The sequence below is a fragment of the Zeus faber genome, assembly GCF_960531495.2.
Source record: "Zeus faber genome assembly, chromosome: 15".
Classification (NCBI taxonomy): domain Eukaryota; kingdom Metazoa; phylum Chordata; class Actinopteri; order Zeiformes; family Zeidae; genus Zeus; species Zeus faber.
Window position 1 is genome coordinate 7,351,794 of NC_137194.1, and position 63,606 is coordinate 7,415,399.

The following is a 63,606-nucleotide window of genomic DNA, read 5'->3' on the forward strand; positions in this document are numbered from 1 at the left end:
GGGTTCTTCGGCAGCTGCTGTGCTTTTGGCTCTGAGTGTTCTTGCGGACGCGAGATTATTCATGGAATAATCACGTCCGCCTCGCAAAAACACTTTCTCCGCTCACATTTCTCAGTTCTGAATTTCTGAATTTGGGTATTAATTATGTTAATATTAATTTTCAACTGCGACAAAAGGCCCTAATGGGCAGCTCGGAGATAATTAATTTGTTCTGAACAGGCGATCTCGTTCTTCAATTTGTTTGTTAGTTTCATATTTGGGTAAATTTTACCATTAGACTAAAAACTCACTCTGGAATCAGGAATAGAAATAATTACAGCAGAGGGTTTGAGAGAGAAAGAAAGCGATCCTAATAGGACATTAGGAAAATAACACACTATACCTAGAATATAGATATATGGTACAAATATTGTGTCTCTTATGACTGTGTCCAAAGTAGTTTTAGCTTTGATCACAGGACCACAAAACAATAACTTTACGCAGAAGAAAATACAAGATGTTAATAAAGCTAAAGTATAAAAAACAATCAACAGTACGACCAGATTAAACTCCCACCGAGCAAAAGGCTGACAGTGCTGCTGGTACATCACTTAACTCTCCGGTGGGGAAAGTTTTATAACTTCAGAGGCATGTGACGCCGCCCAGCTGAGAGAACGCAGAAATTGGTCACACTTCTCCTAGCGTACACAAGCAGCCTGTGTGTATGTTGGTATTGGCTCTTACGAGTCAGCAAATGGGAAAACCAGCATGAAGTGCCGAGAATCATATAAATGCATTATTCAGGGAGAGGTAGGGCATATGCATCTTATTTATGAGGGTTTGCAATCCCGGTTGAGTCCTATTTGTTTTTTCATTGTGGTTGGTGTTTAGCCTTGGAAGCCAAAACCTCTTGTTTCTGGCGTTCTCCGTGTAAATGCTTGCCAACTAAAATCCATGCTTGTTTATTTTTTGTCTGCAGTCAAGTAATTCTCTATTTTTTTCCCTTGTGAGGGAGAAAGACAAAAATCAATCGGAGCAGATTGCGTGGTACGTGACAGAACAAATCCTAGCAAAATAAACGCGTAGAAAAGAATAATAAATAAATGAATCAATTGAAAAATAATTTTGCTGAGTAGAACAAATAAAATGAATGAATGAATATATAAATAAATAGACTTAAATACGTCGTCTAATGGAAAATTAGATAGCTGCCGCTGCCATGAAATTTTAGCAACACTTAATGATTGCGATTAACAATTTAAATGTCCTTTTGTTCCATTTACGCCACTATCATATTATAAGCCTATAATGGAAGTCTATGTGTAATTCAACACTTATGGAGCCATTTATTGAATATTGGAACCTAGAAATGTAGGGAGACAGTCTTTTATGTATTTGATTATAATTTAATTTAGTTGTTTATAATTTAGTTTATTATTATGTATTGTTTGTTTTTATGGCTTTATATTCTTGCAAAATCTCTAACACTGGCTTATTTACCCTTATATTTTGATAATATTGAACATTTATACAAGTGGTCAGCTCAAAGTAATTGCGATCAGGAGATTATGCAATAATTGTGACAGCTGTAGTCATGCTTTTATGTGGTCATTTGGGACACCCCACCATCCCACACACACACAGACACACACACACACAAACACAAACACACACACACACACACACACACACACACACACACACACACACACACACACACACACACACAGACACACACACACACACACACACACACACACACACACACACACACACACACGCACACACAAACCACACTTAAGAGTGACCGAATGGTTTTTTGACAAGCAAGACAGCTCAACAAAGACCACATGGCTCACCAGATCTGGATCCCAGCTGAATGGCTGAATGTGGCATGTCAAGGCTTTGCCACGCCGCCAATAAAAACACCAAATCAGTTTTTTGTTTTTTTTACTGGTGGGAGAAAAGCCTTGAACCACACCAAGAGCAGACTTCCAGTCAGACGGTTAGAATATGGAAAGAGGGTGTCCTGGCAGGATTCAGTGACACGGCACCCTATTAAGATCTTTTCGCTTTCGCTCTGTCCTACACGTTGGCAGATGGCCATACATTTCTGAATGTGCCGCGTACGAAACGATTCCCAACGGCCCTTTAACATGCCTGTATACCCTTTACAACCCAAAACACACACACACACACACAAACAGAATGATCCGTGTTTTCCATTGTGTGTGTTATAGTTCAAAAAAAGCCTTTTCACTGTCCAATACTTTGGCCGCAGCGCTGGACAGTCAGGCTCTTATGACACAGAATGAATGACGTAAGACTCCCCAAGGATTCGTTTGTCGCAAAACAAATCTTTTAACTCGACTCTCCGGCGAAAATAACCGAAAGCCCTGAATCGCAAGTGACGCGTGCGCATGAAGAGAATTTTATCCTCACAAACAAGAAAATAATTACTGCGGATTAGATGGATGTGAAAAAACAGTGAAGGCATTTGGCATAATTCATATTGAATCTGACTGATTTACGCTTTGCACGAAGGAAATTATTCGTGTGATAATTCCCTTCATGACTCAGAGACGAACCGACCGTTTCGACTCTCGTTACAACGACTGAATCAAACGAAGGAGCAGACGGAAACTTTAACAAATCTTTTCACTGAGTGATTCGAAAGAGCCCGAATCTCCAAATGAAGCCAAACCTTTCATCGCTACACAGACTGGGAAAAACATGATGAACAGCAAGGGAGTTGAGCTTGTAGAGTATCCTGCTTGATAACAGCAACGAGTGTCAAAATACCAAACAATACAGCGGCCATTAAGGACACAACCGCAACTTGTCTCGGGTTATTGTGTCATGCAAACTGATTTGACGTTTTCTATTGCATTATATCATGGTTCAAAACAACAACGACAACCTCAGGTTTCAATTTTACAGCGTGTCGTGTATTTTTTATGTCAGACGTCCTCCGCCCTGCAGGCAGCAGCCCATCCAAGAGCGATGATTTGAGCAGGGTATTACAAGGCAAGCTCAACAGGGAAGGTAAAGGGCAGAGAATTATTAAAGACGTGCTATCTTGGATTTATTTATTTTTCGGTCGTGTGAAGTTGCTTAATGACAAGATATGTGTTTTCTACACAAGTCAACTTTGAAGCAACTTTCCCACTTGCTTCGAAAGCCCTAAATCCACTGGCAATGCTCTGGATCGCCGTGATGTGAGAACAGATGTTCTGTAAAAGTTGATCCCTAATTTCTCCACTAGACCTAATATCATTTCTGGGAAAATGCCGGTACAGCCATAGACGGCTGAGTTGTGAATGGAAGCAGTAACACCAACCAACGGGCAACAGGTGTGCAGCCACTCTGATCCCGGGTCCCTAATTATCTAGATCCAGGTCAGGTGTGGCTGCTCAAACCACACCATCCCCACACCACATGTTCCTTTGAGTCAAGTCAAGTCAAGTCACACTTTATTTCTAAAGCGCATTTCATACCAGGGCAACACAATGCGCTTTACAAAGAAATACAATCAAAGAAAGAACATTGTTGTCAGCTGGTCATTTAAAAAAATGCCCCTGAAACAACAGCAACGACAAAGGCAGCAGCAACAACAACACAAAAAACAACAAAAACAACAACAAAAACGACTACAACCGCAGTAGCAACAACAGCAGCAGCAACAACAGCAACAGCAGCACCAGCAACAGAAAACAACAACAACAGCAACAACAACAGCAGCAGCCACAGAAACAACAACAGCAGCAGCAACATCAACACCAGCAGCAACAACAACAACAACAAAAACAACTACAACAGCAGCAGCAAAAATAGCAGCAACAACAGAAGCAACAGCAGCAGCAACAACAGAAACAACAACAACAACAACAACAGCGGCAGCAGCAACAACAGCAGCAGCAACAGAAACAACAACAAAACTAATGTTTCAAACCCATGTTCCTGATTCAAGTAGATCGTGAAAAATCTTTACTTGTCTCACAAACTTGTTGAATATTAGGGTCATGATTTTTCATGCCCGATTGCCAATTTTTTTGCAAATGACTGTCAAATTGACAATCATAAATTGACAAATGACAATTTTTTTGTGCAGTGCTTCAGCAGAATATATATATTTTTTTATAAAAATGTTGTGCATCCACATACATCGTCTTGGTGAAGTGAATGAGCTTTGTCCACGCATCGCTCCATGTGCTCTGCTGCTCCGTCTGTCGCTCTCCGGCACCGGGGGTGGGCACTGGGTGACTTCTGCCGGCTGTCCCTTGCCTGATCTATGCCGGCATTATCACAGCATGTATGAAAAGACGTAAATGTTCCTGAATGTACTGTAGCTGCATGTGTGAATAGTGAAAATCACTCATTGCGCCGGAGAGGATATCCCTGTAATTTACCGGGAACGATGTGTGAAAGGGGCTTAAGTCTTCTACAGTGAAAACCTTGTTAACTCATTGGGTTTCCACCTACATTATCTGACTTGATAATCTAAGCCTGTTTTGCTGTTGGGGGGGAATGTTTCATTTACTTATATCTCACAATAACTGCGGGTAGAGGCAGAATTTACCATAAACAAAACTATTTAATAAGGGGCCTGACATTGTGAGAGATTGTAAATTGGTTGACAAATCTGTCATTTCATTTGGGATTAATAAAGCATATTTATCTTTATCTTATCTTTAATCTGTTACCGATACCTAGTCAGATGGGTACCAACGTCCTTAGCCACAACCATCGATGATCAATAATTGAGCATCGATGGCTGTGGGTCCCCAGCTCAGTGATCAATTGTTAAACTTCAACGTTATGAGCGCCATTAGAGAATGTAGAATAATGACTGTTTTGATCATAGTTTCACTGATATCTACCTAACGCTAGTATAGACGCATACATATTTATAGATAAATATGGAGGTTTGGACTAAATCAGATTTTGCATTAAAACCTCTTCTCAAATTGGAGTCGCAGAGATGATTCAAGCATTTGAAGATCGCCTCAACCATGCACATGGCCATAGCTACAGTTATCACCATGGTTAGGAAATCAAATTCACTTCAACGTCTACGTACAGATATTATTCGATGATTTTATAGGATTAATGTATGCATTAAGCTAAATGCAGACATCAATACTATATGTCTATGGTTGATTGTCAAGCCATGAGAGGAATGCATGTGTTGCGCTTACTACGTGCAGCCCCACCTTGGACGTATTTATATCAACATTATCATAACGCTGAGATCTCCATGGGCTTTCATTATGACTCCAGCGCTGAAGCCAGCCTTCTTTCAGCGCCGCTTTGTTATGAAGAGGAGAATTACAAGCCAGGGGAAGCCAAACCCTTTCCCATATGGTAGGAACGACATTCGCGGGCCCTTATCTGGCGCCAGCAGAATTGGTATCCCCGCTGAGCAGGATGCCAAATGACATACGGTACCCGCAATGCAGACGTAACGTGAAACGGTCACTTTGAAAATTAACATTTTTCTCTCCAACAGTCAACAATGGGTCCGTCGATAATTTGAAGGCTGGAAAGCGTCGGGCCGCCGCCCTTCCCGAGTGCCCGCCACCACTCACACTGTTTGCTCTCAACCCGCGTGCAAAGTTCTGTCTCTTGAATGCATGGCTCCCATTTTCACTTTCTATGTTGTATTCACACATTTGGCAAACATTGCAAAAGTTGGCAGACGCTGCTGGAGAAAGGAGCCGACGGGGGCTGCGCTCAAAACAGCGTCGTATCACACGACGTCATGTTCTCCTCGATGTTGCTTTTGTGAAAATCTCACCGTCTGTAGATCGAGATCCGATCGCGACGGTTCTCATGAAACCACCGCCAAACACGTCACCAAAATGATTGATGCACATATTCACAGAGAATGTGAAATAATTCATTAAAATATTAAAGTACACTACTATATGGCCTACTCAGTTGTTTTTAACTAAAACGTTATTTTAATGGATTATTTGACATTTTCTGTGCATATGTATATAAATTCATTTAGGGACATGTTTCATCGCGGTTTGATGAGAACGACCCCGACAGCTTGGACTGGATCAGGTTTGATTTGATTTGATGGGATTGGATGAGGTTACATCCCCGAAGGGACAGTGCACAGGACAGTAGACAAAACAACCAGCGACACCAGAGCGCTACGTCCATGCCGGGTCCAAACAGAAGGGAAACCGCCTCGGTTGCAGGGAACAGGAGCACGGGACATTCCTAACAGCCCACTTGTCTGAGCTAAAAAAACGAAATGTCCTCGCCCTTGGTCAGGAGGCGTCCGGGGCCAGTTACAGCCGGTTTATTCAAGGTGCGTAGGACAATGACTCTGTTCTCCAGAAGACCCGGGGTGATCGGGCCACGGTCGCCATCCGCTCACTGCGGGAGGAGCGGCTCGGCGTGAAGGCGTGGACCGTGGGTTCCAAACGATTTTTCCACAAAAATGTTGTAGCTTGTATGATGGAAACGTTTCGACATCATTATCATGAAACTTATTTTTTGTACAGAATTATCTATGTACTTTTTTGTACAAACACACAGTAATTACATAAATATATTATTTATTTTAATGCTGTATATAGATTTGTAGGTTTTTTTTATTTACTTTTACTCCTATTTTCATTCAAATTTGTATTTTTTTTAATTGTTCTCCTATTTTCATTTTTATCCTTATTTTTGTTTTATTTTATTTTTATTTTTTTCTATTTGTGCTATTCCCACCACAGTCTCTTGAGTCTGCCAAAAAAAGCATTTCACTACGTGCTCGGTGCAATACGTATATGACGAATAAATCCTTTAAATCTTTGAATCTGAATCTGGTTAACTGGAATTACCTCTCGACACACGATTATTGCATCAGAATCCATTCTGAAAAATCCGGCAATTATTAGATTAAATGTTAAGGTTGATGCCAGCCGGCAAGAATATTGTGTCAACAAAACGTCTTTGTTTTTAACAATCCTTCAATATGTTTCTGTTTGAATGGTGTTGTAAAGTAGCTTCCAGTAAGACACAATAAAGATGAGGGACCAAACCTCGTCCATGTTCCATGTTTGTGGTTGAAGTTGACCAAAATGGTCGAGGCGAAGCGAGGCAAGGCTGGAAAAGCTTTCGTACGTGTCATTATTGTGCAATAACGGCTATAATAATAATATAATAATATATAATAATGCCATCTTGAAATTTGGACAAAATCAATATTGTGGACGTGGTGATATCTGAGGATATTTGCAAACTGCCATGTTAAAAAATCCAACCGGGGCCCCATTCCACAGAACTACGCGGCGTAGGCCTCGTTTTGGAGCTGGTAGATCAGCGACTTGAAGGAAGCAATGTACAAATAATGATAATAAAGCTGAAATAGGGCACCGTGTCAGAGAACATTCCCAAAAGGAAAATCGGAATGCCAGACTCCCATCAAACATGTTCCATATTGAAGGAAGGCAACTTGATTCCTGTTTTTGGACACGTAACAGATGTGTCTAATGGAGAAATAGGCTGTTTTGGGTCTTGTTGTTTACATGCGCGGTGTAAAACTCAAAGGACCTGGGGGCCGCTGGTCAGGCTGTCTTATTGACAGTCATTTTTAATAAAGTCATTCATGTTTTTTTGTTTTTTTTTCCCAATTATTTTAACAATACAATGATACAGAAAAATTTAAACAGTTCAATTTAAACAGATACATAAGTAAATATACAAACAGGTAATGTGTGTGTGTGTGTGTGTATATACATAACAAATAAACAGTGAAAAAGGGGATAAATAAATACAAAATGAAACATGAAATGCATTCATGTTCATAGTCATCCATCTCCATCAGCTCCACGCGGAAGTGATGACGTAGAGCTGGAAAGTAACGGGGGGGGGGAAGTGGGTGTGACGTCACGGCACGGTGCCCAGTCCACCGAGGAGGAGGGGGAGGATAAGTTTGTCGTAACCCCGACAGAGTCCACATTGTCCGGCCGAGTCGAGCACGGCGACGCGGGCGGACAACCCGGCGACATGACGACTCCATTTTTGTTCGTATTCAGTCTTTTCCTCCGTTTTCCCGCCGCGCACCGTCCGACGGAGCGCTGAGGGAAGCGCCGCCGGGGTGTAGGCACACCGCCCGGGTGGAGCGTCGTGTGGCGGCGCCTCCTGCTCCACGCTCCGGCGGGAAGAGGAGCTCCCCTTCCCTCCCCTTCACCTCCCCGCCGCCCGGAAGGCTAAAAGTCCGCGGTGTCCTCGCCGGACCTGAACCCCCCTGGTGGCGGCGTCTTCCCCCCGCCCTCCCACCGTCGGGGCGCCGGTGCTCCGGGATGGGGATGCCCGGCTTGGGACGCGTGTTCCTGGCGACGTGCGTCGGCTCCTTCTTCGTACTCGTTCTGTACTTCCAGAGCATCACCAAGCCGGGTGAGGTCACTTAAATGTCCAATTAAATGTGAATGTTTGACGTGTGGGGTGTGTTTAGCTGGTGCAACCATAATAATAATAATAATAATAATAATAATAATAATAATAATAATAATAACGACGTTAATTGGGGTGATCGGGGGTTTCCCACTCCGGGGTCCGCGGTCGCTCTAGGGGTCCTCAGAGGACTTGCACGGGGGTCCGCAGCAAATTATTATTTTGTTAATATATGTTCTTTAAATAATCTTTATTTAATATTATTAATCCTTTGAAAAATATATTATTTCATTAATTCATATATATTGTTTTATATATATATATATATATATATATTTATAATACACTTTTTTTGTGAGATTTTAATATGAAACCACACACAAACACAGCTTTCCAAAGGGATATAGATTTGTTAAAGTGTGTATCACAACCCATCGAGGGTGGTAAAACAACATCTCACTGCCTGCGCACATTTTGAAACAGAGCGTTTACACACACACACACACACACACACACACACACACACAGTAAGTTGTCTCTCCATTATACCTTTCATCCTTGAGTTCTCCACCTCGGGCTGATCCACCTTTTTCGTGATCTGTGTGTGTTCTCATCTCTTTTCTCTTCCTTGTGTCCGTCCATGTGGTGCTTTTAACTGAACCTGGTGAAGAAGTACACCATCAGCATGTCGCCCCTGTACCCTACAATAACCGGGATGAGCCCCGCCCGTCTGATGGCTGGAGTAGCTGCTGTGATTTTCTCCCGCTGGGTCCATTCCCAAAACATGTTCAGGAACCGGTTATTGGAAGTTCAATTGCAAACGGCGCGTCCCGGCTCGGGTCTTAAGCTGGGATAAGGCTCATAACCGGAATATTGCTGTGCGTGTCAACCGCGCTCCATGGCATCTCGGTGTGTGTGTGTGTGTGTGTGTGTGTGTGTGTGTGTGTGTGTGTGTGTCTTTACGCGCGAGCGCGCGTGTGTGTGTGTAAAAAGACACAATGAAGAGGCGAAGTATGAATAAGCTTACTGTGTGTGTGTGTGAACAGCGGAATGTTTTGAAAGCCCCCCTCCTGGAGACCCCCATCGCATTCCTCTCCCTTTTCAATCCGACCCCCGCCGCACGCGTCCCCTCTCACCCGTGGTCTGGACGGAGGAAGACGGATATGCCCCCGAGGACGGGCAGAACGAGAGGTCAGAGAGGGTGAGAGAGAGGGAGGGAGGGAGGGAGGGAGAGAACGAGAGAGAGATGAGTGATTGGGGCGTACAGTTCATATACACAGGAGAACGCACGGGCGATGCCTGCGTTCGGGTGATGGGGGGGAGCGGGTGATGGGGGGAGCGGGTGATGGGGGGAGCGTGTGATGCGATGTGAGCGGCTGTGATGCGATGTGAGGAAAGGGAGGAGAAGTTAAGTCCAATTGGAATGATAACACTTGGGTAGTAGTTTCAGTTTCGAGCGCAAAGAGAGGGGTTTTGATCAGAGAGCAAGAGTTACATGCACATGTTTTTTAGGGCATACCACACATTATAATAGTCATGGATTTTGTTACAATCAACATTTGAACGGAAATGTGAGTTTCTGAGCCAATATTTGACTGTTGCAAAACGTGTGCTTAAAATCGCCCAAGACCTTTGCGACCCCCGCTGCGATCTCTGGCGACCCCCTGCGGGGTCTAGCACCCCATGTTGGGAAACCCAGTTTTTTCATTTCTACTTTTTCTTTTTGTTACAGTTACCACATCATTTTGGCATATTTGTGGGCTTCACACCACACCTTAATTCCAGAGAGAGCACACCCTAGGGCTGCACAATGAATTGTAGTCAGGACGGGGCCTCCACAATCAATTGTTCGGGGTCGGGGGCCGATTTATTTTTTATCTTTTGCAATTGCCCCCACTGTGTGTGCCGTCTCAGCGTCCCATTCACAAAAGATATTGCGTTCATGATATGCCAGCGCAAACTCACCCATAAAGTTTTGCAGCCGAGTGCAATTTTCCCCGGTTTTTCGTCTGATCGCAATTATCCATGTGTGGAAAAGTAAATAGTCCCTGCATCCGTGCGTCAGTGGGAGGCCGCTGCAGGCTCCGTGGAGCGCGCACACACACTGGCTTCGGATGCACGGGACGCACGGGGGGTTGTAGACTTTTTTTTTCTTTTCTTGCAAAAAACCTGCAGGTGTAATTGACTGACCTTCTTGTTTTTACTTGGTGCCGTGTGGTGGCATTCTTTTTTTTTTTTTTTTTTCAGTAAAATCATTAATAATTTGTATATAGTCTTAAGAAGGCTGAATTCATGTGAAGAAAGACCTATTTTGATTCAAATATTTGTGCCTTTGAATTTATTTATTCATAGGGTTTTATAAAATACATTCTTATTGTGATGGCAGTTTTCTGTTGATTTACAAAGTGCAATGAAATAATTTGCGTTCCCCAAAATGTATGAATAAGCGTGATAAATAATCGTGATTATCGAGCAAAATGATCGTGATAATCATTTCGGCCGTAATCGTGCAGCGCAAGCACGCCCCATTGCCTCCCAGTCACCATCCAGCTGAAATCCACGGCCATTAATCACCCTGATGCTTCTGTGTTGGGACAGACTACGCCTGGGGCTTTAACCTTCGCTTGACATGCGAGCCACATGTTGGCCTGTTAATACGCATTATCATAACTTGAATAACAAAGGTGACACATGTTCAGGCCATACCCTACCTCCTCAAATAAGGACGGGGGCCCTTTTTTCTTTTGTTGCCTCAAATGCACTTTTTTAACATCAAATTCCCTCTGTTTATTGAGTATATTTGATTCATATTTTTGTATGAATTTTAAATCAAACTTCCATCTGGGTGCCATGCCATGCAAAGACATGCGCGGTGAAAAGAGAGCGAGTAGCTTTCCCAAAAGTCACACCTGTGGTGGAAGCCAATGAGGGGGTGGATTTCAGTTTTCCAAGTTCGCCTTGAAGGCATATGTGCGAGAGCGTTCGGGTCGGGGAATTTCCCTCAAGAAGCGATCTGTGATCTGTAGTGGTGTAAGGGAACGTCGCCCCCCCCCCCCCCACCGATTCGGCACGCTCAAGATCAGCTTGTAAACAAATTCGATGTGTATTGAGAGATGTAGACTACAAAATGGACTGCAACTTGCTTAATTCTGACCCGCTTTTCATGAAATTTCGTTTGTTATGAACGTAAGGAATTGAACTTGATATTTGAACTTGATATTTTTACAATTATTATTAAGATTTTATTTAAACATTGGACATCTTAAATATTGTTTTCATTTAAGACCTTGGGCAAAGGTTCCTTGCTTTCAGTGTTTTACAGAGGAAATGGAAAGCAAAGTCATATTTGTCTCCCTTTATTTATTTATTTATTTATATTTTTTGCTGATCTGAAAAATGGTCCGAGACTCAAAACCGCGATAGGATCCAATCCGTGAGCTTTGTGATTCGTGTCACCCCCTCACGATCGGCTATGCAGCAGTAGGAAATGGAGTAAATTAAATAAATCTACAATAAAAAGACACGTTTTTTTTTTTTTGTTTGTTTTTCTCCCGCTTCTTTGGGAGTGGAGCACCGCACCGGAACAGCGCCGCAGCCGTGAACACTTTTTTCCCCCCGGCCTGTCTTTGACTCTTGCCTGTGTCTTGTTTGTGTCGGCCACGCCCCTGGCATTTATTAGAGGATAGGTTTTTGCTTGACGACCGGTTTATATTTGAAGGAATGCGGTGTTTGATTCTCTACTAATATGGTGGTTTGGGTAGTCAGGGTCGGGTTCCTGAAGAAAAAAACCCATTTGACTTGCCGCGGCCCGCGAGGTGCATTCCCCCGTCCCCTCCCGCGGAGACGCGTCCTGACACGACTGCACGGGCCACTTGAAAGCGGGTGATCCACGGGAAGCCCACGCAAAACGCTGGCCTGGTGACCGCCTGCGTCGCCGTCACAGCTGTGTGTTGGGTGCCACTATTCCACTTCGCCGGAAGCCTCGTCGCCAGCCGTCGTTCCTTCCATCGCACCTGGAGCGGCGCCGGTCGCTTCATCTCTGATGTCTGTCTTAACTCGGTCGCGACGCAAAGTGCATCGCGGACATGGAGGAGCGGCGATTTCGAGGAACACGATTCATTGTTTGAGGCACGCGCTGGCCGGGCAGAGATCTTTCTTGTTCTTTGCTGTTGGATGTTTTGTGTTAAAATTCAGGTCCCTTTCCAGCACTGCCTGTAAAGTTTGGCGAGCGTGAGCGCGGGGTTGGGAGCCGACCGCATGTAATTGTTTGGATCCCATTGTCTTGAGTTCCTGTAACCAATATACCGTGTCTGGCACTCCGGAAAAGAAATGAAAGAGCCAGCGTCGCTTTATGGAGTCGTTATTCATGTCAGTTCACCTTAACTGCCCGATCAATGCTCAATGTTTTTGGGGGATTGTCCTCAGTAAAAAAAAATAAATAAGAGCCCCAATAAAACGGTAACAGAATTTAAAAGAATAAAGGCTATACCTCGCAATGTCCGGACAGGCCTAATAATCATGTGAAAACTACCATGAGAAAATTTACAGGCCGTTAAGACCCTTGAGCGATGGTTCTCCGCCACGCGGCGGGGAGCCATCGAACGCGTCGAGTCTGATGCGTCCTCATCTGTTTGTTTGAGAGCCTTTTGCGGTTTAAATACCCGACGTCTCTGCACCCCGCACCCGCGTGATGACAACCATCTCATCCCCCTTCTGCCCCGACGCTCTGAAGTTCTCCACTTCAAGAAACCCCAGGCGGAGCGCCGGCCTGCGGCTTGTCACACTTCTCACGGCCCAGACTCCATCCGGGCGACGGCGGGGTCCCCGGCAACATCTGCCACGTTTGCTGAAGAAAGCCCGGCCGCAATGGAGCTGTTATTTCGGCGCCCGGAGATGGGCTTTTATGCGTTGAGCTTTCACGCGTTTCAGAGTCCCACCTTTTACCCCCGAAACACTGGAACACTCTTAGAACGAAGCAGATTGGAGGGGGAAAAAAAAAAAGCGTCGCCCTTTCAGCCGCGTTTCCGTCGTCCCGCGGGCTCATGTTTTCATCAGTTCCGAACATTGCGAAGGGCATGACGGATGCAGCACAATTCCCCAATAGGTTAGGGCTGTTTTGTACTTCTCCCCCTCGCCCGGTGTCCCAGATGCTCGACGCTCCGAAACAGTGAAGAGCTGCGACGCCGCCGGATTCTACTTTGCCGCTCGTGTGGCACGGTGGCGCAGTGCATTGCACTGCTGCCTCACAGCAAGAAGGTCCTGGGTTCGATTCCCGCCTGGGGCGCTGTTGGCACCGTGCTCCGGCGGGTTATCTTCCAAAAAACAGGAGCCTTTCTGTGTGGAGTTTGCATGTTCTCCCCGTGTTCACATGGGGTTTCCTCCACCTCACGTCAGTAAGGACCCCCACCAAAAACATGCACCCATCATCGTCTGACCAGCGATGGACACTTATCACCTGGTCCCCGGGCGCGTCCACGTATGCTGCCCACTGCTCCTGGCTGTGCCCCCGGAGGAAGGACAAGCCAGGATGGGTCAAAAGCAGAGGAGCCATTTCACCGGCCACCATCAAGCATGTGCATGTGTGTGTGTGTGTGTGTGTGCAAGCATGTGTTGTGGAGTGTCGTGTGATGATTAAAGACTGGTTCTTCTTCTGTTTCTTCTTTCTTCTCCGTGGCGCGGCGGCGCGGAGGCGCCCGCGCACATCATCATTATGCCGTCGCGTTGCTCTTCATACAACAAACAAAGACACACAACACACACACACACACACACTGACGCGCATCATCTGCGAGGGGTGCCGCCGTGGCTCTTGTGAAAGGAGCAAACAAAGGAGGGCTCTCGTCCCCAAGTGCTGGCAAGCGCGGCAGGGGGATCCGGGGGGCGGGGGGCTTGCTGCCCGCCACACCTGCTGGCTGTTTGTTGCTCCTGGGAGCCCCCCTCCCTCCCTCCCTGCGCCATTTGTTGTTTCGTTCACAGCGCGTTGCGGCCGGAGAAGGGGGAGGGTCGTAAAGCTGGTTGCCTTCTGTCCTCCTCCACCGCCACCTCCTCCTCCACCACCGCCGCCCCAACACCAGGCCTACGAAACAAGCGAACAGAGCAGCGGGAAATGAAACCCTGTGGCTTTCTCGACAAGAGGCCGTCACGAGTCCTGTTTCCAAAAGCAAAGGTTTGATTTTGCATAAAGGAAACGTCTCATAAAGAAGGGACGTCGATCTGTTATTCAGTTGCTGTGTTGCTTCTTGGTTTCGAGGGAGCAATGATTTGTCGCCGTGCCCACCAGCCAAAGTCCTTCTACACCCCCCCCCCCCTCCCCCCCCGGCTTTGATCCGACTGTTACGTTCGTAGACGATTGCGGAGGTGCGGATCGATGTCTTTTGTTTTTGTTTTTTTCCCCCTGTGCGACCGCCGTGCTGATTTAAGAACTGTAGGGAAATCGTCTTGTATTCATCTGCAATCGATGCCGGGGCCTTTCTGCTCGGAGGGGGAAACACTAGAATTTTTCCACAATCTATTTTGCCGCAGTCACCGTTTTTTGCAATGGGGTCTACAGTTGCTATTACTCTTAAATGACAAGAGCGCAAGAGACTCTAATACACGCTGTCAGCTCGCTGCACAGCATCGTACTCACTGTGGCTCTAATTTTAACAGCCCCGGACAGAAAGCTCTCATCAGAGCACTTGCACCCCTACTGTGTTTGTTCACTTGTGGATAATTGCCGAAAGTTGTTAGGTCGGCTCCTTGCCAATGGGTTTGAACCCAGATATAAAGTGCTGTGTCAGAATAAAGACTTTTTCTCTAAATTTTCTTGGGCCATGTAAATAATTACAGGGCCTGACTTGTTGATGCATTCGGGCCAACGCAAGCTTTGGCTCTTCGGTATCACAATTGTTATGGCTCTCAGATGAATTAAGTGTCTCTTGGAGTTGCACAGGCTCAGGGTTCCCACGGGTCCTTAAGTCTTAAATCCCACAATTATAATTTTCGGCCTTAAAATGTCTCAAATGCGATTTTGACAGGTCTTACAAATTGATTGAATTATGACGCGCGGGGAGGGAAACAACTTGCTTTTCGGCTTTTCTTGCTTTTTTTGGGTGACTTGTGTGAATCGTCCAGATGCAAAGAGTTTTTTTTTGGCGGGGTGCGGCGATCTGTTATAGCATTTATTTTTCCTTTTTTTTTGTTCTCGATCCGTCGCCAAGTGGACTCGAGTCCAGGAGTCCCCCCCCCCCCCTTCCCCGCTGCCACCGCAAGTGTACTTCACACCTGTGGGACTCAGATTTTCCGTGGTATCTTTGTAGTTATTTTGCGAGTACGGACTTGAAAAGGTCTGAAATTGCATTCATAATGGTCTTAAAAGGGTCTTAAAAAGTCTTCAATGTAACTTGTTGAAACCTGCAGAAAACCCTGTGAGCTCCAGACACCCACATTCTGTTTTACTTCCCATAATCTCACCAGCGACTCCTTCTCCTCAGCTGCTTCGCTTGGTTTAGTTTATTCAGCTTTGAATCGTGTCTAAGTCACTTGAAGAGAAGTTGCTTCTGTCGGGCATCTGGGCGACGCCCCTGGGAATTAAGTTTGTGTCTGTCAACAGCAGAGGAACCTGTTGTCTTGAGAGCAAGACCAGAGCGTGGCTTTTGGCCCGTTGCGCTGACGCCACATGGCACTCTGTCAGCGGTATCCTCTTTAACGTGTCGGATGATCCCATTAAGCGCTGAACTGAGAGCTCCGGCTCTGGTCGCAGTCCTCCGAGACCCTTAAAGACCGAGACCGAAGCCCCTTGAAACTCTTCACTGTTCACTTTATAGGTCAACTTCCATTACACGTTCCTCGTAACGGATGACGGGCTTTGCTTCGCTATCGCTTCCCCGTCGTTGGCCCTTCCTCCTTATCCCGGGAAACGCAAAGTCCAGGGGAGAAGTTTTACGCATCAAAGGGTGACGGCCGAAGTGGAATGTGCGCCAGGTACACCGCATTAATCCCGTTCCATGAATAATCCAGCCCAGGGGCGGCTCTTAAGCAGGAGGTGAACTTAAAAAGACGCGAAAGACGCAGGAACCACCGGAGAACATATCCCAGGACACCGTCAGCAGAATGCTCAATCAGAACTCGGCGGTGAAAGGAGTTGGGAGTGGCTTCACGAGATTAAAATAAATAAATAAATAAAAATAAAGAATAGTGACATCAAGCTCAATCGATGTGTCACACAACGTAATTTAGTGAGAGCAGCCGAATTAACTCAAATAGTGACCGGGGCTTTTATTTACCTCAACTTCTGTCAGGGTGCCGTGCACCTCAAAATAAAAACAGCTGAAATAAACTTGCATTATTTATTTTGTTCGCAGAGTGGACCAGAGATCGCTCTCTCTCCAGTGTCATCACCCCATCCGCTGTCCTGGCCCAAGGAACGTCCCTTAGTTACGTTTAAAAATGTTTGGATCATACAAGTAGAAGCTAGCAAAAACAATAGATCTAAAATAAAAACACAAGAAAACCGATACAGGAACCGCACGGGATGCGCGGTGGGCGGCACAGCGCCGGGGGGGGCTCAGATTCAACCTTATTTACTGGAGTTTTTTTGAGCATGGGTTCATATTTGAGGATATAGGGTACGTACAGAACGTGCAAAACGGCGCGAAAAGGGAGGTTGAAGTCCGTGACCCAATGGCATTTGGACCAATCACGACAAGGGGAGGTTCCAGACCGGGGGGTAAAAAACACAGTTTGCCTCAGGGGCTTGCACTAAGAACACCGCGCTTCAATCTTGTTCTGAAGACGTCTTTTTGGCGAAAAACGTGTATTTCTTTTGACGCGTACCTCCACCTTAAGACCAGTGGTTCGAAGCAAAGCAGGATTTAGTGACTTTTTTTATTTTCCTTATCTTATTGTCAGGCGTATTTCCATTTTACTGAGAGAGAAAACAGTATTTTAGAAGCTCTGGGAATGAGCTGCGAATGATTCAATGGCAATTTCAGGGTCTTTTCGCTTGTTTTGCACTTTTTGTTGGTTTGGGTGAGGTTTATTTATTTATTTTTTTCTTTTACCAATGCACGTAAGCATTTCAGCTTTTCATTTTGTGAAATAAACTCGAATGGTTCCAACTTTTAAACAAGGTTTGGGTCATGACTGAGGCCAAATCTGGGTCGTGCGGCCAGACAGGTCTTAAGACATACAAATACATGCTTGTAGAGATATACTGCATGCATGCTCTTAAAATAAACCTGGGGCGGGCGCACGCACACACACACACACACACACACACACACACACACACACACACACACACCCACACCCACTATCACTGCTCAACCAACACTCAGTATCTCTCCCTGTCCTTCTCTTGACTCTCCCCTCGCTCTGTAACTGTCACAGATAGTGCGGAGTGATTTGTGTTTATTAAGGACACAGACAGATATTTACCAGCTTAATGGAACCTTGTTTAGAGAAAGGAGGAAGGGAAAATGCCACCACAGGGACCTCTTTGAGGTTTCCCGGGAGAGAAGGAGGCTGTGTCTATGAAAAAAAAGGGGACATTTGGGTCTGATTGAGCTGTTCTGTGAGACCACACAGACCCAACTCAAAACAATGACGGCGGATTGTTTGGCTTTTCTGAGAAGCAAGACACACATGGATGAGTGTGTGCGTGTGTCACTTCCTGGGTCCGTGAAGAGGAAGTGCTGATGACAGCGGTGGAGGTGGTGGCGGTGGCGATGTTGTGCTTGCTACACAGACACAACGGGAAGGGGGCGGAGCGGACCCAGATCATGCGATTACAGCGCACGAAATGAGGAAGACGTGCGTCAGTGATAGAGTCAGAGCTGTTAGACAGATATTGCATAAAGTCCAATTGAGCGAGATAATTATTGAGCAAATTATTCTATTATCGTTTTGTAAAATCCTTATATTCCAGACTAGTATGTTTCCATCCAAATTTTATGCCAATGTGATAAGTTTTGGCGTCTCAAAGCGCCTCCGCCACCGTTTGGAAACATGACCTTCTGCTGCGGCCAATGCATTTCCTTAATCCCGCAGCCCCCTCCAGTCACGGAGTCCCCTCCTCCTCGATTTAAGACTTCAAAAATCATTCTTCGGCCATTCCTGCAGAGCCTGGTGCGGGGGCGGGGTGGTGATGGATGCGTGGCCCGGCGGGTGCAGGGACGCCCAGGAGGCTGTAACACCGTGGGTGATCCCCGCGTCCCGCCGTGCGCTCCGTTTGCCTTTCCCCTTTCGTCGGCGGCATTTGCATTTCATTGGAAACAAAACGTTCTCTCTTTCTCAGCAGTTGCGCCCCGCCGGGTGACGCTAACGTAGACAATTAGACTCGTAAAAAAAAGCGCGAGCGCAGCTTCCGCCGGCGTCTCTTGACCCACTTTGCAGCTTCCCGGGGCTGCAGACGCTTTGCTGAACTCACCTCGGAAACCGCGGAAGGCGCGCCGCTGCGCCGCGCCTTTTTGTTTCGTTTGGAGTTTTCGAGGATAATCTCAGTCAAGCAAGCGCTTTCAACTTTTTAATGCTGTTTTTCTCCTCTGCCAAACCAAATTGAATTGGATAAGCTCAGCCCCAGAAAAACTGCCCTCCGCTGTATCATTTGGGGCAAACGGGCTTGGATTAGTTCTCAGAGGCAGTGCGTTTATATGTATTATCCAAAGGTTTTTGTTTGTTTGTTTGTTTATTTATTTGTTTATTTTTAATAGTCGGACTCGGTTCTTGCCCCGTGTGCAGCGATGAGTTGGCGCAGGAGCCGCAAGAGGATTTTATTCAGAGCATATCTAGAGCAGAGACGAGGGACTATAATCACCATCCGTTTTTTTTCGCCTTTTACGTCCTCAGCTTCTTAATACGATGGTTAAGCAGACGGTTCTGTCATTAACTGGATGGAAAGTAGTGATTTGTTTCCAGGAGGCTCCTGGAGATCCGAGGGCAACACAACATTCATTTGAAGGTTTACATCTCAGCGCAGTAAATCTTTGATAAGCTCTTATTTTGATGCCTAAGTGGTAAGGGTGGTAGAGGGAGTCTGCATTTCCCTTTATTTGAGCCTAACTTCCTTTTCCTGCTCACTCTCTGATATGCTTTCCATATGACCGTCTGGAATTCCCTTTCTGCTCTATACAAGGCGGCTCTTCTTCCACGTGCTTTCCCTCGGGGTTATTCACATTCACTCGCTCTGTCTTTTCCTCTTTCCCACCAGCCGCTCCCTGGGGTCTGGCCTTTTAACGCTTTCTCTCTTTTTTAAATGTTTTAAAACATTTTTTTAAGTGTGATTCTCGCCCAAACACATGTTGCAAAAGCAAATCACTCATCCCATACCTGTGTCATTAGCACTAGGCCCCGTTTTTTTTTTTTGGGGGGGGGGGGGGGGGGTCAGAAAATGAAAGGAGCATTTATGAGGAATGGAGTGACCGGGAGGAGGTGGAGAGGAGGCAGTCCCCTTCCCGGAGTTCAGTGAGTCAAGCACTGTGAAATGAGTAGAACTGGGGGGATAAGGGTTCAACTCCCTCCAGGGTCAGTCTTGCTAAAATAAAGGGGTGTGGGGCGGCACAGCATACCGTAAGTCTCACTCGCTCTTTATAGGGCTGCGGAATTAATAGAATTTGAATACTAAAAAAAATGTACTTTGTTTGAATGCTGAAATTACCATTCGATTGTGTATTTTTTTTTCTAAATAAATAATCGATTTTCAGTGTTTTGGCTTACGTTAGTGAATCGATTCACATGTGGCGAGCAATAAAGTTCAATACAAGTTCCTCCAGTTTGTTGCACAGTGAACACACATTAAAGAGAAATGTTCCCCGGCGCGTGTCCCTCTCCTCCGGTGTTTCACCGTGTACAAGGCAGAGTGCTGAGCCTTTGACCAGAATGTCCAGTACTTCCACAAATGTGGCGATGAAAGTGGGAAATAAACCCCACCATCACCGACGGGCTGTCCTTCAGTGCAGAGGTTCCCAAACACCGGCTCGTGGACCGTGCATTGCCATTTGCATTTGTGAACACGCAAAGAGAGAACCCGGGTGGGATTTTTGGGAACACGGGCGGGTTTTCTCAGAAGCGATCTGCTTTGCAGCGGAACAGCAGCAGGAAACGGAGTAAATGAAACACATCTGGAGTTTTTATTTGCTTTGCTGGGATAAAAGATCGCTCTGATCGGAGCAGCCGAGCTGAGAAACCGTGCGTAGCGCCCATCCCCTACTAAATTTGAGTATAATTTTTTTTTTTTATATATATATTTGAATATTAAAAATAATGAAGCATAAAAATTCAAGTAGGACTAAAGGGGAATATGTGCAGCCTTAGCTGTTAATGTTATTACCAAATTCAGATGTTTCTGGATCATATTTAACAAATACATAATAGGGTCATCCTTTTGTTCTGTGTTGTATTAATTTACAAAAATAAGAAAGAAATAATAAATCGGCTCTCAGACGGGAGCCGGCTCCCATTGTAAAAGCCGCCAGAGCTGACTCGTCCGCATTCCACGTCTCTCCAAACAAAACAATTTAAGGTAAAAAAAAAAAAAAATCATTTCAGTTTACTAATTGAACGAAACAACGGAGGGTGCACCCAACGTCCAACTTCTCGGTCAAAAAGTGTTAAACAAACACTGAAGAGGACTTATCTGCCCGACACCAGGCCCCCCAGATGAGAGTGTTGAAAGCGGAGACGTTTTAAAGACAGAAAGTCGGAAAGTTGAACTATGGAGGAGGCGGCACAAAGTGGGTGTGAGGGGAACGCTTTGCTCTTAATGGATCCCGTACAGAAGTGGGGGAAAGGGTTTTCTCTCCCTCTCTACATATAGGGGGATGACGTCGTGAGAGAGGCCCCCGAATCGTGGGACGTTAAAGGCGATGGAAAGTTGGCTGATCCTCAGTTACATTATTCATTACGATTCTGTTACTCCCCACGTCCAAAACGAGGATTAGCCGTCTGATCACTCATTCCGTGATTCCCCCAGAATTCCTATGGGGGGAAAGAATGGAAGAGGTTGTAAGTTTCAAATGTGCCCAGGAAGCCGCTTTGGAAAAAAACCTCTTTCTGCTGGGTTCTCCAGTTTCCTCATACCTCTGATGTGTAATTGCTCGTTTTTTTTTTTTGTTTTTGTTTTTTTTTGGAGACCAGAAATCGGCCATTGTACTAGAAATTGGTACTGGTGTGTCTTGCCGGGTGCAAAGACCCTTTTGATGGACTTGCGACCCCATTGCTTGAGGAGCAAAAAGAAGCCAGGATCCGCCCAGGAAAGAAAACACAGTTTAAGAAAATTGGACAAATGACTCCCTACACAGGGGTGGAATTCCTTTTGGGATTTTAATTTAAAAAAAATCCCCATTATTCTCTGTGTTCCCGTCCGTAGTTGCCCTACATAGTGCTATCGGAGACAGCAGACTGGGCAAGAGTCGAAGGAATCCGCTCCAGACTCTGTACAGCGGAGACCAGGTGAGAACACACACGTACACACACACGTTCTTTACATGGAAGCTCGTAGAGACGGAGACGGACGCAAACCCGCTCCTCCAAATAAAAACAGTTTTAGGAACGGAGGAACGGGACACTATTGGGGATGGGTATCGTATTCGGATGGTACTACTACTCTTACCAATGCTGCTTATCGATCCGGTGCTTTAACACTACTCTCATCAGTACTTTTGGAAAAAAGTTTAAGAGAAAAACTAAAACAAATTAGGAGCAGGCTCAACACCGCTTTATTTTCTGCGCGGTGCGCATGGAGAGGGGGCGATCGAGGCGAAACCCGGCCGGCACTGATTCCGCTGGGGGGGGGGGATCAGAATGAGAATGAGGAGAGAGTAATAATATCGAAAATGCTTCTTTGACGAATATCTTAATCTCATTGCAAGTTGGAAACAGGTCACACGGCCTCAATATACAATGTGATACTGGGTCTCGCTACCCAACCCCAGGCGCCAACCACCGTGCCCGGTTCCTCCGCCCGCCGCACCGCGTTGGCGTCTTTTGGTAGAATTCGTCCCTCTCCGTGCCTCCGTGCGGAGGACGCTCCGTTTTTTCACGCGCTCACCACCTCCGGGACGTTCACGGTGGGTCAACTCGGTGTCGCTTCCCACAGTTTTGTTTTCTGGAAAAACACGGCGATGTGGGAGGGGGGTCCGGGGTCTTTGGTGTTCCCCACTGAGCCGTGGTCATCGACTCTGAAGGCGCATAAACCCCGTCCGTCCTTTGAAGCCGGCGGGATGTTTTTCAAATTAATTCAAATTCAAATTTTTTTTTTGGGGGGGGGGGACAAAATGTTTTAAGGTTTGAGACCTATTGTAAATTATTTCCCTCGAGGATGAAAAAAAAAAAAAAAAAAAAACACTGCTGTTATTGTCTCAACTCAATTCCAAATGTCATAAAATGTACTGGCGTGACGGAGCACGGTTGATCCGTGAGGATCGCATGTGAACCGCGGATCAGTTGCGAAATTGAACCATCAAGGTGAAATGCAGTTTTACCGCCGCTGTCACTTTGTAAAGTTATAAGTCCTTAAATCTGGATGCGGGGTTGCCGTGGGAAGAGGAGACACGAGTTCCGCGTTTTACTCTGAAGAGCAGTGATTGGCTGACGGGGGCGTCACGATTTCCGATTCCAAATCAAAAGTTGACCGACATGAGCGTTCGATTTCAAACCTCGAAATCACAAGCGGGTGATTGAATGTGTAAATAATAAATACAATAAATAACAAGTAGATATGATCTGTAATGTAACGTTATCTGAAAATAAACTGCGTAAAACTGTATCGCTGAAGAGGAGGGGTTTTTTTTGGGGGGGGGGGGGGGGGGTCGCTTCATTCTGAAGCGATTTTTCATGAAATTTCGTTTGTTATGAAGGTGAGAAATTGTGCATGATACTGGAATTAAATTCAGTCACTGGGGGCGGATCTGATCATACTTTTCCATCTACTTCCGTGTATAAAGGATTAAGGTATCATCGTGCCTCGTACTGCACTCTCATTTGACAATTGAGTATTTAATATTTTATATATTTTAAGATTTTATTTAAACATTGGACATCTCAAATGTTGTTTTCATTTAAGACCCGTGGGCAAAAGCTCCTTACTTTAAGTGTCAGTTATATTTGTCTCATTTTTTTTTCTTTTTCTGATCTGAAAAATGAAAAATAAATGAACAACATCCGATCCGTGAATCCATCCCATGATACGATCCAAACCGTGAGGCTTTTTGATCCGTTTCACCCCTCATAGAATGTCCTCAGCTGTCGTACCTGACGGCAAAATAATTAGTATTAGGAACAAGCCGCTGGACTGGGCGGTGTTCAGATTGTCCTCCAGGTTTCTTGGCCTTTTAATGGAATTATCCTTCAGGATTAGCGCCGGGTGAGAGAATATATATTGTTTATTATGCTGAAGTTGAAGAACTAACAATATTGTTATCGCAATGAGCTTTTTTTGTCGTGTAAATGAACGAGGCGAGAAGAGAGAAAATACGACTTCAATTGTCCACCAGTGTGCAAACTGGAGAAAACGTTGGGGTTTCCTATCATGGGGGTTTTAAAACTGGATTTGCTGCTTGATACCATGACGTGCCTCAAATGACCAAATATCTATGGTCAGAATTCAGATTTTGATCATTTGATGCATATTGATTGAGATCCGTGTTAATAAATTCTTCCACTATTCACATTTCACCCTCCCGTCTCTCCGCCTCGGGTTCCCCAGCATGCCGAGCTGTCGGCGGCCCAGCGGTCCCTGCGGGGGCGCAGGGAGCTGCTGGAGGAGGCGTGTCTCAGCCAGACCAGGAAGCGCCGGGTGCTGTCCCCCGACGACCTCAGACACCTGATCGTGGACGACAAGCACAGCCTCATCTACTGCTACGTGCCAAAGGTCCCCGGATGCTGGAACACATTTGACATTTTATCGACGTTTCCCCCGATGACAGCTCACATATTTAGATTGCCCCTACTTTCGGGTTTCGGGAAATTCCGACCGCGTGGTGAGGAACCCCCCCGTAAAACGTTCTGTCAAAGTTACTTCATTTTGCTGTACTTTGTGTGAGTGATTCCGCGTCCAAGCGCCGCTGCTGCCGCCTTTCAAAGAGGAATTAACAAATCCAAAACGCGGCAAAATGAGTAACTTTGGCCAAAATACCTGTACGTTTTAGGGTATCCCCAACATATCGTGAGAATTTTCCGAAAACCCGAAACTGTCAGGACACTGCTGATGGATTCAAGACGTGTGTTGATTTCTTCAGTGTCAATATAAAAACATCTCAATGTTGTGAAAAAATCTTTAACTTCCTACTGAATATTTAATTCGGTCAACTTACTTAAACCAGAGGGGAAATAACACGAAATGCGGGACTTGTTTTAAAAAAAAAAAATAGCCGCAATATTAAAATGTAAATCAATATTATCAGGAAATCTGAATTTTTTTCCGTTGGAAGTCAGTCCACTGAACACCGCTCTCCATCGCTCTTGCCACCATCTAGGTGGCGTGCACCAACTGGAAGCGCGTGTTGATGGTGCTGACGGGCGACGGCCGCCACTCGGACCCCCTGGCCATCCCGGCCAACGAGGCCCACGTGGCCGGCAACCTCCGCACGCTCTCCGAGTTCCCCGTGGCCGAGATCAACCAGCGCCTGCGCAGCTACCTCAAGTTCGTGTTTGTGCGCGAGCCCTTCGAGCGCCTGGTGTCCGCCTACCGCAACAAGTTCACGCGGAGCTACAACACGGCCTTCCACAAGCGCTACGGCACCAAGATCATCCGCCGGCACCGCGCCGACCCGCGGCCCGAGGCGCTGCAGAAGGGCGACGACGTCTCCTTCCAGGAGTTTGTGCGGTACCTGGTGGACCCGCGGACGCAGCGCGAGGAGCCGCTCAACGAGCACTGGGAGCGCGTGCACTCGCTGTGCCACCCCTGCCTCATCCACTACGACGTGGTGGGCAAGTACGAGACCCTGGAGCCCGACGCCCGGGCCGTGCTGGCGCTGGCTGGCGCCGAGGGCCTCGTGCGCTTCCCGACGTCGGGCAAGAGCACGCGCACCGACGGCGACATGGCGGCGCGCTTCTTCAAGAACATCAGCCCCTTCTACCAGAAGAAGTTGTTCAACCTCTACCGCATGGACTTCCTGCTCTTCAACTACTCCACGCCGGAGTACCTCAGGACACGGTGAGGGGGCGAGGAGAAACCGAAGGGTTTTTGTTTTTTTTGTTTGTTTGTTTTTTTTTGTTTGTTTTTTGAGAACTCAGGCCTTTTGGGAATTTACCGGTCAAGGGAATTTAAAAAGCCATTAAGAAGTTTTGCCATTCGTCGAGTAAAGGCCGTTCCTGCACTCGTCCAGGAGTTACATTTCTGAGGCCGGTGGAAGCGGGAACACTGGGCGTCCTGTGATATTCCTTGGCAAGCTCGGCGGGGGGATTCGCTGGAGGAGCCCAGACCCAGATCAGAGGAGCTCCCCCTCGCCGTCGGGCTTCCTCGGGAGGAAGGAAGGACAAGGCGGGTCATTGTACGACTCTTTCTGGCGGCGGGAGCCAAAGGCGGCACTTTGTGGACGCCCTTTGACAACCGGGGACAACGGGGACAGTTTATTATCTCTTCATTACCATCGCTCCTCGTAGGTAGCCTGGCGGCGTGCTCCCCGAGAAGGAGAGCGTTTGAGAGGCCTAAACTCCTCCTCCCTGTCTCCCCAAATGTGCCTGCGAACAGGAGTGAAGCGTTAACTTTGTCGGCGCACACTGGGCCTTTCTGCCGAGGCCTTGGCACTTGTTGCCCTTCGATATTTAACTCAATTTGAATTTCGTCCGCGCGATGAATGGGAGGAATTGAGCGTCAAGGGGGGGGGGGGGGGGATCGGCGCCCTTCCCCGTCTCGGCGAAGCCGGCCTGTATTCTGGGGGGGGCGGCTAAAGGCGGCGCGTCGTGCCTCGCCCCGAGTCCTGCATGTGCCTGCTACGGGGAACTTTCTCCCCCATGACTCGACTCTCTTCAAGCCGAGACACTTTCGAGCGAGGAGCGAGACTGTGGGGAAGCGGGTTCTTCTCTCGAGGGGGGGGGGGGGGGGGGGCGGGCGGGCGGGCGTCGAGGTCCACTCCCACGAGACATCCCGGCGAGCCCTTTATTTATGAGTGAATGGTGAGAGTATTTATTACCGACGACGTTTACAGACTCGTGAAGTTTTACGTGGTTCCTTTTTATACGAAGCAGTACGCGCACGTGCGGATCCGCGGCGTCCGGCGCCGTTTTGAGCTTTTGCACATAAACTTGCCAAATCGATGTCTCATTTGGACAATCATTAAACTTGAATGCCACCCCTTTTTTGTAAAAAAAAAATCTTCAACACTGTTCAAGAGCAATCTTCACCCAAGGCCTTTTCTCGCGTCGGGGGCGAAGTCTCGGTGTTCGCTAACTCCAGTAATAGCCCCGGCGGCTTTTTTCGCTGAGTCGGCTGTATTTAGCTCCGGGCAGGTAGGCCTGAGCAAACAACCACAGGGCCGCGGTCAGAGCCCGGGACGGGAGCTGCTGCTCAGAGCCGCCCTTGTTCAGACCCACACACACACACACACACACACACGCACGCACGCACACACACACGAATGTGAAGGGTTCAACCACCCACAGTCGGTGTCACTAGAAGGCTCTTGTTCAGAGCGGAATTTTTTGGGAATTTATGTTAATGTTAGGAAGCATAGGGAAGAGATTTGGGTTTTAATGGTAGTGGATTTCTTTACATCCATTTTACATGTTACATCCTCACGCGTAATACTTCTTTCATTTTTTATTATTATTATTTTTTTTGGGGCAATTTAATTGCACATGTGAACCGTCATGTAATGAACCGTCCCGCTCGCTCATCGGTTGTTTTCGTTGCTACAATGACGATCATTTGACTCGTCCACGTCGTACTCAAACAACCCCGTTTCACCGGACACGGAGCCCCGGGATACGGAATGTGAGCGTCCCCGACCGGGGCCACGTTCGGACGTAATTCCCCCAGAGATCAGCCTTTAAATTGTGCAATAGTGGATCTGGTGGAATATGGGTGATAATGCAGAATGCGTTATCTGATTGAGCGACTTCCCGTTTTGGTTCAGCTTGATTGTTTTTGCCACTTCACTCTCTTGCAGTCATGAAGGAAGTTGGAGTCATCGAGTTGTGTAATACTCTGAGGAACTAAGGAAGATTCAATGAATGGAACGATGGGTGATTTAAATAATGAAGTGTGTGTGTTTGACCTTCCTAACTTAGATCCCTCTTTCTGTGTTTGCCCTATACTTAACCCTACGTTCTCTCCCCTCTGATATAAAGTGTGTGTGTGTGTGTGGCTGTGTGTGGCTGTGTGTGTGTGTGTGTGTGTGTGTGTGTGTGTGTGTGTGTGTGTGTGTGTGTGTGTGTGTGTGTGTGTGGAAAAAGACTCCCACCGCTAGTATGTGAAGATCCGTCCGCTTTTTTGTGGAAATCCTCTCCGAGTCAGATCTGATACGCTGGGTTGGTAACTCACTGTGAAGGGCAAACTCAACAGTCACGACTGCCTGCTGTCCACTTCTTCAGAGGCGTGTCGTCATGAATGGGGCTCCAAAATACATTGTGGCCAGAAACTCTCCTTATTGGAGGTTCAGGACGCATTAAAAGACAGGTTTACATGTCACTTAGCGAAAAATCTATGTATACAATGTTGGGAAAAAATAACATTGCAGCTGGTTATTATGACTGTGAGGACATTTTTTATTGCATTTACTCAAACGAGTCAGCCAAAATGAACCATTCAAAAATAAAAACGAGCAGTTTCACGTGATTCCACTGTTTGTTCGGTTTATTCTTTGTCTTTTTTTTTTTTTTCCTACGAAAAATACAACCGCCCGGAATCCACAGGACAACCAATGCGCCTATTTGCTATTTTGCCACAGAACCTTGTTGAGCAGGCGTACAACAAACACAGCCGTGGCAGCTCGGACGACAGTGACTCGCGTGTTTTTAACAAAAACCTCCGACAGAAACAACAAGGCATTGGAGTGCAGGCGTGTCGCCGAAGCCTGATAACTCCCTAAAGTGGCAGTGTCAACGACAATAAGTGCAGATAACTTGTACACAGGGCACATCAAAAGGGGCAGTTGCATTGGGTCAAGCAGGGCGTGTTCTTACCGGCAAGACGCATCTTTGTGTTTTTATTTATTTTTTCCCCTGGCTAAGACAGACATAACACGGACATAAGACATACGGCAATACTTGGCAAAAAGACGTGAAACTTGACATCCATGTACTGCCATACTTATTCTACCATGTATGATTTAAACCCATGGATGACCGCTCGTTGACTGAAGTTTTCATGTCATAGTAAGTAATATGAGTGAGACAACGAGAGACTTTCAAGCAAAGCACGAATAACACTGGCACACATCACATTAAAGATTATTATTATTTTGTTTTTTAAACCACAGGCAAACCCCAGAAACTTCACAGCCTGCATCGTTGTACATCATCCACGCAGTTTCATGAGCACATGGGACATGTTTGTGTTACTTTGGGGACACAAAGTATTTTTTTCCCCCCCAAAATTCGCCTCCCGTGGTACTCACTGGACTATATTGAATAAGAAAACGACATGTGATGTGACACCAATGTAGTGTGTTAATATTTGTTTTATTGTGTACAAGAGTCTTTCTGATCAGGATTGTAAAATGCATGTCGTTTATTCCCATCGAGAGTAAAATGTGTGCTTGTCACGCGCACTGATGCAAATGAGGCTTTAATGGTTGTGATTGTCCTGGACAGTGGACAGTAAGGCTAGGCTGACGTAAAACATCAAAACAAACACACGACATAAAAACGGAATTCTCTTTACCCAAAATAGTCACCAAAAAAACATGTACAATCTATGTGAAATGGTTAAAATGTAAAATAAATGGCCGTTCTTTGACAAATACATGAGCCATGATACCACAAACGTGAGCTACGTACGGTTTACTATGTTTTCCGTTTCTTTCATTGCATAATTCTACATTTTTGTTGAAATATTGCAAATTACAGGTATTTCGTGGATAAAAAGCGTATAATCCTGTCAAGGAACAGAAGCAGAAAACATCCGTGCGAGACCAAACGTTGAGTACCGTCGAGCACGAGGCGATGAATCAAGTGAATGGGTTTGATGAGGCACAGGCTTAACGACGCCTCATGAAGGGACCTATGGCTTACGATTCAGGGGAAGTTGAAGAACAAAACATCTCCTTTCCATGTCACAGTATGCTGCCCTGTTCTTTGAGGATCAGTATTTGAGTCATTCCAGTTAATCTTTTTTTTTTTGTTTGTTTCTTTTTTCACTTAAAACTCATAATGAAACCCCAGGTCTTGGTTGTGCAGCCAAAAGTCCATATCCAAAATCCCCAAATAGTCTCAGTGTTTCACAGTAACAGCACAATTCCTATCTTTTTTTATCCGCCGAAGTCCCCCGAGCTGAGGTCTGGGGTAACCTGAAACCAGGTCCATGCCCGGTTTCGGGTATACATACATATACTGGCCTACAACAGTCAAAAAGTCGAGGCTTCAAAGACAAAAATGTTTGCCGTTTTCTCAGAAGGGGTTCGATGTGTGAGTCACAAACTCCTCCCCCAGTCAAAGGGTGTTCATTTGCAACCCACGTTGCGTCTACACCAGGTGGGATGGGTTTCCAAGTTCAGTGGGACGTGAGCCCTGCCTACAGGAGTCTGCCTGGTGACAACCTTGAAAGAAATGGCCTTTTTTGTTGTCCAATCAGAAGCAAGAAGGAGTCTATGTGTGAATCATTGGTGTGGCTGCGTCCCAAGAAAACCCCAAAAAACAATAAACAGAAAAAAGTTACTGCTACCGCTATAGCTCCAGACGTTTTCCTCCAGAGGACAGTTAACATGGAGGTTAGGATTTTGGAGTGGAAGGAGTGAAGTGAGATTTGGCCACGGCTCCGGAGCGGCCACAGACATCCCCGCTCCCTCTCTGAGGGTTTTTGCGATGTTGAGGGTGATGTCACGGGGGTCACACCCTCAAAGTTTGGACACCACGCAGACACTTGAGCAATTCGGTGCAACCGGTGGCATGGCAGCCGCGGGTCTCAGTTTAGTGGAGGTTGTCATTGGCCAAGTTCATCAATAGGCTACAGCACATTCAACATCACGCAAGCCCATCGGCTGTGACATTTCGTCAGCTCCTTGCTGGAGTTGGGAGTGAGGAGGACCGGTAGCAGTAGAAAAGGAGTTTTGGGACGCAGATCAGATTTCCTTCTGGGAGTTTGGAAGGGGGGGGGGGGGGGGGTTTACAGACTCAGGCTCTGGACCAGTAAGACGCAGCGGAAGCAGAGGGCGAGGAAGCCCGTGCCCAGCAGGTCACCCAGGGCCGTCAGGTAAGGGATGGAGAAGTTGTCCGGGTCCAGGCTCCGCCTCCACATCAGACGGACGATCAGGTCGGCCGCGTAGAGGAGGATGGCCACCTGGAGGCGGAGGGGGCAGAGGTGGGTGTAAAATAAATAAATAAATTGACGGTTATTGGTGGGGTCATATTGGGCGGTCTTGGTTTCTGAAGATCACATTCCTCTTTCCCATAGAACAGTTGTTCTAGCATTTCATTCAAGCAACGGTAGATTATGAGCATTGGTGGTTCCTCACAGTTTTTGTTGAAGGAACACATAATTCCTTCAACAAAAAAACGTCCAAGTTTTAAGACAAGCGCATGACAGCTTTAGCAGATAAGCCAACTGCGAGTTCCAAAAGGCCTCTGGGACCCGCAGTTGATGAATATGACACCCGCCTGCTCCACTAAGTTATGGCTTTTGACTTTCACTTTGAGAATGCCCACAGTCTACTCCTCGACTTTGCCAATGGCAGCATCCAGAAGAAAGGAGCCTCTATATCAGACGCTGGCGTCCATGCGGCGTCAGTGTGTGCCATGGAGCTTTCTCGCTTCCACGTGTCCACGTGTCAGGTCTCAATCAGCTGCCTGGACTCTTTCAGTGCACGGTGCACACCGGGATGTTGATGCGAAGCAAATGCTCAACGCAGCCAATGTTTACAGGGGGACTTTATTGCCAGGCACTAAACAAGTATCAGACTACACGTCCAAGGACAATTCAGTTCCCATTTTGCAACGCAACGCACTGCGGCCAAACCCTGCAAGCTCCAAACACGTTGGGATCCTTGACAGAGTTATGAAAGAAACAGCATTTGTCCACACCCGAGATGTTTAACCCCGTCAGGCCCACAGTTGCAAAAGTACATACATCACTTTAAGCTGTCCTAAAAAAAAAAAATCTCTTCATGTACTTTTTAATTCCACGTTTACTTAGTCAAAGGGTCCTGGTGTTTATCCTCGCAATGCTATGGGATAATAAATGTGTTTATGTGTCCGGCCATCTGGCCATGAACTCACACAACCTGCAAACTTTCCTTCAAGCTCATCTCTTTGTTTTATTGGACTGGAAGATTCAAGTAAGTGAAATGCCTTAAATATTTGTCTTCTTTGATGCATTACAATGTCTAGAACATGTAGACATTTAGTTATTGTGGAATACATTTGTCACATTTGATTTTGAGCTTGTTCTGTCTGGATTTGCAACACAGACATCCATATGTGGGTGAGGTTGGTAGTTAAAATTCCATGTTCCCTTTACACATTACATGAGGACATTGGACTTCTCACATGTTCACATATGGAAAAATACTAATAGAAACAATGTCTGATGAGTCACTATAACTAAGTTCTAAATGTGTTTTCTCTTATCATTTTGAGTTTAGACCAGAATTTAATAAATTATTTGTAGTTGCAGTAATTAAAACGCCATCTGTATCTTATCAGTTAAAAAAAAATACATTTCATTGACCCTGAAATTTGTCTGCCCAAATAGCTGCTTGTTGCATTTGGCAGGAACAGGTTCTGAATGTTCTGGGGGACGCTTGCTGCAGTGTTCAGGGGGACAGGTGTGAGAATGTTCCTGAATGTGGGGATGTAAGTATTCTGGGGGTTGTAAGTATTCCTTTTAGTATGATAAGCAGAGAGCATAACAGGCAAACCAGAGAGCATTGTGTGAATTTGGTGGAATGCGTTAATAGGATTAGGATTAATTTGCATTGAAATTATTTAGCCTGGAAAATACTTTGCTCTCTACCCAGAACGCTCTGTCCACCACCCTATCTATTCCTTCAGGTTATCTACGACAATATAATCCTCATATGTACAATTTATACATATTTATTATGATTTCATTTTACTTTTTCCATTTCAGAATGCCACCAGCAATGAGAGGTCTTCTACACACTGTGCAGGATGTTGTCGTTCAAAATGGAGAGTGATTTTGCAATGAAATGGAAGTGGACAAAGAAAACCAACAACCCACTGACTGCTCAGCTGGTGATTATAGAGACATTGAGGCCAAACCAAACAAACACACCATGCCCTGTGGCAGGTATCGCTGGCTGAAAAAGATTTATTTTATTTTATTTGTATTTGTATTTATTTATTTATTTTTAAATCGGTCTCAATACTGATATCGCCGATGATGCCTTTTCCCTCCACACACTGCTGGGATACTTCCAGAAGTTTGTGTCAAAAGACGTGAGTCAGGCTCTGACAAATAACACAAATGAGTACAGCTTTCAGAACGGAACACCCATACAGAGGGAAATTTTGAAAGTTATTGGCAGGTACCTGAAGATGGGCCTGATGCCAGTGTCTGGAGTCCGTATGTATGGGGAGACAGACACGTTTTACACCCCTGTTTCTGATGAGATGCCAAGCAACAGATTCCAATCTCTTGACATCATTACATTTTGTGAACAACTTGACGGTGTCGGAGACGGAAAAGAAAGACAAACTCTGGGAAGTCGGACCGTGGCTTGTATCCATTCGAGGAGAAATGCTTGCAGGTGGTACAGGAAGAGCACAACTCCCCAGATGAGATGATGATCCCTTTTCAAGGGGAAATTAAGCAGCATTAAGGCGACTGAGGCAAGCCACACCCGTAGTCTGCACACCCACCACTGGGTGTATGCCAAGCCCTAATCCCACATTTCCCAGTGAAGACGAAGAGAGGACGCTGCAGACACTGCAATAAACGACACACCGACACGCTATGCAGCAAGTGCAATGTTCGGCTCTGCTTTTCAGAGGAAGACAACTGTCTTTGGTGACTATCGTTGCAAATGAACATGACTGAACACTAGGACTGAGATGGAATTTAGTTTTGTAAATACAATTTTATCCAGGTTTATTTTTTAATTAATATGACTATTCATAAAAAATGACTTTTGTCATTATTATTCATGACATATACTGTTGTGGGGCCAAATAAGCAATCAACTCTGCTAGTTGTTCTGTGTATTTGTTCAGACAATGTGAAAACAAATATAGAAATTCTGTTTCCAACAAGGGCCAACGTTGCAATATTATCAATATCATTTCCCTAAAAACCTGAAATGAAAACCATTTGAAAACCCTTTTCATTTTTGCATCAGAGGCCTCTTGCAACAACATCTGGAGGAGATAAAAAAATCCTTGTTAATTTTTTGCCTATGTTTGGGCTTTACAGAGTTGAGCACCTTTCACCTTCAGAGTCCTGCTATGGGCGGCTAACAGCCGTTCCAAACGCACACAACCTCGTTGCACATTTACACGCGAGGCCAGTGTTTTACAGCTGAACGTGAGGCCCTCTACTTATGTTACAACCTAAATGTGGTTTTGTACCGCAAAACCACATTTCAGCGGCAGTGTTAACGACACACTGAGCACATTTATTGACATTCGGTGGCGTCTCTTTACCTGCAGCAGGGCGGCACACAGGTAGCAGGCGGTGAAGGCCACGGTGATGGAGGCCTCCCCGCCTTGCAGCAGGGAGATGGCGTAGAGGAACACCATGTGACCAGGAACGACCAGCAGGAGCAGCACCCGCGCCGACTTGGAGTTCACGCCTGTGAAAGACTCCCGGTCAGTTCCCAGCTCCAGGTTTCCCAGAGAATATTTAACACACGTGGAGCCTTTTTGTCGTTGTGGTTTTACAGTCGTAAGACACGGCTAAATCGTCTTGTCTCACACAACAATAACAACTGACTCACGATATTTCTTTCAATTCAGCTTTCTACTTCTCTGTAGCAAACAAAATTCTATGTAATTAACATCTATCCATCCAAGATAACTTTCCAAGTAACCCTTTTGATGGTTGAAATATTGTCCAGAAGCAGTTTGAGTTTGAGTTGACTCAGTGTATGTCTCAGAGACATGAGGCTAAACTCTTAAATTACTGACTTCCACGTTACCGACTCTTGATGGTTGAAAAAATGACCAGGAAATCCAGCTGTAGTGAATTAAGATTCGGCAGCAGCCCTAACGATAAAGGGACCGAAACAACCTTAGTCAATATCAGCGAAATTTCCACTGGAGGAAGTGAATGGAAAAAGGGGGTCACCGGATTCTTGAGTGGTAACAGTAACTGTACACACACACAGAACAACCCTTTACTATTGGTCATGTCCGATCTACGAAAATTCAACCTTTATTCAACCACTGCCCCAACATGTTGCTCTTAAATGACCACATGAAAATGGTTTTGAATGGGATTAAGAACTGGAGGGTTTTTTTCCCGGAAGACATCCAGTCGGCCTTACCCGAGGAGAAGAAGGTGATGCAGGGGTTTGGCCAGTGCTGCCTCATCTTGTAGGGCAGCACCCCGGGGATACTCCAGAAGTGGAGGTAGGTGGAGATCCTGCTGGCCTGAATGGCTACCAGGTTACCGCCCACACCTGGAGGGAGGGAGAAGGGGAGATGATTGTCAAGTTAAGTGAGAGATAACTGCTCAGCTAACACCTGACTGAGTTCAATAAACAGGGAGTGCATTTTCTGTCGAGGAACCAACGACTGTACTGTATTTACATTGCAGCTGCAGTTACGACCTTCTCTGACGCCGCCATGTACGCGCGCTTTTGAGATAAAACATTAAACAAGAGTAGAAACCAGAGCAAGCAAAACCAGTGAAGTCAGACTGAGTGGAAGCCAATGGAAAAATAAGAAACTTATCAACAGCAGTTTTTAGTCCTAAGGGTCTCAATAGCTGAGTTCACTTATTATGACGGGCTTCAGGGTGGTCATTTTGAAAATGATTGTTCAATGAATTAAGAAAATGTTGCAACAAATGCAGCCACGGCCCCGGGAGGATATCCAGGTGGCATGGTTTGAGGTCTCTTCTTCATGTTGGAGCAAGGCGGGCGTGTTGCTTCCTTCCTCTGACTCTCTGGTGGGTTTTTTAAGACTCAGCCCCACCGCCAATAAAGCTCTGGCTCCATAAGACCAAGATGGTTATGAGCTTATCGTCGGGTTATTGACAAGGCGGTACTCGCTCCGCCGTCCGGGAAAAACACAATGTCTGCATTCCTCTAGGACACTTTCCTGAATATCTCACTGTATTTAACTCCCTCATCAAACTCAACACAAAAAGGGCCCGGATATAAATGTTGTTTTGTGGCACATGCGCAGTTTGGATACGCCGATCATAAGGTGTGTACGAATGTTTGAGGGGAAATCCAGTTAATCAGGTCGTGCTTGCACCGATTTTGAGTTTAAGTGCCGGCTGTGCGATTATGGCTAAAATGATCATCACGATTATTTTGCAAAATATTGTGATCACGATTATTCATCCATTTTGGGGAACACAATTATTTTATTGCACTTTGTAAATCAACAGAAAACTGTCTTCAGGATAATAATGTATTTTACAAACCTAGAAATAAATACATTGGAATGTACTTTGAATTAAAATAGGACTTTCTTCACATGAATTTAGTCTTCTTAAGGCTATATGTAAATTACATTTTACATAAAATAAAAAGAATGCCACAAATTTATCTCAAACAAGAAGGTCAGTTAATTACACGTGCAGGTTTTTTGCAAGAAAAAAACCCCCAAAAAAATAAACGGCCAACCGCCTACCCCCCCCCGGCGCCAGCGCAGCACCCCCAAGGGTTTCCTTATAATTTGACATTTCACTTAAAATGAAAATAACAACTGTGGGATAATTACTTTATTATTACGTTTTATATTTATTTAAGACTGCTTATTACTAAAACAGGCAAGTGCAGGGCAGTGGCATAAACGGAGACTCCAATGCACATCTCTGCTCCACTGCACGTGCCCATTCCTTTAAATGAAACAAATAAAAACTGTGTATTTTTTATCATTTTAGATGTATTTACTTTTTCCAAATTGAACGAAACAAAAAAAAAAAATCCCTGTGCGTCCGTGTTGCCAGTGTGTGTGTTCACGCTTCACGGAGCCTGCAGCGGGCTCCCGCTGACGCACGGATGCAAGGATTATTTTCTTTGCCACATGAATAATTGCAATCAGACTAAAAACAAGGACAAATTGCACTCAGCAGCAAAACGTTATGGGCGTATTTGCGCTGACATATCATTCGGCAATATCTGTTGTGAATCGGACACTGAGACGGTGCAAGATAGTCAGCGCAATTGACAAAAAATTGCCCCAGGCCACAATTAATTAATTGTGCAGCCCTAGTTTAAGTCGATTAAGATAATCCGGGTAAGGTGTTTACATGACAGCTGCAATAGTCTGAATACTGCCTCTGCTGATTAAAGTGCATGTCAACGCACTGACTGATTGCATTTCATCCACTACCTCAAATGACTTTTACAAAGTAAATACCATTTTCACAGGATTGATGACCAAGATGATAATGTTCTCTTTTTCGTCTCTTTACAGTCAGTAACGGGCGATCTTTTATGCAACAGCTCACTTGCAGCATTGGCCAGGTTATGAAACATTGGCCACACTGTGTCCGGATTTCAGAAGACCGTGGGGACTGCTGTTGAAAAACGACCAGGCCTAATCAGAGCTAAACCTCTGGGCAAGCAGAGAGAACGCATTAAAAAGCAAAAGGAAACAACAACAACAAAATACAGCACGAGCACAAGGAAATACAATACCTAATGCCCCCTACAGTACGTCTGCCAAACAAGCATGACGCATGGAAAGCAATATCGGGAAGAAGATTGAAATAAAAGTCTTATATCGTTCTGTAGCTCATTGAAATGAACCGGCATCTCCAGCTGGCTTTGCAATGCAAGATAAAGTATATATTTTTATTAGATACGATATTACTTTATTGAGTACGGGGTAGTCACCGGGTTGGTACGGGGTTTCCAACATTTAATGGCACTGACAATTCTCTTTTAGCTTTGTGCCATTTGGTTCCCTTCGACTTGAGCCTTTAATTCATTACTCATTCAACGCCACATTTTTGCAGGAGGCAGAAGGGCTTTGGGGTGCAACTCCCTCCACTTTGGTGCTGACAGGGAGATCTGTGCCAAATTCTGTTAGAATTATTCAAGTATTTACCCAAAAAGAAACCCAAGACAGATGTTCTCGGAGAGATTGGAAAAGGACTCGAGGGGAGTTTGGTAATACCCAATGTACTGTTCCGCGCGAGCCAGCGGGAGAGAAAATGGGAAATTCAAACCAGATTGGTGAATTTAGGATTCACAGACGACGGGGACAGCGACCGGGATGGAGAGATACATAGAGAGAGGATGAGAGGGGGAAAAAAAATAAAAAAATTCAAATATAGACACATTCGTAACAGCTATATTTCACCATTATCAACGTTTTGACGTTTTAGGCAATGATAGAAACATTATATTCAATTTATAAAAGTGGTCTTCACTTATCACAGTGATTCCTAGAGGGTAAGCGAGCGCCGGGCTTAGCCAGACTCAATTTCAGCCAGAATGAGACGAGGCGAGCCGTCTAAATGACATTTAGCTCACTGGGAGGAAGAGAGAGAGAGAGAGAGAGAGAGAGAGACGCAGACGGCGCTGTGGTAATTCCAGCCCTTGGCAGCGGTGCCCGTTTAACATTGTGCGTGTGGGCCATTAGGGTCTATTTCGACTTTCCCTGCAGCTCTTAAAGACCGACCCACCGCCCCACCCACCACCACCACCACCACCAAGGAAAAGGAGTCAGAATCAGGTGCAGGCGAGCCGGGTTTCTGACGTCATCAAAATGTGCCTCGTAAGGTGGAAAGAGTTTTGGGCAACAATTAGTCCGAAGGGGGGCTCAAAGTCGTAAGGTTGTAATTCAGTGTTTCTTTCCATTGTAAATAGATTGCACATGCGGCGGACCAACTCTGTGTATGTGTGTGTGTGGGTGTGTGTGTGTGTGTCTAATTTGCATATTGCCGAAACCCTTCAAAACATCAACATTCAACATATAATGTGACAGAAATTTAAAGGGCGGCTTTAATCTGCAGTTTGTCAGTCGGTGGTTTTGAAACAAAGCGGCAGACAGACGTTGGTTTTCAGGTCAGAGACGTGATCGAGAGCGTCTGTCTCCCTGAGACCAACAGTTTACTCAGGAAACACACACACACACACACACACACACACACACACACACACACACACACACACACACACACACACACACACACACACACACACACACACACACACACACACACACATTAATAAGGTCATGGTTCACATTGTGACCAAGGAAGGAGTTTGTCACAACGGACGACGGGGCGACCAGAACTGGTTTTAACTGGTTTCAACGGGAGCCAAACAGTATGCGGAGTACGCGCGTTAAAAAGTGCACACAACTGTGTTTGATTATATGATCACACAACAAGACAGTATGAGTCCAAGGCTTGACCGCAAGCACCTGGATGAGTGTGTGAGTGCTGAAATAGAGATGTGTTCATTATGTGTGTGCATATACGTTTATGTGATGACATAGATTTAAGATATACTGCTACAGTAACTTTTTAAACAGTTTGAAAGGGAGCGGGCCTTCCTGCCCAGCCGGTCAGAAACTCCCTGCATTGGTCACTCTGCTTCCAGGCCACACGGTCAGAAGATGTCAGAAAATCTCTCTCTCTCTCTCTCTCTCTCTCTCTCTCTCTCTCTCTCTCTCTCTCTCTCTCTCTCTCTCTCTCTCTCTCTCTCTCTCTCTCTCTCTCTCTCTCTCTCTCTCTCTCTCTCTCTCTCTCTCTCTCTCTCTCTCTCTCTCTCTCTCTCTCTCTCTCTCTCTCTCTCTCTCTCTCTCTCTCTCTCTCTGGTTCCCATTCAGCTCTGATAGCCTCTTCCTTTGCTTTAATCCTCCTTTAGACGCTCGGATCCCTTCTTTCACTCTCCTGTGTTATTCCAACCGTGTTCACCGCATCACCTTCCCCAGCTCTCAAACGCTCACGTTGGTCCGCGGAGCGGCGACTCGACTCACCGTTAATGACCGGCGTGAACACGGCCATGCCCTTGAACTTGTGGGGTCACTCACTGTCTTGTCCAAGATGAGGCCTCCGAAACTGGAGGGAACGCAAGGGAGATAAAATGTGCTCAGAAATCAGCTCCGAAACGCTTTCTCCCCCGCTGGTCCGACGTGGACCGAACGGGCCGACGATCGAAGGCCTCGGTTAACTTGGCGGTAATAAATTACAGCCGTTCCACATCGCAAATGATTTTCCATGCAATTTATTTCACGCTACAATCCCGCGGTGGAACATTTGTATCCCAAAAAAATAATCACCCCCAACCCCCCTGCTGCCGATTCAATTTCTTTCGGTACGGAATGGAACAGAGAAACGCCGGAAAATTTGGACCCAGTCCTCATGGAGGGATTTGGTGTGGAAACATTAAGAAATGCTTTCAGGACCCTTTAAGATATCAATACGAGTTAGTGCATGGACAAAACCAAGCCCCGTCAATAATAATAATCAACATAACAGATATAAAAGCATATGAATAGGAGAGAGAGCAGGTTAAAAAAAATGCAGGTACAATTATATTTTTTTAATAAAAAAGGAGAAATAAAATAAAAAAACATAAAAAACATAAAGCATGTGAATAATCAGACTACTATTAGTCGTTGTTGTCAGTGCATCTACTTGAGGAAATGAGAGGAAGAGAGCATGATAGATTGAATGCACATGCATCATTTATGTGTGTGTGTGTGTGTATACCTGCTGATGGACATGGCCACTATGACGGGCTGCCACCCGGAGCGCAGCACCTCCCTGATCTGGGGGCTCTGGCGGGCCACCACCACCCACAGCGGGATCAGCGCCAGGAACACCACACACACCAGCGGCGACAGGTACCATACATCTGCCGGAGTGGGAGGGCAACACATTGAGTGTAAACACAACAAAGCAAAACGCACACATGCATACAGACCATGCGTACAAGCCCGGTTGACCACGTAAACAAACGTAGAGCGGAACCACATGCCTCTGATAGAATTCACAGAGCTAGGGCGAATACACATAAACAGAGTGTGACCAGAACACACGCGCGGCCACACACACACACACACACACACACACACACACACACACACACACACACACACACACACACACACACACACACACACACACACACACACACACACACACACACACACACACACACACACGGACAGGTACTATACATCAGAGGGGAGAGAACGTAGGGTTAGGTATAGGGCAAACACAGAAAGAGGGATCTGAGTTAGGAAGGTCAAACACACCAAAGAGAGAGGTACCATTCATCTTGAACACACACACACACACACACACACACACACACACACACACACACACACACACACACACACACACACACACACACACACACACACACACACACACACACACACACACACACACACACACACACAGGCTGCAGTCAGTTGTTAGAAAAGGATTTTGCCCCCTCCTTGTGGTCAACTGATGGTATGACAACTTAAAGACCCCCTCCCCTCAAGCTGTGTTTTCGTTGCTGTTACCTCCTCTTAAGACTAGGACTTGGAAGATTATAGAGAAAATTATTGAGATGCATTTTTTCTAGCATGGTCAGTTATGCAATGGCACGTCAATATCACAAAACCCTGAACAAACAAATAGGAAGTATTTGAATGTAATTCAGCTAATTCAACTAATATTTACATATTCAGAGGGTACAGGTGTAAAGATGCTGATAAGCCATTCTCTGTAGTTCATTAGTCATTTTTGGCAGAAAAACCTGATTCAAAATATCAATATTCAACATATAATATTTACAACAGATTAAAATACGTTTTCTTTTTGCTTTTTTTGTCTAATAAAGGGCTTTAAGGGACATGCCACTCGGCGACGCAGCGGTGTCCTGCTTGTTACCTCTGTACTGGTAGAGCGTGCTGCTGACCCCGGCCAGCAGCGACAGCGTGATCAGATCGCCCAGGCTGGCGGCGATTGGCGTGGCCACGTTGTCCGGGTTGATCCCCACTTTCCTGGAGCCGATGATCACGCCGATCATCACCAGGCCTAGAAGGAGTGGCGGGAGCGAGAGAGAGCTATGAGACGGGGGCGAGGGATAACATTTACGCAGAGATCTTGGCACAACGAGGAGCGCAGCATCAAGCGCAATATAAAAGCATTGCCATGAATTCTCCACTAGGACAGACCAGAGCGTGTTGTTCCTCCGCTCCCCACCAGGGAGAGCTGGAGATCCCTGAGGATGTAACAAGGCCCCCTGCTGGAGAACAGTGTGATAATAGGCCCTGTATGTCTGGAGGATTCTCAATGACTACAAACATCAACCAGACGCTATTTAGTGAGCATTACAGTCCACTACACTAACATGTGTTATCGCTGACATATGTGGTTTCTCTGAAATAAAATGAACCAGTTTTATTCTCTAAAGCCCTCTGAAAGGATATTTAAGGACAGCGTATGATCTTTGATACATATTTGAAATGATTATGCTTAGAGTTCAAAGCTTCTCGAAATAATTCAGGCAAGGGTTACCAGCAATATTCCCGCATTCATTCATTCAATCTAAATGTGACTGAGGATGATTTCACCAAACACTCAACATGGACAATAGAAGTTCTAACTGTAAATAATGTCCATATAATGTATGACTGATTCAAATACAATAGAATATGGATGGGAGATGTGGTTTTCAAGTAGGGTTAAAAAAATAACAATTTTCAAGTGTGCATGTCAGGTACGTCACAGTCATCGATTTTTGGATTTGCATTGACGGGGCTCGATTCCAACCAATCGGAGTTTCCCCCAATCATACATCTGAGCGGTGATCTACCACATGGCTGTTCAAGCCTGTTCGGGGTGTCTCCCTAACTATCAAATGGATGTGTGCACCTCTTCTGAGGTTTTTACTACTATCATTTATGTACTATTAAGGATCAATTCCCAACAACTATGATCCTTTGCTTCCCTCAGAGCTCTCCGCGTTCAACAGGCCTCTCCAGTGGTGATTCTACTTTTCTACCTCTTTGCAATTTTTTTCCTTATTCGAAGAAATGCCCTTTGCCCCGGACCCTTCAGGCCTGTTGCAGTCTACAAAACGTTTTGCGATGATGTACAGAGATTGCAAGAGTTTTAGAGCGTTAATAAATGGTCGGGGCTTTGTCGACACTGAAAAGTCAAGCTAAAATTACAACAGACAAGCTGAAGGTTTTCACTGTATTGACGCTTTATTTTCTTAGAGAAATAATGAATCATGAAATTACAGACAAAGTCAAAGTCACTAGTGAATACGGGGACTGACCTAAGGAGAGCGCCGCTATGAAGGCGGTGATGATGCTGCTGGCGCACAGGACGGCGGCCTGGTCCAGCTCCACCCCTCCTCTGGAGACCGCCCCCAGGCACACAGCGGCCACAGCTGCCAGGAAGCCCACCACGGTGGCCTGCACCTGGAGGAGCCGGAGAGAGCAAAAATAGGAGATGAATGAGGTTTATTTCTTTACTATGAACGAGTGCATACCCCTTCAAAATGTAATGTAACTTTCTAAGACATGTGAAGGGCGCAGGTTAACAAAATGGCAATGATTCAGTCCTTAGCATGGCCGTTCAAGACACTCTTTGTGACTCAGTCGCAGAGCGCTGAAGCCCTGCCCCCCGCTGGCTCGCTGTTTATTGAAAATGTATTAATATTGCACATGTTGCGTGTTCAAATTGCACCAAATTCGACACTGCGCGTTGGGTCGTCCGCAATACACCCGCCAATTGTGAAGTATATCGGATGAATCATCGCCTGCCCACTGCTCCTAAGTGTAGGATGGGTCAAATGCATAAGAGAAATTTCATTGTATCCTACTTGTACTATGAGAATAAGGAGATATTCTATATTCTATTGATTTCCTTGGCTTATTCATGAGACAGAAATATTCTCAACGAGGAAAGGTGAACACAAAGCCATCCATCTAGTGACGTGAACCTTTAATACGTAATTTACCCTGCCGTGTGTTTTGGAGGGGTTGTTTTGTGGAGACCACAGAAGTGACTTCCTTATGAACAAATAAGTCATCGGCTTATCACCATCACCGCTGCCACAGTCATTGTCCTTGGCAATGGCTTCCTTGGTGAAACAGTAACCTTTGGCGGTTGACTCATTGATCGTGCAATAACAGAATTCGGCACTGACACAGAACAACGAGACACGGAGCGCAGGCAGTCTTATGTTGTGTATTCCATGTCAAACATGAGGGCAAAACAGTAGTCAAGTGTATTTGTGAACTACAAGTAGGTTGACCATACAGAATTGAGGGGTTGTGACGGTGAAAAGGTGGATTCTCTCCTGAGAGAATAAATGGACGTTCAAAATGCTGGCTCTTACATCATCACTTTACACCAAAGACACCTTCACACTTTGATTTTGAATAGCCTGAGCTGTTGAATTAATAAACAAGGCGTGTACGCAGAGCTGCCTTACCTGTATAAGTGCCAGGTTACTGCACAACATGGTCCACTGCTTATCAGGGTCATCCATTTGGCCCGTGTTGGCCTGAAAAACCCATACAAAGCTGTTAGCATCAGTGGTTAGAAATATTTAGTCATAAAACGTTAGAAATGAAGGTCAAATAAATAAACCCGTACTATACTTAGGTACTAGTGAAAAATGTGTGTGACATGTTTGGACATATTGCTGCAGTGTATTTAAGGAATCACGAGAGAGACCAGTCTGATCCCCTGAGCACGTTGTGCGGGTAATTGGCTTCATAAGCAGAAACTGTGCAGTAAGTAAGAGCTGTAAGCCTGATGGTGAATAACACTGTAAATGCTTCCTGGTATCAGTACAGGCTTCAATGACATCAAAATGTATGAGAAGCTGTAAAAGCTAGGATTGAAGGGACAACCCAAGTATTCTTATTTCACAGGAATTTGTGCTAACCAGAGATTTGTAAGCCAGAAATGGAAATCCGGACGCTACTCACAGCGGTGGAGAGGCGGGCGGCCAAAGTCATCTCCAGGTTTCCCTTCAGCCCGACAAGAGCGGGCACCAGGATAAACACCTCGGTGATCACCTTGAACACCTCCCAGTGCTTCCAGGCACAACCACACACACACACACCCAGACACAGACAGACACACACACACACAGGAAATAGCATATGGAGAGGCATTGAGGATACAAACACAAATGGATAAAAACATCAACTCAGAATCAAGGGAATTATCTTCGCTAAGCATCACTGTTCCAACGTGAGGGTTGGTGCGGTTGCTCCCTGTCCAACCTCCACCTTTACATGTATTTACAGTGGCTTTTTTGATCTACTGCTCATCACCGTGCCAAACCATCTTCAGCATTAGTGATGCAGTCAACACCGCATTCACCGTTCCTCTCACACCGCTCTTGCGTCTGGGAATGACACTGTTGCCCTCTCGCTGTTAAGTAAGAGCATTAGGTATTCTTGGACTGGCCCTGTAACCCACTTTCTCCTGCTTCCGCATCTTCGAGTGTCGTAACGTTCCGAACAGGACAAGAGAGGTTCAGAGTTGTGGAGGGAACGACTCGATGGATTCACTATAGGGCCGCCCTCTGAAAGCGGAGAAGTCGAATCATCAGTCTGTCGACTGAGATTCATAATGGTTTTTTTGTCCGTCAATATGCATTACAATAATGGGATAACAGATAGAAGGTTACAAAATGCACAGGGATAACATTTAAATGGGGAATTGGAAATAAGGGGAATCATGAATATATTTTTTTATAATACGGACACTGCTCTCTGTGCTCCCCAATCGCCGTGCCCCGTTCCTCCAAATAAAACAACTAAAACCAGTGTGGGAACGGGACAAGGAGGAAAGGGGCACGACTCGTAGAATCGTTGAGATTATTTTCTGCTCATAACGAATGGAGAGGGGGTGATCGGGGAGGGAGTCACGGAGAAAGTGTCCCCGTTACGCACGGAATGGTTCCATGAGGAGACTTAAAATAAAATAAAAACATGGCATGGCGATCGCGGGCACATCACTTGAGCGCGCATCCTCGGTACCGTCAGAGAGAGAGACAGGTGCGCGAAATGCGCCCGATCGTTCCCTCTCCACGCCCCCCGTGCCCTAGGCGGCCGCCTATCTCACCTATAGGAAGAGCCGAGTCGAGCCGAGCCGAGCTGAGCTGAGCAGAGTCGAGGCCGCCAAATGGTCAAAAATTTGCATTGAACAGCCAAATCTGATTCAACTCGGAATAAATAAACACGCTTTGGAACACTTATTTACTGTATAACGTAGTCCCGATGCATCCACTTACATATTTGGGTTGGCCTACAAACATATGTCATACCTGGGGCCCTCAACACAGCCAGCAGTTGGTGACCAATCGACATTTCGTACTAACCCCCCATATCAGTCCAACTCTGGAAGTAGTGAACATTAGTTTATATATAGACACACAGGTCCATAAAAGTAAGTATATTTAAAGAACAGCTTCTCTGCCAAGATGGATAAAAAAAGGAGGAACTAGAGCAGAGGTAGAATGAGAGGCTGACAGAGTGTGGGAGCCGAGTGTCATAAGAAGAGAACAAAAAATAAATAAAAATAATGGAGCAATAAATCACTTGTATCATTCGACAAGGAGAGAAAAAAGTGAATTACCCTTGACAGTGTGTGGGGTGTGTTGCAACCTTCTTTAAGAGACATAGATGTCACAGATGTCAAAGTGACAGGTGCTGCGAGCTGTAAATATAACATGTAATATAAGTCAAAGCAGCAGTACACGTCTTCTGCAAAAGGCCGAAGAGTGGCCACCAAAAAGTGCAAAAGGATATCGTCTTAATCCAAGTTTTTAGATAAAACAAAGTCTTGACATGTTAAAAGTGAAGCCATGGAGAAGATGAACCTGTTTCAATGAATAATGGAAGGAAAGGATGAGTCATGAAAAGCCAGAAGTGAGGGCGATAAGGTATAGGAGACGAAAGGAGGGTAAGTGAGGGATGTTGGCAAGGGAAGGAGTTAGTTGGGACGGTGTATGGATGGGGGGGTGGGGGTTCCTATTTTTACCCACACTGTTCTTGGGTCCTGGATCAGTGGGTCCTGCCTGACAAGCTGTCACAATCTTAGAGGCTATCTTGGGACACGGCCCACTTCTGCTTGGGACACTAGCAGCCGTCACTGCTGCCTCTTCATCCAGAATCAGACCGCAAACCAAGCTAACGTGCATGTTGATGCACAGATGCAAAGTACCGTTGGGTAAAGCATTCTGCATTCTGGGTAACAGTGTTTTAAATTGCCCTATGTGAACTCATATTATAGCGGCCATTGTTTCAGTGTAGGCTTGGTGGATGTGGTCTGGAAGTAGCAGTTAGAGTAGGCAGTTTATTCAAAGTATTAAGACTGGCCATCAATTGGCCGTGTTTACGCTGCCAATTGAAATGACACAATTCTGATGTTTCGCCCACATGTGACACAGATCGGATATGTATAATGAACGTCTAAACAGGAAAAAATATTTGTGTTTTCTGTTAATGTGGCTGTGTTTCCTGTTAAAGCGGTTGTGTTTTCTGTTAATTTGGTTGCGTTTTTCGTAATTTGCATGTGTTTTCTGAAGTTGCAGGGCACTGAGCTCTTAAAGCCACCCTAGCATTAGCTGTCAAGAAGATATGCAAAAAAGATAGCATTGCAACTAGCAACAACAACACACAACAGCAACTGAGTTATGCTTTCTCAGTCTGTATCGCTGCCTCCCCCCAGCCAAACCTAAGCTACCAACTTCAAGTCCGTCTCACTGAATATCTCTTACTCCATCTACCATATTCTTCTCCTACCCAATCATTAACTGCTGAATTGTTTCCCAGGGCCCTTTTCCACTATTCTTTCTAGCATCTCCATTTCTATATAACCTGATTTGGAAGGCTCAGAGAGGTGGAGGACACAGTCTGTTGAACATGAACGGTCACAGTACAATAGTCGGCGATAGTCGACTGCCTCTGCTTCTATCTATCTATCTAGCCATCTATCTCTCAAGAGTTCATCTATTCAACCATCTTATCTTCTTCCTTTCTCATTTATTTCACTGATTAACTTTTTACACTTTTCTCCTCTACATCTCTCTCCCTCTGTCTCTCTACTACCCATTTCCCTCCGTCCATTTTATGCCCATCTTGATTATTGATCCTATAATTTGTGTTTGAACCCATTGCAAACATTGTAAATGTTTCAATGTTGTGCAGGGTATAAAATGGGACTCTTGGGCTTAAGAGTAAACTTGTACGTAAGAATAGCCATTATATGAAACACGATTCAGTCCTTCCAACTAATCACCTAACCCAACTATCTAGTCGTGCATAAATCACCCTCTATCTACCGATTCACTAATCCATTCCACTATCCATCAGACATTGGCAGAGATTGCCCAGCATTCATACTTGGATGAGGTCCATCACGATTCCGGCGGAGACCATTCCAAGTCCGGACACCAGGTACGGCACAGCGACCTGCGCGGCGATGAGCCAGGAACTCTCTGGAAGGAAGCCATGCTCAGAGCGGGTCAACTTCCAGGTCACACCTCGCAACTTCTTGCCCTGGTAGCGCAGCTCCAGCTCCAGGCGAGTCACCACCATGGTTCAGTGGTGAAGAGACAAGAGGGGACAGTGGGTCTTGGATTTAAGCGGTTGGACTAGCTGGTTAGCCCATGGCTGTCTGAGAGAAAATGTGACTCGGCCGAGGCAAAGACAAATTGTTTTGAAAATGTTCCTGTGGTCAAAGGAATCAGGCAGAGAGGGGATGCTCAAGAGGGGGGGGGTGCGGAGCGATGCATTTGTCTTTGATTCATCAAGACCATCCCCTCTGATTTATCAAAGACAAAGGCAATATTTCCAGGAAATTCTGATCAAGATTTCAAAGAAGGTTTTTCAAAGTTGGAGGACCTTCAAAGGTGCAGGTTTTTCTCAAAGTTATCCTGGACACTCAGGAGAAAACAAAGTAAGAAGGTAAGGTCCTCTTCGGCATAGCAGCGAGTGATTCAGTGGTTTAATGAGGCGTCCACCTGTCAGCACAAACACAGGGCACCTGATCTTATGTGCTTACTCCCTCTCTTTCACTCACAGGTCGCTCTGTAAGGACTGACGTACGTATTGACATGGAGACTGTCCTCATGACACAGTTTCTATGGCTCCTCAGTGGTCTTTTAGCAAAACATGGTTTAGTAATCTGAGGTCAAAGACAAGAAGGTTTAATATCCCTTGTCATAGTGCCTAGAGGTGAATTGACAAGACATTACTGTCAAAATACCAAGTTTGTTTTGAACAGATGTGCCTTTTTTTTTTTAATTAAGGAAAAAATTCAGTTGGCTCACACGTTTCTTCCCCTGGCTAGAACAGGAACAAGTTATTGGTAGTGAACCCCTAAAGAAATGTATTCCAAAGTCCACCTGATTAAGTCCAATAATCCAAGGAGTCTGGGATTTGTCCATATCCACTGGTTAGCTCTGAAGAGGAGAATAACAAAGAAAAAGACCTTTGATGTGTAGGTGTTACTGTGGCTTCCTGTGACTGTACGGAGTGAGGGGTGGAGGGGCTCCAGACTCCCCTCCGCCTGCTGTCAGTAGAAGCAGCAGGATCGCCTTTTTAGCGTAATCCGTCAGCCCTCCTTTCAACGCGGCAGACAACGCGGCAAAGTGGACGCACAACAGGAGAAGAAATTAAAGCTTCCCTTGTGGATGTAAAGGAAAACGTCCAAAAAGGGTCCAGTTGACGAAATGCAGCAGGCAGCGTTCGGCGGGATAGGAAGCTCCCTTTAGTTCTCCGGCTCTCTGCGTGCTCCGTCTCATATAAGCATCAGGGGAGTCCTGCTCTGCCCTGCTCCGCTGTGACGTAGCAGGGAAAGGCTGTCTGCGCTGCCCGACACGCAAACTCATTGAGGAAAGACGACCCGGCTCCCAGCCTCGACTGCTACAAGATGCTCTCTCTCTCTCTCTCTCTCTCTCTCTTTCTCTCTACCTCCCTCTCTCTCTCTCTCTCTCTCTCTCTACCTCCCTCTTTCTCTCTCCCTCTCTCCCTCCCTCTCCCTCTCCCTCTGTACCGGCACGATCTGTCACTTTCTTGTTTTTGCTTTGCACTTTCATTGTTGCTGGTCCTGCCCGCGTGACTCTACCTCGCTCTCGCCCCCCCCTCCCCTCCCCCCTCTGGCTCGTGACTCATTCTCTCCCATTCAATTTGTGTTGTTAGTGTAATCACAAGTCGTGGTCATTAATGGAAAACATAGTTTGAGTATGGGCATTTTACAAACTTCCCAATCTTGCTCAAAAGTCCAATCTTGCTTTCTATCCATCTGCCCCTTGAGAAGGGTACAACCTTGAGACATTGTTGCTCACACATCTATGACTGGACAGTATAGTGCTTACAAAGGCAAATCATTTATCTTATATCCTCCAACTAAACAAATCTTTTAATTCACACAAAATATTTACGCAATGAACAATAATGACAAGGACAGTGACCCTTCAAATTTTGTTTCCTGACCTGCTAATTGCCACGAACCAAACTCTCTACATTTTCTCAGTGTGTTTGTGTTCGAAAATAACAACGCTTTCAAAATCACTGATTAAGCATTTCATCCCACTTCCAAATATGCCAATACTTATTAACAATGGACAATATTGTTTTGTTGGGGTGAAAGGTGAAACCGCCAGTGATTTTTTTTTTGTTTTTGAAGCGGGCATTCCCTTAAAAGCTTTTCTACAGTACCTAATGGTTTGCTTCAGTGTGCTATCTATCGCTGTTGGTGGCAGTATTGCTGTTCAAATCTAACAGAATCCATGAGACTGTAGCAGGAGGTAAACTTTTTGGTGTATTTGGATAACTGACAGGCCTTGTTTCAATGACCTGAAGCAATAACTTGTACACCACAATAAATCATTCCATTTGATACTTTCCCAATTGAGTCAACTGATGAAATGAGCACTGGAATGGTATTTTATGGAGGCGGATCACAATGTAACTGACCCCATATGCACAGTCATCGACAGGATCCTTTGTAGTAGAAGAGGCGGTGATATGAAACCATCACCACTAAAAATGGAAGGAAGGTTTACATGAGAGCCCTTGTTCAGAAACAGAAAAACAAGATCACACTCATTTCTTTAACATTCTGTTGGCACTGATTATTGTGAAGTTGTTTTTTTCCCCTATGGTTAGGACGTCTAAACATTGAATCCGACAAACAACAACTCACTGGAAGTTGTATAGGAAAATACTGTTGTAAGCTTATTAACCACATTGAAGCTGTATAGCAAAACCATAATTGCACATTGTTAAATAAGGTATCGCGCACACAATGCATCTTGGAACATGAACACATATCTACAACATAAGGTTCTTAGAATACAACTGCAAGGCCTGGAAAGCACCCAAGCAGGAAATCGCCATACAGCTACACGCTTGCATGATAAGCACCACAGCGCTGTTAGTATAGGCAAGGCTGAAACATCCCAATATGGTCACGATGCTTGTTTGTACCACAGTATAAAGACTGCACCCTTTTATTGTTCAGGAGGAGACCCCGAGACCGCACGAGACGAGGCTGCGCCCTTGTGACTCGTGTTCAGCTCGCTCCTCTCTTTGCAAGGATCTGCTGTCGATCATCTTTCAATAAATCACTCTTGACCATTTTGAACACACTTGTGTTTATTGACAACGAGAATTTCCAGCACAAAGTGTCATTCATTTCTATGGAGAGTCAGAAACTGCATGCGAAAAGCTCTGACACTGGCACTTTCTTTCTGATTTATCTGTTAATTTCATGTCAGCTGTGGACATAGGTCTAGTAGAGCGATTAGAATTTCCATACTGATGACAGCCACAGCCTGAATGTTTGGTAATATTCACAAAGTGTGCCATTCCTTGTCCTCCCTTGAGTCTGAACCATGAACTTGTTTGTATTGTATCCTGGTGACTTGCACCTTGCGTCACGAGCGCAGCCAATTAATATTAATAATCTCTAGTCTGAAATGACCTATCTCAGCTGCTGTTCTAAGTTTAACCCACACTGTGACGGTAAGGAGACATGGCTACGTGGGTTGGACACTTTGTCAGTACAAAAGGTCTATTGATGCAAGGGCACCAGGTTTAAATCCCATGGTTTTAAGACTCCTCGTACATACGCACCCTGCTCTCTGCTTATTGGTTGGTTAAATTAGCACTGGCATACACTCAGAAACTGGATAGCCACTTTTGTGAGAAAGAGAGAGAGAGAGAGAGAGAGAGAACTCATCATATAGCTAGCACCAGTGTTTGTACGTAATCACCCAAAAGCCCAGTTGGCTGCAAACCAAATGCCATTGAGATGCCTGGAAGGAGGAAGACAGCAACGACACAACCAGCCCCCACCCTTACACACACACACACACACACACACACACACACACACACACACACACACACACACACACACACACACACACACACACACACACACACACACACACACACACACACACACACACTCAGCTCCAGCATTTTTCCTACCTGCACACTGTCCAGCACCATGCCCGCCATCACCATGCCCATCCCGGCCAGCAGGTAGGGGAACAGCACCTGGAGACAGATGGCCGCAGAGGTCTCCTCCTCCACTTTGGCCACGGACACCTTGGGCCTCCCCTCCGCGGGCTTCTTGGGAGGGGGCGGCTGAAGGACCGGGGGGAGGAGGAGGAGGTCATCGTCCGAAGCTCCTCCCTGGTGGTCACCGGGGCTGCCGCTGGGGCCCTTCCCCTTCGCCCTGGAGCGGGACTTCTTGTTCTTCTTCCTCTGGCGGGGCTGCTGCTGGTCTTCACCGGGCATGATGGCGGCACTCGAGGCTCAGTCTGGAATGGAATGGAGGCCAATGGAGGCGTATGGGTGGATTTGTGAATATACTGTATATAGAATACACTGTATATGGGAGCGGAGGAGAGACACTTAGTGCTCTGTGGTGTAAACTGTACATGTGTATTTTGAAAAAGTAGTAGCAGATGCTCATAGAACAATGGGGAAAAATGTACGGGAACAAAAGACCAATTCAAGACACAGATCTAGATGGCATCTCAAATCAACAGGAGAGGAGTAAGTGTGATATAAAAGCCTTTTACCACTTTCTTTGGTTGATATGTTGGATTTATACACCGATTTAGCCATGATAATGTCAAGTATGCCCATCCAGATCTGTTTTTTTATTGATCTTTTTCGCCATGTATTTTATTATTAAGTTATATTCTATTATACATTACATTATAGTATATACATACATACATACATACATACATACATACAGTACATACAGTACATATACACTCACTGAGCACTTTATTAGGAATATCTGTACACCTACTTATTCATACAATTACCTAATCAGCCAATCGTGTGGCAGCAGTGCAATGCATAAAATCATGCAGATACGGGTCAGCAGCGTCAGGTAATAGTGTTTAATGGCAGGTAGTTTACCATAAACCATCAGAATGGGGAAAAAAACATGATCTCAGTGTTTTTCGACCGTGGCATGATGGATGCGAAAAGCAAAATCATCCAGTGAGCGGCAGTTCTGCGGATGGAAAAAACGTTGTTGATAAGAGAGGTCAACTGAGAATGGCCAGACTGGTTCGGCCAGACAGAAAGCTTACGGTAACTCAGGCAACCCCTCTGTGCAACTGTGGTGAGCAGTCAAGAAGAACATGTCAAACCTTGAGGGGGATGGGCTAAAACAGCAGAGGGTTCCACTTTTGTCAGCCAAGAACAGAAATCTGAGGCTGCAGTGGACACAGGTTCAGCACAACTGGACAGTTGAAAACTGAAAAAACGTAGCCTTGTCTGTTAACGGAGGAACTGGTTGGGCCGCTGGACCGACCGAACCAACCCAGTATTAAACGGCCCTGAGGCAAAATCATTAAGGACTGTAGTATCGATAAGCTCCGACGTTACCGGTACTGTTAACGGTAGTGGAAAATTAAGAAAATGTATTTTCTATTTATTTATTGTTTATTTTTATTATATTTATTTAATAATATAATATTTCTCACTTGCAAAAAGATTAAGATATTAGCCTGAGAAGCATTTTCCTTTTTCCTGTCTGTTTCGGGACACAGACGATCCACACATATAAAAATATATTTATGATTCCCCATATTTTTAATTCTTTATTGAAATGTTATTCCTGTGCATTTTGTGAGCTTCTATCTGTTTTATGCAATTATTTTAAATCACACTGACTGACCAAAAAAAAAAATTTAAAAACCACTGCTCAATCGATAGATAGATAAATAGATAGATTATAGAAAGACAAACAGATAGATAGACAGACAGATAAAGGTAGATAGATACATACATACATTACAGACAGACAGATAAATAGATAGATTATAGAAAGACAAACAGATAGATAGATAGATAGATAGATAGATAGATAGATAGATAGATAGATAGATAGATAAATAGATACATGCATGCATACATCCATCCATACATTCATTACAGACAGACAGATCTGTCTATCTATTTATCCTCCATCAATCGATCGATACAGATAAATAGATAGATTATAGAAAGACAAACAGATAGATAGATAGATAGAGAGATAAATAGATAGATAGATACATGCATGCATACATCCATACATACATACGTTCATTACAGACAGACAGATCTGTCTATCTATTTATCTGTCTATCGATCGATCGATACAGACAGATAGATAGATAGATAGATAGATAGATAGATAGCTAGATAGCTAGATAGATAGATAGATAGATAGATAGATAGACAGACAGACAGACAGATAGCTAAACAGATAGCTCGATAGGCTCGCCCAAATACATAAACATACCTCACGTTCGCCCTGACATATTCTATTCGCTCCTTTTTTTTTTATCTCTTTATCACTTTCCAACGAGTTGCACTGCAGCGGTTTGCGCATATTCTGACCAAAAACCACGCAAGTAGCACGACGACATACTCCCACCTGTCGTCGGCATCGCTCAGGAAACTAAACCCAACTCACAAACCAGAAACGCTCGCCTATCGGTCACCGTGCACTTCCGTGTACACAATGTAGACGGAGCCTGATTGGCTGGCCGCCGAGGGTGGGCGTGCGGCGTCGCGGGGTAACCACGCCCCCTTGGGAACGACCCGCGTCGCGTGTGGACTTTCCGTTGGAATTTGCGGGCTCGCGCAGGGTGTTCGTTCGTCATGTTTTATGATGCGCTTATTGTCAGTGGCATTTATTTTATTTATTTTTTCGATTAATGTCGGTTGAAAAGTACATTCGTTCCGTCAGGACACAAACTAAAAGGCAGACAGAGAGCGCCCCGGCTGTTGCTGAGCCACAGACTCCAGGGATGAACATCGGATGCGTCACCAAAATCAATCGGCGTTCGAACGCATTTATTATAATAAGATAAGTCTGTACATCGGAAGAAAAAACAAACAACAAAAAAACATCACAAAAACAAAGTGTGCTCGGTTGACCTACACTCATTATTTCGAGGCGAAACAAATCTTAAAAAGTCCTTCCAAACGGACTGCAAACAGTGCATCACACCGAAACGGGTTTATTTATTGATATTAATGACAACAGCAATAACCCTTACCCCCTTTTTGTCTCCAGTTTGGCGTTTGAAACGCAGCGGCTTGTGCGCGTTCCGCGGCTCCCGGTACCAGAATAAACTACGGGGAGCCGGACGCGCGCACGTTCGCGGGCGCGTTTCTGTGCGTGAACGTGGTACAAAACCTCCATCCGGCGCGAGCGCCGTGAGTACGGGCGCGTCCACGCGAGCGGGCACGTCCCGTCGGCGCGCGCCCTCTTGAATTTCACGCCACTGGGCAGAATCACCCCCCCCCACCCACCACCACCACCACCACCACCACCCCACCCCACCTGTTCCTGCAGGGGCTGTTGACAGCAAGTGGGTGGAGCACCATCCCTTTTTCCATCCTTCCCCACAACAGGCGTGGATCCCTGGGCAGGGGGGGGGGGGGGGGGGGTGGCTCCAACATTCAAAAACGCAGCCCCCGACCCCCAATAATGTTATTATGATGCGTGAAGAATATGTAACGCAGGTGTAATGTGCACCGCTTATTATAGCAAAATGTGCAGAAATCGACAAGATCGTTGTTGAGGTGGATATCACGGAACCACCGGAACCGTAGGACATCCACCTCGTTTTCTTGCACTATGAAGCTGCAGAACATCTGCTGGATGTCTGCAGTGACAGCGACTGGTTCTTTGCCGAATCTGAGCAGGACTCCTGACAAACTGTTGTTTGGATCAGGTCCCGACCGGAGCACATCATCGAGTGACGCTCCGTCAACCTGTGCACTGGGGTCGAAGACCACCCGAATTTGGTCAGGCTTCTGGGGGTGATACACGCCAAACGTTGGCAGATACCAGCATTCCTGTCTTCTTGCAGAGGTGGTGCTGGCTCTGCATGGTTGTTGTCAAATAGCTTCTGCATGAAGTCAACATACTGAGCTTTCGTGTCTGGTTTCTTGTCCAGGGTGCGCATGAGTGACGTCAGTCGCTTGTAGGCATAGTCTCTGTTATTGCGAAGTCAACGTCTTGGGCTGCAAAATGGGAGCGGTGCAACCCAGTTGTTTTTGTCATCCTTGACAAATTTATTTTCCATCGTCTCCAAGAAGGTTCTGTCCTCAATGGAAGGTGCGAGCTGGTTGTCGTTTCTACCTTGGCAAGAAGACAGCTTCTCCAAGGCTCTCTTCGGTGCTAGCTTTCACTGGCCTGATTTGGTTCAGTTTGTCTGGTATTGTACTCTGATTGCCTCTTAGGCTGTAGTCATCATTGACCAATGAGGTTGAGGTGACTATTACAAGGGGTGAAACATGTCGGATGTCCATTTTTCCAAAATGCATGTTTTCAGAGCACTTCCTTCATTGGGTTTATGTCCATTGCCCAAGCACACGTCACCCACTATCACCCATCCAAGGCCCAGCTTTTGTGCGTAGGGTGCATTGTGGGGACCATTCAACTGCTTGCTCACCTTGTGGAACCCGCAGCATATCTCGTCTGAGCAGGAGAAGTATTTCAGCGTTGGGATCCACAGGTGGTATTTTATCTGCAATTAACTTCAAGTGTTTCTGATGAAGTGCAGCTTTAGAGGCGGGGATTTCTCCCTGATTGTTAGGCACATTGTTACACTCAACCAGCGTAGGTAGTGGGATGGTTACTTTCCTATCAACTGACTGAACTGTGTAGCCGTATGCTCTTCTACCTGCTGCTTCTTTTGTTCTTGTCTTCTTATACCTTGTCTTCAAGGTATAAGGACTCGCAGATCCTTGAATGCTGAACATGTCAAAGAACTTAGTCTTGGCAAGGGAAAGATTTCTCATTTAAGATGACATACATTCTCTTGATCTCTTTTGAACAACCTGTAGGATAGACGTCCACTAGACATATGTTTGTGCATGATTCCACTGAATCCGTTTCCACAAACTCTAGTACCCTTGGCTGTTATGTCCTGACTTACTATGGCTTCTTCCTCCCCGCCATGCTCTTTCAAGGGAGAGTAAGGTCTTGGCAACCGAGGCGCTGGGCCTGGATGAAAGGCAGAAATATGTCTCTCACTGTCACACTCTGTGCACTTTACAACCACGTCACAATTGTTGGCTTGATGGGCTGTCTACGCCCTTTTGAGGACCCTCTTACGTTCCACGAGAAGCATCGCCCTGAAACCTCTGCGCTTACGTAAGGGGTTAGGTTTGTGATTGATAGGACACTCCTTACTTGGGTCTGCCACGGCTTTGTCAGTTCTGTTTCATTCTGTTGACACGTTGGTTTCGTTCGCTGAGATAGGTGTTCTATTGTTGTCACCTATAAACCTTTCCTTCTTCCTTTGCAGGTGAGGAGAGAACTGTTGTGTTAAAACTCAGGTCGTTACGAGCTTTAGCCTCTCTCCGTACAAACTCCACAAAGAAGGAGAATGGGAGGAAAGCTACTTTGTAATTGTCTTTATACTTTGATCCTATGGACATCCAATTATCTTGGTGGTGGCAGTTTGTCCACGATCGGTCCTACACCTCTCGCCATGTCCAAGTACTACAGACCAGGTAGTTGGCCATCACGCTTCGTCGATTCAAACTCCAGGAATACATCTCTGAGCTCAGGCAGTCTTCCATGGTCCCTGCCAGAAAGCTTGGGGAAGTTCTCAATCTTTGAGAACAGGGCTCTCTCTATGGCTTCGGGGGCACCGTAACACTCCTCCAATCGTGTGACCATGTCACAATCAAACCTTCAACCATTTGATGAGGAGATTGATTTCTTTGTTTGTGGTGAGCCCTGGTTCCGCAATAGTCCTCAAGAATGTTGATTTCCAGCTTGGATAGTGTTCGGGGCGGTCGTCAAACTTGTTCAACACCCCGGACACAAGTTGACTCCTTGCGAGGAACTTGGCAAGTGTGTTTTGTTATGTATTCACTTACTCTCTGTCGTGAGGACACCTGAGGGGGAATGGACTCTAGGTCTCCAAAACTTCCGTGCAATCCAATTTCTGCAGCGGCGGCTTCCATAACCTCCGCCTTCACTAATGCAGTGTTGGCCTCTTTTTCCTGCTGAAGTATGCCCAATCCTTGTTTCTAAGCGAACCTTCTCCAGTTTGAGCTCCATCTCTTCCTGTGCGTAGGCTATTTTAGCTTGGGCTGCTTTGGCCGCCGCACGTGCTTTAGCTGCAGCTTCGCTAGCTCTTGATGAGGCCGACGCGCGTGATGGACGGCCTGAACATGATGACATGACAGAATGGCTTTTAATAGACCCGCTTTCTATATAGTCTTGTAGCTTGCTTAGGTCTGCACTTGTCGCTTTTGCACTCACTTTGGTTTCATCTTCGTCCATGATGGCCGGTGAGAATGACTGTTGATCCATGCAGTGTGGTTGTCTTGATGTTACTTGTGTACAAAGCTTCACATGGAATCCGGGATCCAGGTCACCTTCTTTTAATGAGTTGTCATCTTTTCACTCTTCTGTTCTCCCTCAGCATGCTCCCCGTGAGCCTATGTTGAGTTCTACCGACAGCTAAACTCTTAACCATACCATTTCCTCCAAGGAACAGGCAAGTGTTGTGGTTGGCAGACTTTAATATGGCAAAGTGTGAAACTGAAAATACAAACAAGAGAGGACGTCAGGCACAAGGTAATTTACAGGTAGGCAGGTAAGTTAAAAAGTAAATACAACATTTTCTCTGGGTTTTCTCAGGGCAGCTTAGCTAGAAAGATAAGTAATCGCTATAATACACTCAACAAGCATGTCACATTTAGCTGAAAGTTGACTTATATATTTATCAACACAAAAGATCTTACTTATCAAAATCACCTGATATGAACATAAAACACTTAGTTACTGTAAAACTTACAGATGGTGCCATCAAAGAGAAGATACACGGAGGGATGGCGGTGGATCGTCGAGGCTCCGCGACTGCAATGTGGCTGACAATTAAAAAACATAACTTCCCGTCTAACTTCTGCTTCTGTGGCTTCGACAGGAACCACTAGAGGGAGTATAACGTTGCCTGATGTTACAACCAACTAACGTTGAACCTAAGCGTCACCATCTCTAACGTTATACCCAAAGGTAACCACCGTTGGGTTGAGATGTGAGTGAGTAATAAGAAATGCAAAATAAAATGAGCATGAGAAAGGAATAGAAGAAGTCAGGACGGTTAGGTGAGGCCACCGTCAGCGACACCACACGGTGATTTTATTTCCGTCCAAGTGTGACCCGACAGTATGTCCGAATAGTAATTATTATTATTATGGAATTGTAATAGCTATTAATAAGGATTCATCGTGAGTGTATCAACTCTTGACAGTTCGCCGTGTTTGTGCCAAGCCGTTATTCTAGCACGTGGTGGTGGTGGAGCATGTGGCTCTTTTTTTACGAGAGCCCTCCGGCCTCCGCCAGCGTGCAGTCGGCCTTCACACGCAACGGACGTCACGCTGACGACACACACACACACACACACACACACACACACACACTCACACACACACACACGCACACACACACACACACTGGCTGTAATATTAAGTTTGGTATGTCACAGGGACGTAGTTATTTCTGGAGGCTCTGAGTGGCTGCCACTGGAGTGTGTTACTGCGGCGAATGGTCTGTAGCTCTCTGGAGAGCCACTCCGGTGAAATAAAAGGGAGTTAAAAAAAAAGGATAACGTGGGGAGGAATGAGGGGGGGGGGGGGACGCCTCTCCTTTTCTCTCCACAGATACACCTGAACATGGCTCTACCCACCCCTGAGTAACAGCAACTTGTAGAAAAGTGTTGATGACGTAGAACGAGCGTATTCTTATCTTGTCTTATCTTCTTCCTGTGGAGCATTGATCGTACAGCTTTTCACGGAACCTTAAATGTGCAGACGGCCTCGGCCGACTCTCTCGAGTGAACACGCCTCACAAAGTTCTTTATTATAGAATTAAAAAAATGATGTAGGTAACAGGTAAATATGACAATAATGACATATACTCGACTGTGAATGTCCACAATCATTTTGGAATTTTAATTGATATGATGGCGATGTAATTCACTGTATCACCGGTAGATGGCGTCAATAGTCTAGAGAGAAAGGTTTAGGAACTTAACAGCAACCGTTGTTTATTTTTTGTTTTTTTGTCATTGTCGAGTGACAATGACAAAATGATTGTTCAGCTTCAAACTGCACATACCAAACAATTTGCACAAAATAAAAAAACTGACCAAAAACAGGGTAATTATTCATGTTCTTGTACATGGTGAAACAAATAAGAAAAATAGATAAAATGTATATATATATATATATATATATATATATATATATATATATATAAAATATTGGAAGTGGAAAAGCTCCCCCACTGGGTTTTCTTTCTTTTACAGTCTCATGTGGTTCATTTTCAAACTCCCAATTCAGTGTAATCGAAGCCATACAGGGAAGGCTGAACCACACTTTCATGTCTTTCATTTCTACGCCTCCGCCCTTTGTTTTATTTTTTGTTTATTTTATTTATTTTTTTTTTATGTTGTTTTGTCAGTGTGTGTTTTATTTGCCCTGGTGTTCTTTGGCTCCAGTTCAGCAGGGCCCTGTAGCACATTTTTGGCATTTTGGGAACCTCATTATCAGCCACAACCAGATACAGAAAACACACACACACACAAACACACACACACACACACCGACACAATAAAGGAAACGGTTCCTTTTAATTGCAGGTTGTTGTATTGTGCAACATAAGTTTTATTCTGTCAACATTACGTTGGATTAGCCTGATGGCTCCACAAATAACTGATTCAACGAGGATTTGGCATTTGGGAATTTCTGACATTCCACAATGAAATGCCACTCTGATAGTTGTGTGGACGACATTGCTTTTTTTGGTTTTTTTTTTTTTTGTATTTATTGTCCTAGTTACAGTCGAAAATGTGTTTTGCAGTCATGTAAAAGACGATAAAAACAGGGCAAATGATAATAAATCAGCTTGAAAAAAAGCACCCAAAAGGTAAAGTGTTCCGAGGCTTTTACTTGAACAAAAGTACAAAAGGACACCAACGTACCACGGTGACACGTCTACTTCCATTAAGGTAACTCGGTGCTTCCTCTCAAATGTATTTAAAGTTTCAAAAGTTAAAGTATGCTTCTCATAGCCAGTGTCCCGATATGTTAAAAGTTAAAAAAAAGCGTTAAGCTCTAAAAATAAATGACGATATTTGCTCTGCAATACAGCGAAATTGAAATAAAGTCGTAAAAGTCTCCAATAAAGGAAAAATTATGATTGGAAAAATGAACGTCACAAAACTGCTGTTGTCCATGGACACGTTATTGTATAATCTATCATGTACTTGAGACATACATACATATATATACTGTATATATATATATAGTATATGGGGATATATTTCCAGGCTGTTTCCAGGCATGGTGGAAAGTGTCATGGAAACAGGGAGAGCGAGTGTCTATTAATAAATGTACCTTTCACTGCGTAACCAAGCTTCCCATTGTGACAGTCAATCACAAGTGAGTCACGCACACCTGGCTGTGTTTCGCTCTTTCCATCGCTCCGTCCATCGATCTGTCCATGCCCGCCTGTCTGTTTGCCTGTCTGTCTCTCTCTCTCTCTCTCTCTGTCCCCCCCCCTCCTCTTTGGTCATCTGTCAGGAAGCTGAGCTGGCTACAAGTCCGTCTTTCCATCTGTCCCCCACTGAATCTGCCATTTTCCACTTTGGCCGCCAAGATAGCTGTATATCTTCAAAAGTGTCGTCCTCTGTTCAGCTACGTACCTGTACCTTCCGATGGCCAAAGCGGTTGTAGTGCTGCCTGTCTGCCTGTCTTTCTGTCTGTCTTCCTGTCTGTCTCTCTGTCTGACCAGCAGCACCTGTTGCAAGTCACACCAGCAGCTGTTGGCCTTGTGACTTGTGTTACTTCCATTTAGCCACACACACACACACACACACACACACACACACACACACACACACACACACACACACACACACACACACGCACACACACACACACACACACACACACACACACGCACACACACGCACACACACACACACAGACACACGTACACACACACACACACACACACACACACCTCTATGAACCTCTTCACGCTGTCATTACACTTTTCACCCACGCTTACAAGACCTTCCTGTTAGCAGTGCATCAACATGCTCCCTTATCAGTCATTAGATCCAAATAATCTAATCCCTCCATTACATTTCTTTCAGCACACACAGAAAGCTGCACCGGATCCTCGTGGCCCTCGATGCGCTGGGGGACCACAGCGTGAGCACATGCTCGCCATGCGTGTGCCTCACCCTCAAATCTGGAAAAACTCCGTCTGATGAACTGACTTTGCCTGAGAAATGAAGTTAGCGTTGGTTCTGCAATCCGAATGAGTGGCCCACAAACATCATTCTACAGACGTTAGGGGTTTCACCAGCTAGTCAAATAGTCAACTAGTCGGCTGCTATAACCACTAGCCGGACATAATGTTTTTTGTCAATGTCACCATATTAACCACCAAATGTAATTTATGTATTTGTAATTGTTTTAATATGTATTTACATGTATGTCCTAATTCAGCGATGTTCTCCGAATTCATTTAATTTACAAAATACAATTGCCAATATTTCTGGGCTTCCGGTGTAACCAGCGGATATCAGGGACTTCCTCCTCCCTGCGGCCGTCACTGTTTACAGTCCAACAGCAACTTGAAGCGCGAGAATGGAGCCGGAGCCGAGAGGCGACGTCTACGATCGGATTGTTTCACAAGTAGGACACGAAGTAGTACATTCAAAAAAAGCGAAGTCGCCGTCAGACCGATTGCCAATGTGTTCTGAGATTGCCTACAGCTCCCCTCTCTGTGCCTTTCTTACGCAATACTGTAGGTAAAAGACGACAAGTCGACTACTTTTATAAAAAACTTGGCAACTAGTAAAAATCAGTAGTCGTGAAGCCCCTGAGAAACAATGGCTTTTATTCAAAATCAGCATTATTAATTATTGTTTGTCTATTATTATTATTATTATTATTATTATTATATCTCCCCTTCACAGTCAGCTTCATGATTGTAATTGGAAGCGAAGCCTTGATGTTCATTGTTCAGGCGTGTCATTGATTATGAGCAAAGGATCCCAATAAAAGACACATATTAAGTCAAAAACCATCCGCATTTTTACTCATTTGATTTGCCGGCTATCCAGTTTTTTGGCCATTTTCCTCCCAATGGTCACAAATGCGCAGTCTATCACTCCAAATGAATGCCTACATTGTCGCTGCCCGCGCAGGCGTCCGACGTCTCCGGCAGCTGGACGTGCGTCCTCGTCCTCATGTGCGTGCCTGTCAACGCAGTATATGGGCATTTGCCTTTGCACGCTTGCCTGCGCGCGTGCGCATCCGCCGTGCGCCCGTTTGGGCTGACTGGGTTCAGGCAGGCCATGTGTTCGCCGCTCCCTCGGGTCCAGGGCGCTCGGAGAGACGTCTTACATAACGCTGTTGAAGTTCATGATGGATGACTGGGACCCGGCA

At 45.4% G+C, this 63,606-nt stretch overlaps 2 protein-coding genes across 2 annotated transcripts; one reads left to right on the top strand and one right to left on the bottom strand.

The window, feature by feature from the left end:
- Nucleotides 1-8,288: 8,288 nt before the first annotated feature.
- On the top strand, nt 8,289-25,514 carry LOC307241750 (carbohydrate sulfotransferase 11-like; the record flags this gene model as incomplete). The annotated part of the gene is made up of 4 exons (XM_080015969.1): nt 8,289-8,382; nt 21,725-21,807; nt 24,062-24,226; nt 24,831-25,514. 4 exons carry the CDS (start codon nt 8,289-8,291, stop codon nt 25,512-25,514), a joined length of 1,026 nt encoding a protein of 341 aa, XP_079872095.1.
- Nucleotides 25,515-26,762: 1,248 nt separating this feature from the next.
- On the bottom strand, nt 26,763-54,547 carry LOC307241478 (solute carrier family 41 member 1-like). Its single transcript, XM_080015609.1, is given in 12 exon segments — nt 26,763-30,793; nt 34,114-34,262; nt 34,956-35,090; nt 39,580-39,619; nt 39,622-39,661; nt 40,316-40,460; nt 41,492-41,638; nt 42,888-43,032; nt 44,052-44,123; nt 44,554-44,661; nt 52,081-52,415; nt 54,407-54,547. Coding segments are annotated over 11 exon segments (1,467 nt in total). The 5' UTR covers nt 52,393-52,415; nt 54,407-54,547; the 3' UTR covers nt 26,763-30,619.
- Nucleotides 54,548-63,606: the final 9,059 nt, after the last annotated feature.